The following is a 72,089-nucleotide window of genomic DNA, read 5'->3' on the forward strand; positions in this document are numbered from 1 at the left end:
ACTCTGTTGAACTATGAAGCGCCATTTTAGATAAGTGATCATATAATCCTCTGTTCTAGATATCAGCCGGACAAATACATGGAACATGGTCTTGCTTATTGTCCAACATTTGTTTCCCGATTTCCGATTTGTTTGACATAGAACTTAACTGAACACATCAATTTAGTTTTGACCGGGCCCGGTACATAGTTCAAAACAAAATCATCGAGGGGCCCAGATATCGCTTCTAATCCTAGAAGGAACAGATAAACTTCGACTCATATGTTTGCTCTACTACTTGTTGAATTACACACAAAAGCACGGTTTATAACATCGAGTTACGAATGCGTTTTCGTGCAATCAATGCATAACCAACTCATAGGCAACAAATCATATCTCTAGGTTTGAAGACTTATATGATATTACCGTCTCACGATCACTCGAGATAAATTCTATGAAGTGATACAAGTGAGCGTGGGTTGAATCCAATACTCAGAACTTATGAGCACTCATGAGTGCTGTAGCCCCGCTTTGTCTAACATCTTAGACCTCTACAAGCCAACCCATGACAGTCTTGATTCATATCTACTTCCAACATATGACCGACTGTGGAGAGTTTGAATAATATGATATAAACCATAACATAATTATTCTGGAAGTCAAAACATGCAAAAAAGAAATAATAGCAAACGATTGACAAGAGATAGCAACACTTTACTCATAAATAACAACTTTTATTTATCATCAAATGTCAATTACATTTTACAAATTTCAAGATTATCTAACTAGTAAAACTAATATCATCCTTCAGCCCTATGCTCCGAGCATGCTGGAGATGCTTAGCCCGAGTCAGTCCCTTCGTGAGGGGATCTGCTGGGTTCTCATCCGATGATACCCTCTTTGCCACGAGGATTCCTTCTTCTATTCGATATCTAATGAAGTGATATTTTCTGTCAATGTGTCTGGATCTCCCATGATCTCTTGGTTCCTTGGCTAAGGCAACCGCACTATTGCTGTCACAGAAAATCTCCATTGGATCCTTTATAGCTGGTACAACTCCAAGGTCTCCGATGAAGTTCTTTAGCCATATAGCCTCCTTTGCTGACTCGCTTGCTGCTATATACTCTGATTCACAAGTGGAATCAGCCACTGTCTCCTGCTTGGAACTTTTCCAAGTAATTGCCCCTCCGTTTAGAGTAAAGACCCAGGCCGACTGAGAGCGGAAATTATCCCTGTCAGTCTGAAAGCTAGCATCACTGTACCCTACAACTCTCAAGTCCTCACTGCCACCGAGGGTAAGGACCCAGTCATTAGTCCTCCGTAGGTACTTGAGGATATTCTTTACCGCAGTCCAGTGTGCCTTGCCAGGGTTCCCCTGATACCTGCTAACCATGCTCAAAGCAAAGGCTACATCAGGTCGAGTACACGTCATAGCATACATGATCGATCCTACAGCTGAAGCATAAGGTATTCGGCTCATTTCTGCTATCTCAGCCTCAGTACTAGGGCTTTGTGTCTTACTCAATCTGGCGTTACTCTAGATGGGTAACTCTCCTTTCTTGGAGTTATGCATGTTGAACCTTTTCAACACTTTGTCCACATAGGTGCTTTGACTAAGTCCAATTAGTCTTTTACTCCTGTTTCTCAAAATCCTTATCCCTAGGATATACGCAGCTTCTCCAAGGTCCTTCATAGTGAAACACTTCCCAAGCCAGGACTTTACTTCCTGCAGGGTTGGGATGTAATTTCCTATGAGTAGTATGTCATCCACATACAGTACCAAAAAGCTGACTAAACTCCCACTAGCCTTGATATAGACACAAGATTCATCTTCACTCCTTGAAAAGCCAAATTCTTTGATTTTCTCATCAAAGCAAAGATTCCATCTGCGAGGTGCCTGTTTTAATCCATAAATGGATTTCTCGAGCTTACACACTCTACTAGGGTACTCTGTACTGACAAAACCCTCTGGCTGAACCATGTAAACATCTTCAGCCAACTTTCCATTAAGGAAAGCGGTTTTGACATCTATTTTCCATATTTCATAATCATGAAATGCAACAATGGCTAACGGAACCCTAATAGACTTAATCTTGGCCACTGGTGAAAAGGTCTCATCATAATCAACTCCCGGAGTTTGAGAATAACCCTTTGCAACCAGTCGTGCCTTATAAGTGTGTACATTACCATCCATGTCGATCTTCTTCTTGAAGATCCATTTGCACCCAACTATCTTACGACCAGGTACATTGTCAACCAAGTTCCAAACTTGATTGTCATACATGGACTGTATCTCGCTATCCATAGCCTCTTTCCATTTAGCAGCCTCAGGGCCTGCCATGGCTTCCGTGTAGCTGTTAGGCTCATCCAGATTTACCAGTGTGTTATCACTGATAAGTGTCTCACCTTCTGCAGTAATATGAAAACCATAATAATGCTCAGGTGCATTCCTAACTCTGGTGGAACGCCTCAGAGGTATAGATTCTTCAGTCGGCTCAACAGGAGTTTCCTCCTCAGGTTGAGGGCTAGGGTTTGAGGTTCCTTCACCACTTGACTCTTGAATTTCCTCAAGGTCAATTTGCCTCCCACTGTCTCCTTGGCTCATGAATTCTCTCTCTCGAAAGAATCCTCTTCTTGCTACAAAGACCACATTATCACTGGGTCTGTAGAAGATGTAACCAAAGGATTTCTGTGGGTAGCCGATGAAAATACACCTTTCGCTTCGGGGTTCGAGCTTATCGTGAATCTCGCGTCTCACGAAAGCCTTGCAACCCCAAATCTTGATGTGGTCTAGATTGGGAACTTTTCCAGTCCACACCTCGTGAGGTGTTTTGGCAACCTTCTTTGTAGGGACTAGATTAAGGATATGGGCGGCAGTCTCTAAGGCATACCCCCAAAATGAGATTGGTAGTGAAGCTCGACTCATCATGGAACGAACCGTGTCCAACAAGGTCCGATTGTGCCTCTTAGCTACACCATTCAACTGTGGTGTCCTAGGAGGTGTTAATATATTATAAGTTCTAATATATTAATATAAAATCATATTATTTAATTAGTATTGATCTATAATTAATCTAGGATTAATTTAGAGATCAAAAGTATGACTAATTAAATATGGGCTCTTGTATTTATATAGTGTGGGCTAATGCTTATTTGGAATGGGCTAGGCTTGCATGGAAAGTCCATGGATACTCCATGGAGCTTTAACCCATGGATCTCATGGAAATGAAAAGACATGGGTATTAGGGTTTACATGGATGTAACCCTAATCCACCACACTATATAAAGGAGGCTTTGGATCTTGAAATCACACTAGTTGTGGTGAGTAAAGTAAGAGGGCCGATTTCAAGAAAGGTGATTACTATTCTCTCAAAATTCCAAGTTTATGGTGATTTGTGATTTCCATTTGAGGCATCCACACTATTGGTGCTAGTCTCTAAAACTCCAAGAAATCAACTACAACTACAAGGTAAGTAATTCTACTAGCTTTAATTGATTCAAGTTCCCCATGCCATGCTAGATAGGATAAGAACCTTCGAAAAATAATTATTTGCATGTATCTTAGTCAAACATAGATCCAAGGTTTCTAGGGTTGCATGTACACCATAGGAGTGTTAGAATGCTCATAACTTATACTATTCTCAAAAGATTATCCGTAAATTGTTCGGGTGAAGTGCAACCCAAATGGACCATGCCGGGTCGGGTCAAGTACATACCAAATATAGTTATGGACTTAGACACTATATCCAACAGATGTCACATAATCAATTATATCAAGTTGTTGTTAGTGTGACCCTTTAGTATCATATGTTAATTAGCAATATCACTTTAATATGATTCTTGAGCATACTAATTCTTTCAATGTCCCACTTGCCCAAGATTAATATTAAACTGATATAGACATTGGTGAACGTCTAACAACATTTCACTGCCCCCATCAACATACAACTTTGTGCCGTTCTATCAACGCCCAATTCCCAAAAAGCTCCAAGCTACAATTGGTGTATAAGGTAAGTTTATCAGTTATCCCTTTGTCACAGAAATCATGTTAAACATGAGATACAGATCACAATCAATCTCATATGGTGTTCAACTTTTGGTAAGGCACGTTAGATTTCTAACTCTCAACACATAAGAGGAACAAATCCCATCTTGACTACATAAACCTCTTGTATAGTTCATACCGTACCTGAAAATGGCTTTTATAACTGCCCGATTAAGGACCAACGTTTGACCATATCTAAGCACAACACTCCCTGCTGTAAGGTCACACCTTATGATCTGATGAGTCAAACACATGATATGTTGATCCATCAACGTCAATGTCTACAAGTCATTAACATTAGCATCTCAAGTTCAAACATCGTCAGTTTATAGTATAGTTGTCTGATTGTAATCTTTTGTATATTTGGCAGTTATTATAGATAAATATAAAACATATATCAGATAACGTATCTTTATGATAAGATCAGTTCTTAGTATAGATTAGATACAATACCGTTAATCATGGGATATACATGTATAGATTAGTATATATACAACATTAGGGGAAACCTTAATATTATAGTCGAGTATTTTTGTTTGTGGCTTTGTGTCAATTGTCTTTGTGACAAACACGTGTTATTGGTGAAGACAAAACCTCTTTTCTTGGTGAAAGGAACATTTGGAGAACTTCTATGTTGTTTACTTTCTGTTGATTATTTTTCTTAGACTAGTTTTGTTTTTCTTATTCATACTTTAAGTATATCCGACCAAATACAAACTTTCAATTGGTATCAGAGCAGGCTTATGATACAATCAAGTAATCATGTCGTCTTCCTTAGATTCTAAGTCATCTGTTTGTAATAAGATTCCTCCGTTTGACCAATACAACTTCTCTGATTGGAAATTACAGACCATAAATGTTCTAGAGTTCATGGTTCCGATATGCTCGATGTCGTCAACAAAGGTCCTATACCTGCTTTAAATCAATCATCAAAAATGGTGCATCTGGCTGTAAGATGAAAGGGAAGTCTATTCCCCGTTATAGCAAGGAAGAGAAAAGGATGCTAAATCGTGATGTAAAAGCTCAAATTGCTATTGGAAACTCACTTCCTGTTTCGCTCTATTGGTTGGTCAAAAACTGCTCAACTGCTCAAGAGATGATGATCACTCTATCATCTGCTTTTGAAAAGGAAATCTCTTCAGTCGATGAAGTTAATTGTCTCATGACTCAAACTATTGAATCTCACGCTGACACTTCACATGACAGCGTTGGGATTCTTAACGCTGATTCTCCTTCTACTGTTGATAACCTCAAGTCAGAATGGGACGATGCACCAACGTATCAGGTAAAAAATCGTGTTATTTTTTCTTCTATTGATAATATCGAAAAATATAACACGGTCGATATCTTATGTTTTAATTTTGTAACTCCCTGATTCTCTGGTATTGTTTAAATAAGAATTTAATGGGTTTCAAGGCCTACTCGACGAGTTGGTTGCCCTACTCGTCGAGTAGAAACGAGTTTGGTTCGCGTATTTAGTGGCCTACTCGCCGAGTCCATGAAGGGACTCGACGAGTAGGAGCTGGCAGATAAAACCCTAAATCCCGGGGTTTTACACCCTATTTAAGGAAGCATAAGCCTCCTTTGGCCTCTTTGTAGTCCTTTGAGAGCTCAGAAAACCCTAATTCGTGTGGTGCTTCATTCTTGTGTGTCTAAAGCTTTGGAGAGGAGATCTTTGGAGAAGAAGAGCTTGGAGAACAAAAGGCTAGGAGCAAGGAAGTGTGGGAAATCAGAAATCTACCTCAGATAGCATCATTTGGAGGTATCAAGTCGTCACCTTTTCTTCTTTTCCTTTTAGACCTCTTTTGGTTGAGATCTAGGGTTTTTATGGTTTGGTTGAGATGGTAATGTGGGATATGAGCTAGATCTGAAATTGTAACTTCAGATCTGTACCCTTCTTGGGGTCTAGAGTCATAAAGCTCCGAATTTGGTCATGTATGAAGCCTGTTTGAGTATGAAACCCCCATTGTGAGCTTGGATTTGACATTAAGAGCCTTTGTAGCTATGCATGCACGTAAAGTTTGCAACTTTACGTGAAAAGCATGCCTTAGAAGCTTAGATCTGTAGTTTGGAGCCGCTGCATGGCTCAAATGAGTCTGTATGGAACAAAAGGACTGAAGGGACTCGGCGAGTCGCATAGTCGACTCGGCAAGTCATATGAAGATAGGCATGAACTCGACGAGTTGGAAGAACAACTCGGCGAAACCGTTGGAGATTGCCATAGACTCAACGAGTTGTATGAACAACTCAGCGAGTCGGATGAGGATTTCCCAAGTTATGTATGCGCGTGTAACCGTCGAGTTGCAAGAAGGAAACTCGACGAGTGAACTTAGGGTCCCGATCGTAAAACGAAGGAACTCGACGAGTCACTCAGGTGACTTGGCGAGTGGGTTAGTACTTCAAGGAACTCGGCGAGTAGCCGAGGGTACTCGGCGAGTGAAGGTCAACATGGACTGTTGACCTTGACTGATAACTTTGACTTTAACCAGAGTTTGATTACTTGGCTTACGGGGTACCTTGAAAGGTTGGGGACTTGTGGGTATGTTTATACTATGGTAATAGGTGGTGGAATTTGTGGCAGTGATCCGAGGGTTGAATTTTATCTACCGAGTCGACATCTACAAGGTGAGTTATCCTCACTATATCGATAGGGTCTAAGGCACCAAGGCCGGCCCTTTAGTTGTTATCGTTTATGGTATGCTACATGTGAATATGATCTGTTAGATCGAAATCAGGATAGGCAGTATGTTATGCTCTTATGATCCGTAGGGATTAATATGTTAGTGACCTGCTAGGTCAGTGCTCTAGTTATGAGAGATTGCTATGTTTGGTGATCAGTGAGATAGATATGTTTGATGTTTGTATATGCCAGTATATGTTAGTTATGCGCACATGGTTAATTGCTTGTTGTTTGGGTTGAGGCGGTCCTGCTTTGTGTTGAAGGCCAACACACCCTATGAGCGGTCCGAGGAGACTGTAGGCCCACGTGGCGGTCCAGTCATGCCGAAGGCTCGGTATAGATTCAATTAGACTGTAGGCCCTGTGGGGCGGTCCAGTCAGGCCGATGGCCCAGTATGCATGTTGATTGATTGATTATTACGGATATGGTATTATCAGTGTGGTATTGGTATTTTGGGGGTAGCTCACTAAGCCCTCGGGCTTACAGTTTTCAGTTTATTGTTTAAGGTACTTCAGGAGATCATGGCAAGGCGAAGGCGTGACCGTACCGCTCCTCATCCTTATGATCTGGTTATTGAGACACTCTGATAAATAATGATTGAAAACATTTTTGTAAACAAATACTATCTGGTTTTAATTGTGATTGAGAAAGTTAAAATTTGGCGTGAAATTTTTGGATGTTACAAGTTGGTATCAGAGCCTTGGTTTGAGTGAATTGGGAGAAAGACACGTGTGAACCCAGTCTCAAACCAAGGAAATTTTCGGAATAAATTCTAAAATGGTTTTCAAAAATAAAGGATGGAGGATGCAGAGGGTACGATCAGTCGGAGCCTGTAAGTAAACCCCAAAATACCATACAGTTATTGATATTATGATATGTTAGAACAGTATGCTAGTGCTAGGCTAGGGATCTTCAGGAATCACATGATAGACTTGCCTGATTATATGATGCCTACTAGCCTAGGGTTTCTTGTATATGGAATTGACATCATTACTGTAGTCGTTAGTGTAGGCATCACGGTTGCGCGTAATCAAGATCTTATAGCCTGAGAATGTTTGATTCAGTCTTCGGATATGATTGGATATTCGAAAGTCTATTGGGTCCAGTGTTATGTGCGACTAGCCTGCACTAGCACTGCAGGGGTTGATGAAAGTTTCATGGATGTGTGGGTTATGAGGAGCTGTGAGATCAGTTGTGAGATAGGCAATGTTCCCTAGGAGTAAGGGTTGAGCGCATATTATGTTGATGATAGTGTTAGGGTGTTGTGGTGATACTTGAGACAAATATGGGTAGGTGTGGAAGGTAGTATGGGCCCGTACTACTGAAAGCACAGGACCCATACGCGTAGCAATGAAGTCACAACCCCTAGGGTTTGTGGGTTTTGATCTCCCGATATTATGTTATTTATCTGATGACTTGAGTACATTTTTCAGTATGGTGGTGACGAGACGTTTTGCTGCTGGGTCCAGATCAGGACGGGATCCGGATCAGGGGCAGGGTCGGGAGACGGAGGGTCGGAGGTGCCGGTAGCACCTGAGCCCGTGGTGCAGATAGGGACAGAGGAGTTGGATGCCAGGATCCGGGAGATTCTGCACGATGAGATTGCTGCAACGTTCCGAGCGCAGCTGCGAGAGATGTTTGGGTCGATTAAGACTGCGATGGTTAAGTACTTTGATGAGCGATATGCAGCTCTAGCAGAGACAGCTGCCGCTGCAGCCACATCGGCTGTAACCGCGACAGGGGTTAGAGGAGGAGCCGGCAAGGCTTTCCAGTACCGGGACTTCGATAACACGAAGCCCCCGATGTTTGATGGTACACAGGATGCGATCAGGGCTATGAGGTGGTTATCTGATGTGGATGGATGTTTCTTCACGTGTTCATGTCCTGCTGACCAGAAGGTCAGGTGTGCCCTGAACCTGCTGAGGCTTCGGGCAAAGGACTGGTGGAGATTGACGACAGGGTCGTACACTGATAATCAACGAGCTGCTGTTACTTCGGATCAGTTCCGGGATATGTTCCGCACCCGCTACGTTACACGCGTTGGGCGGGAGCGGCTTGCTCAGGAGTTTTTGACATTGAGACAGGATGGGGAGTCGGTGATGGAGATCACTCGTATGTTCACGGAGAGGGCTATGTTCTGCCCGGAGTTTGCTTCAGAGCAGTCTCAGATGACTCGTTATCTGAGTATGCTCAAGACTGATATTCGACAGTTTGTTGCTACGCAACGTTGTGAGACTCTTTTGGATCTTCAGAAAGCCGTGAGGCGGCGCGAGTTGGAGATAGAGCTGCAGTTGAAGGAGCAACGTCATGTTCCGGCACAGTCTCAGCCTACACCTAAGCGGTCCAAGACCGTTGATACTCGGACCGGGGTTCAGCAGAGCCGCACTTGTGGAAAGTGTGGCAGGGGTCATTCTGGGATTTGTCGAGCAGGAGGTGGTTGCCACAAATGTGGCAAGGAGGGGCACTATGCCAGGGACTGTCGCCAGTCCGCCCCTCCAGCAGATATGAGGATTTGTTATCATTGTCATCAGGTTGGTCACGTGAAGACCAACTGCCCGCAGCTCGCCGCCAAGCCGGCGCAAGGATCCGTACCGGCTACTTTGAGGATGGGAGATGGGAGGCCAGTCAAGGTGGAGCCTCCGAAGGCTCAGGGGCGCTCCTTCCAGCTCCGGCCGAGGAGGCCAAGGCAGCACCGGATGTGGTTGCTGGTACGTTTTTAGTAAACTCTTTGCCTGCATTGGTTTTCTTCGACTCGGGGGCGAGTCGGTCGTTTGTATCTCAGACTTTCATTAGAGAGTTCAGTGTGTCGGTAGATGAGCTGGAGTGTCCATTGCGAGTTTCGATCGCCAACGAGCACGGGATTTCTGCTTCTTCGGTTTACCGGGGATGCGAGCTGGAGATTTTCGGGGTATCATTCCCGATAGATTTGATTCCTATTCCCATGGGGGAAGTATGTGTGATCGTAGGGATGGATTGGCTTAGCCGGTTTGGCGCCATGATGGACTGTGAGGGACAGCGAGTAGTAGTTCGAACCCCAAGTGGGGGAGAACTGGTGGTATATGGTGAGGGCACCAGAGTAGGATCAGGGTTTTGTTCGGCCGCCATGGCTCGACAGTATATTCAGCACGGATGTGCAGGTTATCTAGCGTGTGTGGTGGACACGCGAGTCAGGGATCAGACTTCAGTTTCAGAGGTCCCGGTGGTTAGAGAGTTTGCTAACGTGTTTCTAGAGGAGTTACCTGGAGTGCCTCCGGAGAGGCAGGTGGAGTTCAGGATTGATCTGGTGCCGGGTGCGGCCCCTATCGCTAAGGCGTCGTACCGACTGGCACCGCCAGAGATGCAGGAGTTGTCATCTCAGTTGCAGGAGCTGCTGGGTAAGCAGTTTATTCGTCCGAGTAGTTCCCCATGGGGAACACCGATCCTCTTCGTCAGGAAGAAGGACGGTTCGCACAGGATGTGCATCGACTACAAGGAGTTGAACAAGCTAACGGTGAAGAACCGTTATCCACTCCCAAGGATAGATGATCTTTTCAATCAGATGCAGGGTGCATCTTGGTTTTCCAAGATCGACTTGAGATCCGGGTATCACCAGGTCAGGGTGAGGGAGGAAGACGTGGAGAAGACCGCGTTTCGGACTCGTTATGGTCATTACGAGTTCGTGGTGATGCCGTTTGGGCTCACCAACGCGCCGGCAGTGTTCATGGATTTGATGAATCGGGTCTGCAGACCGATGCTCGATCGCTCGGTCATTGTGTTCATAGACGATATCTTGGTCTATTCCAAGACCCGAGCGCAGCACGAGGAGCACCTCAGGGAGCTGTTGGAGGTTCTGCGATGAGAACGACTGTATGCCAAGTTCTCAAAGTGTGAGTTTTGGTTACGAGAGGTCCAGTTTCTCGGATATCTCGTTAACCAGGAGGGGATTTTGGTCGACCCGGCCATAGTCGAGGCGGTTATGTAGTGGGATATTCCGAAATCTCCCTCAGACATCAGGAGTTTCTTGGGATTATCAGGGTACTACCGAAGATTCAATCGAGATTTTTCCAAGGTTTCAGTACCCCTCACTCGTCTAACGAGGAAGGGGGTGGATTTCCGGTGGGGCCCTGAGCAGCAGAGGGCGTTTGAGACCCTCCGGTGATGTTTATGTGAGGCGCCAGTGTTGACGCTCCCCGATGGAGTCGAGGATTTCGTAGTATTTTGTGATGCGTCCATCACAGGTCTGGGGGCGGGCCTCATGCAGAGGGGACGGGTGATAGCCTATGCATCGCGGCAGCTGAAGCCGCATGAGACGAGATTCCCTACGCACGATCTTGAGTTGGGTGCGGTGGTTTTCGCTCTCAAGATTTGGAGGCATTATCTGTACGGGGTCCGATGTACTATATACACGGACCACAAGAGTTTGAGGCACATCATGGATCAGCCGAACCTGAATATGAGGCAACGCAGGTGGCTAGATGTAGTCAAGGACTATGATTGCGAGATCCTTTACCATCCTGGTAAAGCGAATGTGGTTGCGGACGCTTTGAGCCGCAACTCATCTGGGTCTACTGCCCCAACAAGGTGTATGAGGATAGCGGTGGATTCCCCGCTTGTGAGTTTAATTAGGGATGCTTAGGTTGAGGGCATGAGACTAGAGAACTGGAAGTTGGAGCGGATTAAGGGCGAGAGCACCCGGTTTGTTCAGGATAGCCGCAGATTATTGACCCGACACAGTCGGGTTTGGGTCCCGATGTCTGGAGGGATCCGGTAGACAGTGATGGAGGAGGCTCATAAGTCTCACTTTTCTATACACCCAGGGGCCACCAAGATGTATCGCGATCTGAGTTTGAGCTACTGGTGGCCATGTATGAAGCGAGAAATCGCTTGGTATGTTGAGAGGTGCCTGACCTGTAGAATGGTCAAGGCCGAGCATCAGAGGCCGCATGATAAGCTGCAGCCTCTGGAGATTCCCATGTGGAAATAGGAACATATCACGATGGACTTCATTACGAAATTGCCAAGGACGGCGAAGGGGTTCGATGTTATATGGGTCATCGTGGATCGATTGACCAAGAGTGCCTATTTCTTGGCCATACGGGAGAGTTCGTCGGCCGAGAGATTGTCCGATATGTACGTCAGCGAGATTGTCTCTCGCTATGGGGTTCCAGTCTCCATTGTTTCCGATCGGGATGTCAGGTTTACTTCCCGTTTCTGGCAGAAGTTCCATGAGGAACTGGGTACGCGGCTGCACTTTAGTACAACTTTCCATCCACAGACCGATGGACAGACTGAGCGAACCATTCCGACCCTCGAAGATATGTTGAGGGCGTGCATCATTGACTTCGGTGGGAGTTAGGATTCCCATCTACCGCTTGCAGAGTTCGCCTACAACAACAGCTATCATTCTAGTATTGGCGCCGAGCCTTTTGAGCTGTTGTATGGTCGGAGATGTAGAACCCCAGTCTGTTGGGGTGAGGTTGGACACAGAGTGGTGGGTCGGACGGAGGTAGTCTTGCAGACTACCGAAAATATCCAGCAGATCAGACAGCGGCTGCAGACCACTCAGAGTCGGCAAAACAGTTACGCTGATAGACGCCGATCGGATTTAGAGTTTCAGGTTGGTGACATGGTACTTCTGAAGGTCTTGCCCTGGAAGGGTGTGATCCGCTTCAGGAAGAGGGGAAAATTGGGTCCCAGCTATATTGGGCCGTTCAGGATCATTGCCAGGGTTGGCAGAGTGGCTTATAGGCTAGAGCTACCTGAGGAGCTCAGCCAAATTCATAGCACGTTCCATGTTTCGCAATTGCGAAAGTGTATTATGGATCAGGAGGCAGTAGTATCGCTGGATGATATACAGGTCGATGAGCGCCTGAATTACATGGAGAGGCCTGTAGCCATCTTGGAAAGGAAGAAGAAGATTTTGCGGAACAAAGAAATACCTTTGGTAAAAGTGCAGTGGAAGCATCGGAGAGGATCCGAGTGGACGTGGGAGCCGGAGGCGGAAATGCGAGAGCATTACCCGATGTTGTTTATTCCAGCAGACTTCGAGGGCGAAGTCTAGTTCAAGTGGGGGAGAATTGTAATGCCCCGATTCTCAGGTATTGTTTAAATAAGAATTTAATTGGTTTCAAGGCCTACTCGACGAGTTGGTTGCCCTACTCGTCGAGTAGCAACGGGTTTGGTTCGCGTATTTAGTGGCCTACTCGCCGAGTCCATGAAGGGACTCGACGAGTAGGAGCTGGCAGATGAAACCCTAAATCCCGGGGTTTTGCACCCTATTTAAGGAATCATAAGCCTCGTTTGGCCTCTTTGTAGTCCTTTGAGAGCTCAGAAAACCCTAATTCGTGTGATGCTTCATTCTTGTGTGTCTAAAGCTTTGGAGAGGAGATCTTTGGAGAAGAAGAGCTTGGAGAACAAAAGGCTAGGAGCAAGGAAGTGTGGGAAATCAGAAATCTACCTCAGATAGCATCATTTGGAGGTATCAAGTCGTCACCTTTTCTTCATTTCCTTCTAGACCTCTTTTGGTTGAGATCTAGGGTTTTTATGGTTTGGTTGAGATGGTAATGTGGGATATGAGCTAGATCTGAAATTGTAACTTCAGATCTGTACCCTTCTTGGGGTCTAGAGTCATAAAGCTCCGAATTTGGTCATGTATGAAGCCTCTTTGAGTATGAAACCCCCATTGTGAGCTTGGATTTGACATTAAGAGCCTTTGTAGCTATGCATGCACGTAAAGTTTGCAACTTTACGTGAAAAGCATGCCTTAGAAGCTTGGATCTGTAGTTTGGAGTCGCTGGATCGCTCAAATGAGTCTGTATGGCAAAAAGGACTGAAGGGACTCGGCAAGTCGCATAGTCTACTCGGCGAGTCATATGAAGATAGGCATGAACTCGACGAGTTGGAAGAACAACTCGGCGAGCCCGTTGGAGATTGCCATAGACTCGACGAGTTGTATGAACAACTCGGCGAGTCGGATGAGGATTTCCCAAGTTATGTATGCGCGTGTAACCGTCGAGTTGCATGAAGGAAACTTGACGAGTGGCCTTAGGGTCCCGATCGTAAAACGAAGGAACTCGACGAGTCACTCAGGTGACTCGGCGAGTGGGTTAGTACTTCAAGGAACTCGGCAAGTAGCCGAAGGTACTCGGCGAGTCAAGGTCAACATGGACTGTTGACCTTGACTGATAACTTTGACTTTAACCAGAGTTTGATTACTTGGCTTACCGGGTACCTTGAAAGGTTGGGGACTTATGGGTATGTTTATACTATGGTAATAGGTGGTGGAATTTGTGGCAGTGATACGAGGGTTGAAGTTTATTTACCGACTCGACATTTGCAAAGTGAGTTATCCTCACTATATCGATAGGGTCTAAGGCACCAAGGCCGGCCCTTTAGTTGTTATCGTTTATGGTATGCTACATGTGGATATGATCTGTTAGATCGGAATCAGGATAGGCAGTATGTTATGCTCTTATGATCCGTAGGGATTAATATGTTAGTGACCTGCTAGGTCAGTGCTCTAGTTATGAGAGATTGCTATGTTTGGTGATCAGTGAGATAGATATGTTTGATGTTTGTATATGCCAGTATATGTTAGTTATACGCACATGGTTAATTGCTTGTTGCTTGGGTTGAGGCGGTCCTGCTTTGTGCTGAAGGTCAACACACCCTATGAGCGGTCCGGGGAGACTGTAGGCCCACGTGGCGGTCCAGTCATGCCGAAGGCTCGGTATAGATTCAGTTAGACTGTAGGCCCTGTGGGGCGGTCCAGTCAGGCCGATGGCCCAGTATGCATGTTGATTGATTGATTATTACGGATATGGTATTATCAGTGTGGTATTGGTATTTTGGGGGTAGCTCACTAAGCCCTCGGGCTTACAGTTTTCAGTTTATTGTTTCAGGTACTTCAGGAGATCATGGCAAGGCGAAGGCGTGACCATACCGCTCCTCATCCTTATGATCTGGTTATTGGGACACTCTGATGAATAATGATTGAAAACATTTTTGTAAACAAATACTATCTGGTTTTAATTGTGATTGAAAAAGTTAAAATTTGGCGTGAAATTTTTGGATGTTACAAATTTATTGATCTCAAATAAAGAAAAATATTCTCTGAGTCTTGAGCTAAAGATTGTCAAAGAAAAACTTCTTTCTCTAGAAAAATCTCTTTCATCTTTAAAAAAGGAAAACACTTGTATATCGCTTAACGATGATTTTCTTCACACTGAAAAAGAAAAATCTGTTGATTATGCTAATCACACTCAACTTATTTTGCAAATATGGGCGTCCTCTCACTTTAATGTCACAATAATCATTAAATATTAGATTCCATATCAGTGTAAGAAAATTCTAAGAGGTGATATAGAAGGTGTTGTATCTTTAACCAAAGTCGAAACTAAACAAACCTTTTATAAAGTTGGCTGCTTAAAAGAAGACTTTAAAAGTAGATTTTGTGAGTTCTTACTTTATCAATCAAACCCTAATCAATACTCACTACTCTACTAATTCTAAAGGAATTACTAAATGTGTTACTAAATTGTCTGCTCTTGATCCGTCTCTCCAAACTTCACATCGTGAGTATGTTCTTCCCTCCTCTAAGATCTTCCTAAAGTTTCTTATAATGGTGAAGTTCATTCTGTAAACAAAATTATTAGCATGTTTCCTCAGTGCTCAGTTAGTAATTCTGAACTTGAAGATCAGTTAAAGCCTTCTACTTCTGTCAACTCTTCAAATGATCATGAGTCTGATGGAAAGGTAGTATATAGGCATACCACTGATAACACTCATTGTTCCAAAGCTAAATCAAGAACTCTTAAATCAAATGATCAAAGTTCTTCAGATTCACCAGATGAAAAGAAATCAAAATATAATGCTAAAAGAAAAAAAATCCTGGAATTAAAGTTTGTTATCGATGTGGTGATGCCTCTCACAAAGTCAGCGAGTGCTCTTTTGAAAAGAACACCGTTCGCGCTGATAATATCATGAATCGAAATGATAAGTGGATCAAAAAGGAAAACTCGTTGAACTGTCTCCTGGATGATTGTTATAACATATTTTCTTAGTGATCTTTTGCAAATAGGTCAGTGTATATTTAGTGTATATTTTTTTACTTACTGTGTATCTTAGTTTCAGGGTAAAGAGCATATTTGGTATTTTGACAACGGCCGCTCAAGACATATGACATGATTCAAATCTCTACTGGAAGATTTCATAAAAAAGGATGGTCCGTCAGTTACTTATGGAAATAATGGCAAGGGAACTACAAAAGTTTATGGAACCATCGAGTCAAAGGTCTCTTATGTGAAAGGTCTTCGGTGTAATATCATCTTTATCAGTCAACTGTGTGACACTGGCTATGAAGTTCTCTTTAACAAGAAAGAAGGAAAAGTTGTTGATCAAAAGAACATCACTATTCTTATTGCAAATCGACAAAACGACATATATGTTCTTGATATGTTTTTTGCTGACAAATCTCTTTGTCGTTGCTTCTTCTCTTGTGCTCAGCCTCATCTAAATTGGCTATGGCACAAAAGGCTATCTCATCTGAATTTCAAGAATATCTCAAGGATTGTAGGGAATCAGCTTGTGAGAGGAATTCCTAACATGTAATTTGTCAAAGACAATGTGTGCTCAGCGTGTGAAAAAGGGAAGAAAACCAAGTCTTCGTTCAAACAAAAGTCATGTTCTTTAATCATCAAACCTCTTTATCTCTTTCATAGGACCATTTTAGACCAGTTCCGATTAAGTCAAGAGCTGGAAAGAAATACACCCTTGTAATTGTGGATTAATTTTCAAGGTTTACATGGGTAGTGTTTTTTAGAGTCAAAATTCATGTCGCTGATGAAATCATTGCTCTCATTAAGCAATGGGAAGTCCTCTATGATCACAAAGTAAAGCAATTGTGTAGTGATCATGGAACTGAATTCAGAAACTCCTCTCTAAAAGATTTTTGCTATGTCTCAGGAATCTCTCAGAACTTTTCGGTAGTTAGAACTCCCCAACAAAATGGTATTGTAGAAAGGAGAAACAAAACTCTCATTGAACCTGGAAGAACTATAGTTGTTGAAGCTGGTCTTTCACTATCTTTTTGGGCTGAAGCTATCAATACATCGTGTTATACCCAAAACCGGTCTATTATTGTCAAACGTCATGGGAAAACTGCTTATCGTCCATTGAAAGGAAGAAAACAAGATATTTCTTATTTTTCATGTGTTTGGATGTGTTTTACATCTTGAATCAAAGAGATCAACGTTCGAAGTTTGAGGCTAAAGCTGATGAGGGAGTGTTTTTAGGATACTACAGTGTATCCAAGGCTTTCAGAGTATTTAATCTTTCAAGGCAAATTGTTGAAGAAACAATTCATGTCACTTTTGATGAGGACTCATTCATTCATGATCGAGTTGATCACCCATCATCAATTCTGAATAAACATACTTTCAGCCCTTCAGACCCAATTCTTGAGCTCTTGTCAAATGACGCTAATCCCATTGTTCCAAATGTTGATTAATTAATAAATTCTCAGCCTATCCCTGAAGATCAGCCTGTTGTCTATGAAAAAGATGATTCATCAAATCAGGAAGTCCCAACCCATAGCGATACAAATGAAAGCTGTAATCCTAAAATCCTTCGAAATCATCCTGAATCTCAAATCATCGAAGATGTAAATTCTAGAATTCTCACTCGCAGTAGAGTCAGTAGCAACTTCTACATGTTTTTTAACTTCGTCTCAATGATTAAATCAAAGAATGTCGTTGATGCATTGAAAGAAGCTGATTGGGTTAAGGCCATACAAGATGAGCTAAATGAATTTGAACGTCATCATGTGTGGACTCTTGTTCCCAAACCTCAAGGAAAGACTATCATTGGCACTCGCTGGGTTTTCAGGAACAAAATGGATGAAGATGGAATCGTCATAATAAACAAATCTAGGTTTGTAGCTCAAGGGTTCTGTCAGCTTGAAGGGTTAAACTATGACGAAACATTTTCTCCAGTTGCAAGACTTGAAGCAATTCGTCTGTTTCTAGCTTTTGCCTCTTTCAAAAACTTTAAAGTCTACCAAATGGATGTCAAAACTGCCTTTCTACATGGCGTTCTTAAAGAAGAAGTTTTTCTTAAACAACCTCCAGGGTTTAAAAATGAAGAAGTTCCAGATCATGTATATCGTCTTGATAAAGCTGTCTATGGCTTAAAACAGGCTCCTAGGGAATGGTATGACACACTAATAAGTTATCTTCTCTCAAGTGGATACAAACAAGGAAAGATTGATAACACTCTGTTCATAAAGCAATCAAAATCTCATATCATTCTTGCTCAAGTGTATGTGGACGATATCTTCTTCGGATCCACTGATGAAAAGTTAAGTTCAGAGTTCGCGGAGTTCATGGCCAAGAAATTCGAGAAGAGCATGATGGGTGAACTAACTTTCTTTTTGGGATTGCAGGTCAAACAACTAATTGATGGTATTTTTTTCAAGCTTAATATATTGCAGATATGTTGAAGAAGTATGGTTTCTCTGATTGCAAACCGGAAAAGACATCAATGTCTTGATCAGCGTCTATTGGAACTGATCTAAGTGACATTGATGTGAATGCAACTCTGTTTCGAGGAATGATAGTCTCTCTACTCTATCTTAGAGCCAGTCGCCCTGACATTATGTTTGCCACCTTATTGTGTGCTCGCTATCAAGCTAGTCCTAAGGAATCTCATATTCACACTGTCAAAAGAATTTTCCGGTACTTACAACATACACTCAATCTTGAGTTATGGAATCCTCGTGACTCTGAGTTCAAGCTGGTGGGATACACAGACTCAGATCATGGTGTGTGTGGCATTGATCATAAAAGTACTCCAGGAGGAGCTTAAATGCTTGGAAATAGACTGGTAAGCTGGTACAACAAAAAGCGAACATCAGTGGCTTGTTCTACCGCTGATGCTGAATATGTTGCCGCTGGAAGGTGTTGTGCTCAGATTCTATGGATTCAGAATAAACTCTTGGATTATGGTATGAATTTCTCGAAGACACCCATTTGTTGTGATAACATCAGTTTCATTCACATGATACAAAATCTAGTGCAACATTCCAAGACCAAGCACATTGACATTCATCATCATTTCATCAAGGACATAGTTCAAAAAGGAAAAGTGGAGTTGTTTTACATTCCATCCACTGATCAGCTGGCTGACATTTTCACAAAGGAATTGAACGAGAAGACTTTAAACAAATTGATTGCAGACCTTGGAATGCTCTCAATGACTTAATTGTTTTTCTAACTCTTATGATTTATCATTGTCTCTGCTTTCTTTTTAAAAACACAAAAGTACAAAAACAAATGCTATTTTTATTATTTTTACAAATATTTACAATAGTTTGTTTAACCTTTGCTTCTAGTATTTACATATATGTTCTCTTTTCTCTCTATTTTCTTTCAAATCTAAAGCTTGTTTGCATCTTTCTTCTTTAGAATTTGTAAGATCTTGAAGGATCTCAATGCTCTTGGTGCTAAGAAAAGGAGCGGCATCATGTCCTCTTATTATTGAGAATACCCTCTTTCTCCTCCACTCACTGTTATGGATGCAAACATCAACCATCAAAGCAGTAAGTCTTAGCTTCATCTACTGACTCATAATCTAATAAAACCTCGTACTCCCTCATATTGATCTCGAAGACACAATGGTTTTATGGATTCAAGTCAGTTAACTCGTTGGTTACAAAGACTGATCTTTACTTTTCACTTGCTCCTGATGAACATAAAGCTTGGAATCCATCTATGACGCTTGAATAATAAAAGGCTTCATCACTTGTGGTTTATTGTGTGTTGTATATTGATGTGCTTACCTTTGTTTTCTTATTCTCTTTTATAGCTGAAATTTAAAGTGGTAGATGTCTTGGAAAATGGACATGCATTAATAACCATTCAATTTCAAAGATTCGATGGATCAAGTCTTTATCACCTTTATGAAATAGTTGCACATATTTATCTGTTTAAACTATTTCCTTGTTTGACTAATTCTTTTGTTTGTATTCTTATATTGTTTATTCTTTTGTACTAATTTGTAATGGAATCCGACGGTGGCATTCCTGAGCCTAGTATGCGACTTTTGACACTTCATTATCCCTAGAAGCATACTAGTGTATGTGACAAAATCTCTCTAAGTTTCTCATCAGCGAGACCATCTACTGAGAACATTGAGTCACCTTCTCACACTGATTGTTTAGCATTGTCTAAACTCTCAAAGTGAGATAGCCCGGTCCAAATAAAAACATTGATAAAAAAGGCTAGGGTGTTTATTTCTTTATATTAATCATCTTTACATGACCCTGTCCCTGGAAGCATGCTTGTCGTATGCATCAAGTCTCATGTTCTGCTGAAGTATTAAGAAAAACCCAATGGCTTACGCTGATTGCATAGTCATCAGCATAAGATATACTTGTCAGGTCCTTAAATGACAAAGGGTTGTTCATGTCCCTGACCTCCTAGTTTGAGGTTGACATGGTACTATTATGAATTAACGGTGAGTCTTTGATTCTAAATTGCAACTTACTCTATGATATTGATGTTTAAACCACTTCTTGTTGATGAGTTAAACTGTTAATGATTCACGTTGATTTCACCTCAGCATGACTAAAACAATCTATTTTCTCATTTTTCTTCTTAACAAAGCTTGATGATTCATTGTGTAAAACCATAAACTGAGAAAAGTTTGAAAGTCTATGCCAATGGTTAGTCTATGTACTGTAGGCTATCACATGCATCAATCCATTCTATCCCTTACATTCTTCTTTAAAGCTTTATGATTCAGCGTAATGTACCATATGCTGATGAGAGCTTGACAAATATGTGCCAATGGGTATATCATTGTCCATGATATATTACACAAACCTATCCACTCTTTCCATATCTCTTCTAATAAATGAGATTTATGATTCAGCGTATGACACCACACGCTGACGAGATCTCGAAGTTAGCTGTTGATGTCAAAAAGAGGGAGAAAATCTTGGTAAATATGAAAATCTTGATGAAGAAATCTCGCTACTAGAGTTACAAAAAAGCTTATTCTAAGGGGGAGTCGAATCAAACTAATGTCAACGTTAAAGCTTATTTCGAATATATTTGTACATTTGTACGCCGTTTGCTGCAATTTGTCTTCTCATGGGGAGAATTTGATTAGAATTGCAAGAATCAAGATTTCACTTTTACTCTCAGGGGGCATGAGCCAAAAGCTTCAGCATTCCGCTTATATATCAATAGAAGTTTAGTTATGAAATCATCACATAGGGGAGATTGTAAGGTCACACCTGATGATCTGATGAGTCAAACACATGATATGTTGATCCATCAGCGTCAGCGTCTACAAGTCATCAACACCAATATCTCAAGTTCAAACAACGTCAGGTTACAGTATAGTTGTACGATTGTAATCGTTTGTATATTAGGCTATTATTATTGATAAATATAAAATAGATATAAGATCACGTATCTTTATAATAAGATCGATTCTTAGTATAGATTAGATACAATCCCGGTACACATGGGATATACATGTATAGATTATTATATATACAACATTAGGGCAAACCTTAATGTTGTAGTCGAGTAGTTTTGTTTGTGGCTTTGTGTCAATTGTCTTTGTGACAAACACGTGTTATTGGTGAAGACAAAACCTCTTTTTTTGGTGAAAGGAACATTTGGAGAAATTCTATGTTATTTACTTTTTGTTTATTATTTTGCTCAAACTAGTTTTGTTTTTCTTATTCATACTTGAAGTGTATCCGATGAAATACAAACATTCACCTACACTTAAGTCCCACTATGTATCTCAGGTGTTAAGGATACAATGATAGTACCTTTTAATCAAGTATCATTCACGATAGCGATCCTTGAGATGATCTTGATGCGGGTTAGTTCAATACCAGTTCTATAACAAGTACCTATGAAAGTTGGTTACGACCCATTGCCTACCTTCATCTGATAAAAGTCAACCAATCCAATTCATATTAGTCTTACTTCATAATTTCTCCAACAATTATAACCGACTATGAACTTTTAGAATAATAATATTATTCATGGATTAAACATGTTAATATAGAACACAAAAAGTATTGATGTTATGATCATATCCCAATATCTAAAAACATTATAGAATAGTTGTTGTTACAATGTTCCAATATACAAATACTAAATCCAAATCAAATCTCCATTTCTGGAATAATAAAGTCTTATAGCTGAAGAGTGACCATTCATACTTAGCTTAAAATAAGCACTTTATTAATGGGTTCGACTAAACTTAATTTGTGTGAATTCTACGAATACTATCATCTCCATATTTGACTTTACTCTAGGTATAGTTAAATATATTTGAGTATATGATTGGTGTTCTTTCGTGATATAGAGTCTCTTAGCTCGATTAAGTATACTCTCGAAATCACAAAGATTTCTATGTGATCCTTGAATGGCAGAGATCAACATTGTTTTTCAATGAACTCATTCATCCAATAATATTAGATTTCAACTTCTAAAGTAGTGTATTCTTATTTTGTAGTATATTGTGTCATTTTGTTTTGCTTAGACCTCATTCCAACTAAACATACTCTTTATCCCTCAATAAAGTCATAATCCAATTATAATTGATAATTATATACATTTCTTTAGAAGCAGAATCTTATGTAGCTCTTTACATGAAGATTCTATTCTAAACTATATGTCTCATATACATTCTCTTAGTTCTTCCAAAGTACTCTTAGAATGTTTCTATAGTCATTCGGTGACTTAACCATGTATTCAGTTGGTATATTATGATATGCTCATAGCATGATCGTATACCAAGTCTTATGCATAATATGGCATAAATGATGGATTCATTTGCCAAGTAAATTGAATATAAATCATTTCAGGTAGTTCAAGCCTATGAGATAGGTCCTTTTGATGCTAGCTCAAAACTTAGTGCCCTGTGACAATACTAAGATTCCTCCAAAGGATTTTTGTATCTTGATCCCTTTCAAGATATTATCCATATATGAATAAATATATATAAAACATTTAACATTCATTTTATATCTCTCTATAGATTTTACATTCCAAGAATGTATCTTGTCCTTCCTAAGTCTTTCATTTTAGAAATACATTTCGAGTCAAGGTGAAAAGGCCTGGCATGGTCAGAATGTAAAATTTTATGATTAAGTATGTCTCATTCATACAAGATTAGGCATGTAACTATGCTCCCACTAGTTCTTAATAAACACACATGTTTTATTCATTTTGATGTAAAAACACACCTAGTGCTTTTACATTAAAATGCTAATTGCAACATTGAGATGTTTTCTTTATATCCACAAGTGGAACTCAAGCTCTACACATGTTTTAGGATAACATGGATTCAGAAAACCTCCAGGCTAATCTATATAGATATCTTCTAGTAGATGTCTATTAAGAAAAGCAGTCTTTCTTGAAATCTATTTGCTATATCTCATATTGAGAATATGAATTTATAGTAAATAATATCCTTGCTGATCTAATCATAGCTACTTGTGAAAAAGGTTTGATCGTAGTCAATGTCATGAGTATGATAAGGACCATAGTCAATGACATGAGCATGAGAAAATCCTTTTATGACAAGTCTTTCTTTAAACGTGTTTAGTTATCCATGTAGTATATTCTTTCTAGAAGAATCCCTTACTTCTTGTAGCCTTGCTATAGAGAGAAAGTTCAGTAAATACCATACTTGATTATAATACATGGATTACATTTTATGTTCATGAATCTAAGTTATTAATTAGATTTGAGATCTGACATAACATCTTGGTATTTGATGGATTTGCTAGAAACCATCAATAAAAGCTCATCAATGAGAGATTACACACTTCTCAAGTCATAGATTATTTCTACCACTAACACGAACAATTTGTGTTTGTGAATAGCTATTATTCAAGTTTAACAATCCTTGTTAAAAATAGTGCCAATTGTAACTACATCAGGTTATGGTTCTTCAGCTGCTTCAAGTTCCATGTTTCTCCCACTTGCTTTGTCATTAGAAGCTTGCTTTCTGCTAACTCAACTATTAGAGGAATTATAAAAACTTATTTTGGTGGGTTTGCTTATAATAATCTAAGCCACATTTAGAGTATTATATAAATATGTATCCATCAGATTTTGGGTTTAAAAGCTTTAGTCCAACATAGGCTTTAAATCCATAAAACATTTAATAAGATAGGAATGGAGCCCTTCCATACAAAATCTTATAGAGAAAATGTTACTATCTACTTATTAGACGGTGTTGTACTCAATGTACAATTGATAGTGTTCTAGGTGTTATCCAAAGGAAATAAAAGGAGGACATTTCTACCGATTAGAAAGTAAATTATACCAAGTAAGATTTAATTTATCATTTATTATCATTAAGGTTTTAGATAGTTCTTACCGGTTTGTACTTCAACTTTATATTTAAAAACTTAAACAAAGATTTCACAATTATGTTTTACCATGTAAAATATAATTTATAACTACTATAGTTGTTATAAAGTTGATTTGGTATCTTATGATAAATCTTAGACATTTATTAGAAAGAAAGTCATACATAACCATGTATAGTTGCTTAATAATGTATTTTCTCTACTACTTAGTGAAAATATCATTAGGAATCTTTTATATATAAATAAGATTTACATATGTCAAATAAACTACATTATTTGCCTTCAAAAAATCCCTTTGTTGAAGTTGGAATATGTGAATGTCATTTATATAATAAAGATAACAATGTCAAAGATAAGTTTGATTTAAAACAAGTTTAAGTCAAAAATATTTTGCATATAGAACTTGTTATTTATAAAACATTGATATTTACTTTATAATTCTAATTAAGAGATCTAGTCTCATAAAATAATTTTAATAATTTCCGAATATGATGGTGATCGTTATGTAAAACGATTTAAGAAAATAATCAATCATTCATAAATTAAACTGAGACATATATTTAGGTAAACTAAATTAAAACATACATTGTTCCAAAACAAATATTGCTTTATATTACAAGTACATTATGTTCCTAGCATAATTAATAAACTAAACTCCGATGTAGTTCAAACTTGATTGTGCTCAGCTAGTTACTCTTCTATAAATATCTGCAAGCCATTTACAAATATTATATTAACATTTAAGTACCAAGTACCTAAGTGTTACATGAAATGTATGAGTTCTAACTAGTAGATACCTGCAGTACTAGTCTCTTCTAGACTTTCTTTCCTGATAAGAGGAGCATTTCCTCTTCCAGTGTCCAGTTTCTCCACAAAAGAAACAAGATCCAACTGTGTGGGCCTTATTGGATTTCTTGGGCTTAAATGTGTTCAGTCCATAAAACACGGGCCTACTAGATCACACAAGGTGACTCTTTTGGGCCTTGAACTATTCCTAGTTTGATGTTAAGAAGATCTTTAGCATCACAGTGATGCCTTTACTAGGTATAATGTTTAGGCTTATTGCTCAAATCAAATAGTTTAAGAATAGGACCTTTAAGAGTATACAATTTCATATCTCTCACGAGATAGTCTCTTAATACATGAACCCATTCATTGAAGTTGTATCTATTAAATGTTATTGTTTCATTAAGTCATTAAAGAAAATGACAATTCATGGTAATGAGAATGGATTATTTAACTACAAAATTTTAACAAAATTCATTTAGTATTTTCAATATTTAAACTCTTTAATAATTAATACCCTTTATGTTTCTAAAAACATTAATTATCAAAGTCTAGGATCCAAAATTGCATAACAAATAAATCGTTAGGTATGCTTTATCCCATCCATTTGAATTCAACCCGGTAGATATCGATTATCAATTATATCTTACTATATAATTCATAGATTTATGGGATCGCTAATATCAAATTTAATTAGACTTGTTTGATCCCATCTATGCCTCGAAACTCTCTTCATTTGGTATCATTTATCATAAATGATTTACGATCAAATCGTCCAATTTGAAAAACTTGTGTAATCAGTCTATAACTTGATTATAGAAATCGCAAATACACCTCGACCATCAAAAGATAACACTAAGCGGTTAGATATCATTTATCCCACTAGTACATACAAGAGATGTGCGAGTGTTCTTCAAGATGATTTGCATAGATTTGAGGTTTGTAAAAGGGTCATTTATATGTTTTATAATTCTAGTTTTAAAAACATATGATATCATGGTTATTACATGCATATAATAAACCATGGTACCAATTTTCAAAAGAAAATCACTTTTAAAAGTTATATATAAAAAGCTAGTTATTATATAATTTAACGCGATTCAATTTTAATAATCGGTATTAAGTTTTAGTGCATTTGAACTTTTTATATTTTTAATAAAACTTCCTTTTATTACTTATATATTTGGAGTTTGTATAAGTTATAAAAAATTAGCATTTTAAAACTTATATTTGAGTATTTCTAAATTTGACGTTGTTAACGTTTTTATAAAACCGGATTTTATTTTAAAATCATAACATGTTACATCTTATGTGCACATTATAAATTTTGAAAACCAAATTCAATGTGATGTTTATTTTGTCCAAAATTATTTTAGCATATGAAAAACTAATTTATCAACCACACATAATAATTGCATAAAATAAACAACACAATCATTCATACAATTATATGTGCATAAACATAACCATCTAATGACATTTTGTGAGCCAATACAAAAATGTCAAGTCCATTACTAAAGGGACATTTTAAGGGACCAAAATTCTTCTTGTAATGTTGTTGTAGAAGCTCCCATTTGAGAAACCACCATTTGCTTGCAAAAGATTTGAAGAACTTCTTGAAAGCTAAAATTCAGCAATTGTCACTAAAAGTCCAACAGCCCTTTAGAAAACAGCTTTAGCGACAGTTTTAAGAAGATGTCACTGAAAATCATGCACACATTTTAACTTCGAAAATTGTTCTTTTGTCTTCAAAAAATGGATCCAACTTCATCTCTTGTTACATTTTTGAACAAATAAATTATTTCTAACAACAAATCTATTATTTATAAAAAATAAACTAAGAAACCCAACCTATTTAATTTATTACATAGCATATGAATAAATAAATTATTACAACCATTTTATTATAAAAACAACCAACACAAAAACACAACAAACACAAAGGTCATTGGCTAGTTTATGCACATCATATATATCAACATATACATCAAACAACCTTTGTTTTATAAGACAACTTTAAATGACAAAAGATGCATGAAAACTTTTGTCACATAAAATAACAATTATAAAGTTATCAAAGCAAATATGTATGAACTTGTTTTTATACAAAACCAAGTTATCCATATTCTACAAAAACTAAAATTTCCAAAAATCAAAAAATCTAACCAAACTTGAAAGGTGGCTCTGATACCAATTGTTGGGTTTTTATTCAAAAACTAGTTTCAAAAACATAAGATTTAGGCAACGGAAGACTTGATAATTTGAATAACATAAAACAAGTTTATAAACACCAAGGATCTGCTTGCAAAGTTTGGAAAGAAAACAAGCACCAAAGAAGAAGATGGAGAAAATTACAACCTTTGTAGTTTTTTGGATCCTCTTGGGAGGCTTGGAAGTTGATGAAGAATGTAGAACTTTAGAGATGCCAACAGTGAATCAACTTGATGTAGAATTCTAGTTCTTTTCTATAAAAATCTTAAGACTCTTAGGCTTTATGTTCTTATCAAAATAAGAACATAAAGAGAGCATAAGCAAGAGTGTGATCTTCAAGTCTTCTAGTAAAACTATAGTGAAACACAAATACATACATAGTTATGATTTTTTTGCATGAGTAGTGAAAGATATGAAAGCCTCACTTTACATAGAAATTTTTTGGTCCATAAGTTATTAACACTCTAAGAACCCATGCCCCTAAAGCCTATGTGTTCCCCATGCTTCAATCCATCCCTTTCTTTTGAATAATTTAATCAAAAGACCATCACTCCTTATTTTAATCATATTGTCCATGCTTGTCCTTTTAGAGGAGTGTTCTTTTCATTAAACAAATGTAAAGCCCATACTCTCATTTTGTCTAGCCATATTTCTAAAATATGAAGGCAAAAGAAGACAAAAGCCTTTTATATTTTATAAACAAAGTTTATAAAATATAAACTTTAACTTTTTGGTAAAAGACAAAAGAATTTATCTAGTCCAATATGTTGGGCATGACTTATTAATTCATACCATATAAATTATATGTAATGTTACTTTCTAATGAAAATTATTATTTCTAACAAATAAATAATTTCCAATTTAATTATAAGATTTTATTGAATATTTGTTAAAATAAATTTCTAATAAATAATCAATTATATAAAGGTGTTGTTAGTGTGACCCTTTAGTATCATATGTTAATTAGCAATATCACTTTAATATGAATCTTGAGCATACTATATCTTTCAGTTGTCACGTAGCACCACAAACCACTGGACATGTGTCATCAATAAGGAGGGCCGACAAGGACAAAGCGTGACACGCCTCTGGTCTAGGCGCGATGCGCCTCCGAGTTTTGCTGCCTATAAATGCTCCTTGCTTCCCACAATCCTCTCCACACCATTCTAAACTCTCTCTCAACTATTAGGCTCGATTTTAGAGATTTTCTTGGGACTTCGGAGTATTTTAGTTTAGTGAAGCTCTATGCATCCAGGCTCGGCTAATAGAAGTGCTCGGTATCAAAGTTCTGCAGCGTAAATCCCGGTTTTCGTTAAAACTCTATGTAAGTTAAGCTACACTTAGTAGGTTTTTAAGTGTAACTTATATTTATAGTCATAGTCGCTATTATGAACCTATAAATAAGATTTATCAGTAATTCCCAAGTCATAAAACTAATTGATCTACTTACGTGAGAGGTTCCTAGAATGGTCACGTTAGCTTTATTCTTGGATTTCAGAAAAGCTATATGTCGAAATGATCCTACCTGCTAACTGTCCTGCCTGGCCAATCCTTACTTGATAGAACTCTCAGTATTAGTTGGGATTAGTTAAGGATTTAGCCTTATAATACCAGATTCCCATAGGAACTAATAAGTTATAGTATTATAGGTTAATCCTCGTTGGAGTGTTGCTCATCAGACAAATTGTCCAGTTAACTGTTTATCCCCTGAGAAACTATTCATGTGAGTTCTTATAACTATATTATATACTCTAGTATGTATCCTATGTATGATAGGATATAGTTTCCTTGTAGTATATAATTAGGCCACTAGACTAGCTTAGTTAGTTGCCTATCGTGTTGAACTGTTTGCCTGATGTGTAAATGTTATATGTATGTATGTGTGACAACCCGGAATTTTTATTCTGTACAACCATTCACTTCAATAGGAGTCAAAACTGTTTCTGCTAATTTTCAAGCTTTTTGGAATAAGTTTGAGTATTTTAAGATTAGTACTTCAGGAGATAACAGGAGAGAGGATGCCCTAGGGTTTGTTGTGCAACAATATTATTCCAAAACTCCAAGAGTTTGGAGTTTACGGCCTAAACAAAGGTGTTTACGGCCGTAAACCCTAAAAGGGGGTATAAATATGACACTTAGTCATATTTTACCATTTTTCACATTTTCAAGATCCAAATCTCAATTCTCTCTCAAGTATCATCCAACATTTCTTCAAGATCTTCAACTTGTAAGTGTTTCTTACCCTAATAAGTTGATATATACCTTAATCTAGTGATCTAACATGATTCCATCCGTGAAATCATTCCAAAAGTGTAGATCTTCAAGTTTCACCAAGAACACCAAGAACATACTAGTGTTCTTGGACTTTTAGCACCTTTTCAAGCTTCTACCTAGTAAGTACTTCTATCATAGAGTATTATAGAGCTTGTTACACTTCTAAACATCAAGAAAACACCCAAGAAACCAAGGATCAAAGGTGTTTATGGTCCAAGATGTTCTTGGACCGTAAACTCCAAAAAGGGTGCCAAAGTGTGCCCTAGTCCCTTCTAAGCCTTGGAAACTAGCCTAGATCCCTTCCTTGATATGCTTAGTACTTGAAAACATCAAAAGACCATAAACCATTTGGGTTTACGACCGTAAACCCAAAGGGAAATGGTCCAAGGACCGTAAACTCCTAAAAGGAGTGAAATGGTGCCCTAATCTCTTCCTAAGGCTTAAACATGAAGTAGGAATGCTTCTTGTGATCTTTAAGGCTTCAAAACACAAGATGGTCAAAGAAACATGAGTTTACGGCCGTAAACTCATGGGTTTACGACCGTAAACTCAATGAGTTATGGTCACAAAACCGTAAACTCCAATAAAGGGTTCCCTTGAACCCTAAACTCAATAGCAATGTCCTACAACACTTAGATGCAATCCTTAGGACTTATAGCACTTAAATAAGGTGTTTTACATGTCCTAGGATGTCTTAACTTTGTTAATTAGTTGTTTAAAGACTAATTGGATACATATATGTGATATTATATGTTAACTAGGATCATCGTGTGTGTACAAGTCTTCACTTGACACCTAGCATCCTATACATTCCGTTCATCCAAACCACTCACTACAGGTGAGTTCATACCCCTTAATTAAGCTTTTAAATGTTTTTAAATGCTTTTATGGGGGGGGGGGAATACAAGTTGAACTATTATAGTTATTATATTAATCACATGTGATTAATAACTACCAAACAAGTGGATTTCTTACTTTTCAAATTGTGTTATCAAACTGTTTTACGAACTCTTTTACTTATCAAATACTTTTATTAAACTCTTTTAACTTATATTCTGTGTATCTATATGGATATAATTATATAAGTAGGATTGAAAGGACTTAGGACTGATAGCTCACCTTACTTCATGTTCCTTGTTTGCTTGTGGACTTAGGGTATTTGGGTTATTTGTCCGAAGGTTGTTTGAATCCTAGTTATATATCATGTATATGTGTATAGATATAAAAAGTTACTTCTTTCATTCAGTTCAATGCCTTTGGGTAGCAAGGGTATACAAACATGTTCATATACACAAACAACATTACTAGTAAACTATAATAGGTATAGTTTAGGAAGATACTATTACTAGAACAATGAAACATACAATGAGTCAGTTCATTCATGAGTAATACATAGTGATGAGAAACAAACATAATACATAGTGATGAGAAACAAACATAATACATAGTGATGAGAAACAAACATAATACACAGTTATGAGAAACAAAACATACAAGCTAGACAGAGAAAGAACACACAATACAGCTAGCACATACATATACATATATATATATATATATACATTACTTACAGTTATGTGAGCCACTTAACGGGGGCATGACACTACCTGTCATGACCCGTTTTGTATCCAGAATCTCCTTAAGTGGAGAGCGTATGAGTTTGTGTATAGATCTATACTGGATTGACTATCGTACACCTTGTTGGTCGCTACAGTGGGACTTGCAAGTCTACGGGTGCCAAACGTCATTTCTTACGACGTCTTACATCGTCGTTTTTCTATAGAGTCGGTAGCAGGATACAGGCCGATCACATGGTACTTTAAATAACAATTGGTTTAAAGTAATTAGTACAACAGTAGTTACTTAATACAACACTACAATACTATTTCATTTTCCCTTTACATTTACTTTGTGATATTCACACAATAAACAATAATGTAAAAACTATATTTTTGGTTAATGATAGTCAGATTTTGGGAAAATAGACACTCTTACAAGAGACACACACAGAGATACTAGATGCCTTGGTAGAAGGCTACTTTTAGTAGGAAACATAGGGTTTTCTAGGAGAGTTCAAACAATTACAAACTTTTACAAAACTTATACATTACAGACTTACAAACACTTTCATACAAATATATACACTAATATACTTATGAACTCACCAGCTTTAAAGCTGATCTACGCTTTCAAAATAACTTGTATTCTCAGGTCGCCAGTAGACAGGTACCGGAGCCAGGTTTTTGAGAAGATGGAGCTCGTTCAAGACTTATCTTTTATTTTGATGTATATTTTTGGTGTCTATAAAACTTGACAGAACACACCTGTATTAAATTATATTGTTAATGCAATGGATGATGTTGTTGCTTGTTTACTACTTTGCATTGTTGTGATACTGTACATGACGTCCTCCACCCCTGAACGTTTCCGCCGTTCCTGTTTTGGGGTGTGACAATATGTATGTATGTATGCATGTATATATACATATATATATATATATATATATATATATATATATATATATATATATATATATATATATATATGTGTGTGTGTGTGTGTACGTGTGTGTATATATATATATATATATATATATATATATATATATATATATATACTCGGGCAGACTAGCGTTATGTTGAAGGCCAATGTGGGGACTAGCTTTATGCTGAAGGCAAAAGGGGCGGACCAGTTTTATGCTGACAGCCATTATCTATATGCATTGTATATGTATTGTAGTATATTGTATCTTGAGGTAGTTCACTAAGCCTCGGCATACAGTTGTTGAATAACTGATTTTCAGGTTGTTCTTTGGACCGAGGAAAAGCTCATGCATGACTGCACTCGCATAGAAGGCATTTATTCTAAGACTTCCGCTAAAACTCTTTCTAAACAAATGTACGACAATAGCTTTTATAATATAATGGGTTTTATGACTTAAGTTTTAATAAATAAAACGAAAAAATTGACTTGAATTTGGGGACGTTTTATTTTATGTTGGGTTGATCATCTTAACAAAACTGAAAATATCAATATTGGTCTCTCCAAGATTGCAAGTGTTTACGATATTCTGACTTTTGGTTCTTCTTGGGTAATTTTCAAAATAAAACCTTCAAAAAGACATATTTTTTGAATACTTCTTGTTATAGTGTTGGGTGGCAGAGAAAGTACTTTTTTGTTAACAGGTAGTCCCTTGTTGATGGGGATTTTTTTCTTGTTTACTGGATTACTGACGGTATGATTCTTATATTCTTTAGGGTTTTGTGTTTCTTATGAAGATATTTTAACTATCCTTTTCCATTTTTCTTGAGGTAGTTCCAAAGTTTGATCATGAGGATACCAAAGAGAAGGTCCAAGAATTTCTAAAGATATCTTCTGAAAAGAGAACTTTCAAGGTTTTTGGAGAGCATTGTTGTGAAGAGATTACGATTTCTCATCCTATCACTCAAAATATTTCAGCAGCTAAGATGTCTACTGGTAACCTTTTATTTCTTAACAAATTCCTTACTATTTTTCTAAGATTCTAAGATATTCGAATCTATTTTTTCAGGCTCCATATTTACTATTTCGGTTTCTCCTTTCTCAACTTTCAACATTGATGAGTTTCTTCTTGATGAGAATCTTATGAAGGTTGAGAAGCTCCCTCATACTAGCATTACGAAGATAGATAACAAGCCTCCCAGTCCAACTCCCAATAAAATAAGGATTCCTCTTGAGGTTGTTTAAGAGATTTTTGAGGGTTTGAAGCCTTTTGCAATGAAGTAGAAGATAATAGCCCTTACACAAATTGTAAGCAAAATATTATGTGCATATCTAATTATATATTTCTACGTCTATGCTGTAACTTTGGATGTTTTTATGCTTAGGTTACTACTATGATGTTAAGAAGTTGTGAGGAATACAAGCAGTATCTTAGATCTTCAAAGAAACAGTTCGAGAGTATTTTAAGCAAGAGAGAAAAGGAGTGGAAAAAATAAAGAAAATCATTTCAACCTTAAGGTCAAAGAGCATTCTACAAAAAACGAGCAACTTTTCAAGAAATGTGAGGAATTGGAGAGTTAGGTTGAGGCAATTACAAGTAAGGCCAAAGTGAAGATGGTAGAACATCACAATAAGTATAATATAGCTTCTTGGAATTATGAAAGATGGATCTAATCACCAAAGAGGATGACTGGGGGTGAAGAAGTGGATTCATGGATTAAGAGAGTCAACAAAAATGAGAATATTAGTGAGGAGAAGGTATAAATAATTTTACTTTTATGTTAAGATATTGCCCTATAGGGTTATTCTGGCGATCTAATATTTCTTTTGAGAGTGAATGAATTCTGATTATCTTTTAATTTTACTTCTTATATTTTGATAAAAATATTTAAGCAATAATTTCAATAAGTAGTATGAAATAAATCATGGATGAGTAGTTAAAGTTTTTAGGCTTCCGGTTATAATAAAAAGTCATTTGGATCCTAAGTTATTAGCATAGTGAAGTTTCCAAAATATAAGGATATGATGTTATGTCCTTGGAACAATTTACAAGAAAGCCAATAATAAGTATTTTTCACAGAAAAATAATCATTGGAATTTTTTTTGAAAGTGAACCTAAAGATGGTTGAAGAATTATGTAACTTATGTAAGTAAGGATTATCATAGATGACATCTTGATTGGATCTTTCCTTAGATGATATCTTGGGATGCCTCACTGCTTTAAATCTTTGATTTTAATTTAATATGTTAGATTTGAGATATTCATTTGTTCTATATTTCTTAGCATTGTGAACATGATTATGTTCAAACCATAAGACAACATGAAAATGTTGTATTCTTGGGATAACCTCATCCTAGAACTGTTCCTTTTTGCCTTAGTTTAACATGTCAAAGTTAAATGCATGGGTATAAGTTACCGGTTGCATGACACGCCTATGTCATTCCATTAACTTTTGCTTATGTTCTAAAAAAAATAGTTAGTAACATGGAGGTTGTTAGTTACTAAAGTGTAACTTGATCCCTATATCCTTTTACTATTGCTAGAATTCGCGCATCCAAGCGAAGTATCTCAACCTTTTCTCGTAGAAATACGATAATCTTTAAACCTTAGAAGTTATCTTGATACCTTAGATCTTTAGAGGGATGATTAGTCCATAATATCTTGGTCAAGATCTCCAATATCTGCAAAGCAAAGATCCTGGGTAAAGGGTGGGTGTTAGCTTAGCTAACACCCCTCAAATGCTTAATTTGATATCAAGAATGAAAATATATAATTGATAATTGAAAGGGAAAAGTAAACATACCTGAATATCTTGGGACAAGATCTTGGGTTTATGAAAAGTAAGTTTTAGGATGTATAACATTCCAAGATCTTGGTAATATTTGACCATCCAAGGTTGATAGCCAATATGCCCCCTTTCCAACTTCTGAATCTATAAGGTAATTACCTTCCCATTTTGGGGAAAGTATATATATGATGTGCTCCATTGTATTTTGGAAAAAAAAGTTTAAGGACAATATCTCGTACCTGGAATCTTCTTAATTTGATATTTATGTTGTAAAATTTGGCATCCTTTGTTGATAGGCTGCTATCCTTATCTTGGCAAGATCCCTGAGTTCATCCACTGTCTCCAGATCTTCAACTAAGATCGTTTCATTTTCTTCTTGATTGCGAAATATTGTCCGTGTTGTAAGGATCATGACTTCTGGGGGAATCACAACATCGGTTCCAAATACCAAAGAATATGGATTTTGTTATGTATAATTCTTGTTTGTGATCATATATGCCCAAAGAACTAAGGGAACTTCATCCTATCTTCCTTTTCTTTTTGTAAGTCTTTTATTTGGGTTGTTGAAAATAATCTTATTGCTCGACTCGTTTAACTATTATCTTGAGGATGAATAGGCATAGAAGTAATAATCCTAATTCCCCAACTTGCACAAAAGTTTGTGTTCTTCTACCTATACATTGAGAGCCATTATCACATAGAATTTCAGATGGGATACCAACCCTGGTCAGGATGTTGCGCTTGATAAAGGATATCACTTCTTTTTGTCTAACTTGTACAAAGGTTTCATTTCTATCCATTTGGAGAAATAATCAGTCATTTCTAGTATGAAAACTTTACCACATGGTGCTATAGGAAGTTTTCCAACAATATCCTTGCCCCATCTCATGAATGGCCATAGAGAAATTATTCGTTGTAGAGGTTCAGGTGGTTGGTGCAAGATATTGCTATGTCTTTGGCATGCATAACATTTTTAAGCATACTCCATTTCATAAATCTTCATTGTTGGATAATAGTAATTTGTCATCAAGATTGTGGAGAAGAGCGCACCGCCCTTGTATGGTTGTCACATACAAGGGCGTATGGTTGCCACATACAAGATTGTATGGAGAAGTGTGCACCGCCATTGTATGTTGGCTAATAGTAATTTGTTGAATCTTGGAAAGAGACTAGAGGATGACATCATGCTTTGAGTCGAGGATGGAAACTTTTTCATCAAGCTTGGAATCTAACTGTGCCACGGATTTGTCAAGTGAGTCGACCTTGGAGACAGCTGTTGCTACGTTGTCTCGGAGTTCCAAAAAGGAAAATGGATCAACAATATTTTCATCTGATGATCCAGTTGTTGGATTAGTGTCTAAGCCCATAACTATTTTGGTATGTACTTGACCCGATGGTGCATGGTCCTTTTAGGTTGCCTTCACCAAAGCAACTTGATAGGATGAATTATGGAGAGAGAGGATTAATTATGATTTATTAATATATTATGAGAATAATATATTAAAGGAGAAATCATATTGTTTAATTAATATTAGTCAATAATTAATTAAGAATTAATTTTGTGGCTAAAAGAGATTAATTAAACTTAGGGGACTAGAACTGTCAATTGTGTGATAGTTAGATATTGGGTTAATGGACTCCATAGAGGATGGAGTGGACGAAATCTATGGGGAAACCCATTAGAATTCGTCCAAGGCCTCTAAAGGAGGAGTCCATGGGTTGCTTATGTTGGGTTATGAGCATTCTAACACTCCTAAGTGTACATGCAACCCTAAATACCTTGGATCTATGTTTTCTCTATTATACATACAATTATGAACATCCAAGGTATTATCCTAATCTAGGATACAAAATAATAAATATAACAAGATAGAATACATACCTCTTTGATGTAGAATGTCTTCATGAAGCTTGAGTGCCTAGTGCCCCAAGTGTGACACCTCAAATGGTTCACACAACACCAAATACACTTGGAATAACTTGAGAGAAACTTGAACACTCCTTGAAATCGTCTAGCCCTCACACTCACATATTAGTGCACGATTTCTTGAGCCATGGGATTCTTTTATATGGTGGCTATTAGGGTTACACCATGTAACTCATAACTTTACCCATTCCTTAAGCTCCATGGATTTTAACCTCCATGGAGTATCCATGGGTCACCCCATGGACTTAGTCCAACATAAGGAATCTTGGATCACAAGCCCACATATATAAGAATGAATGATTTACACAATCAACCCATATATTTAATTAGTCTCCTTTTGATCACTTAATTAATTCCAATAATTCTTGATCAATACTAATTAAATAACCTTATTAATATATTAGAACTTATAATATATTAACCAACCTTAAGTGTTATTTCTCTCATTATAGTCTATCCAAATGCATGATGCCATGCAACCCAAATGGACCATGCCGGTTCGGGTCAAGTCTTACCAATTATAGTTATGGACTTAGACATTAATCCAACAGTCTCCCACTTGGATAAGTCTAAAACTATTATTGCATATGACTTCAGGAACCGATCAGCAATCGTAGCTCTCAAAAGCTTCTGTCGAACTCTGACCTTGTCGATGAACTCTGACCTTTGTCAATGACTTGTCCATTAGATAAGGGATCATATATTCCTCCATTCTAGATATCATATGGACTGAGACATGGATTATCAATCATTCTCTCTGTCCATTTGTTGTTTCCCGATTTCCGATTCATGATGACTGACTGATTGAACAAATCAAATCAGTCCTGGCTTGGCCAAGCACTCACATGTATCATCTTTAAATCATCGAGGGGCCCACATATATTGCTTTTATCCCGAAGGTAAAAGGAATGGATAAACTTCGACTCATATGGCTTGTTCTACTACTTGTTGAATCATACACAAAGGCACGTTTTATAACATCGAGTTACCAATGCGTTTTCGTGCAATCAATGTATAACCAAATCATAGTAACAACTCATATCTCTAGGTTTGAAGAATATAAGATATTATCGTCTCATGATCACTCGTGATAAAATCCATGAAGTGATTCAAATGAGCGCGGGTTGAATCCAATACTCAGAACTTATGAGCACTCATGAGTGTTGTAGCACCACTTTGTCCACCAACTTGGACCTCTACAAACCAACCCATGACAGTCTTGATTCATATCTACTTCCAACATATGACCGACTGTGGATGGTTTGAATAACTTAATCATTCAGGAAGAGCGACTTAGTTATTCTGGAAGTCAAAACATGCAAAGTGAAACACAAGAATAAATGAATCAAATATGGTATCAAACCCTATGAATATAAATAAACACTTTTATTTATCACCATACTGATTACTCATTATTCATTGTTTCGGTTTTATCAACTTTATACTTGAATTTAAAACAATAGTTGTCCCATGCTCCAAGCATGTACACTATGTTTTCTAAACACTAGTCATGCCATACACCAAGTATGCATACTATGTTTGTCTATGATATTTACTTTGTAAAATAGATCAATTGAACATCACTCCAATGATCCTCTTTTCACAGTCCCAAATCCTTACTGCAAATGCAAGAACTCCAAATTCATGCCGTTTACTGAAATCTGTTAGATTCTAAACTTATATGCATTGATCCTCTTAATGATTATGCACGAAGTCAGAAAGACTTGACAACAATCATTACAGAGAATTCCAAAGGATATCAGCTCCTTGGAAACATCCTTCTTTCATTAAGTTTCCTAATCTTACACAGATTGAATAATTTCTAACTTTGAAACATTTCCATATTCCATTTTGACTATCACTTCTGAACAAGAGTTGCCTCCTTACAAATTATGTCAATATGGTCCTTCCAGAATTAACATTATACTTCCAACTGTCCTTGAGCAGCCAATCTTTGGTAAACCTTAGATTTTCCTCGACAATTGCTTAATCATTTTAGTCATATCCAATTCTAGACCTTTTCCCTTCATAATGCCCCAGGCATTTGGAAAATTTTAGAAAGGATGAATATAGCACATGTAATCGATCCTATATCCGAAGCATATGGGACACGATTCATGATGTCTCACATAAAGACTAAACCAGTCTTTTGCTATAATATTTCCATTTAAATTTGCCAAGTTCTCAAAATTCAGATTATGAAAAGGGATGCCGTAATCATAATCGAATTTTAGAACGCAAATAATGGACCCATATATAGAATTTCCTTATGTTGAGCCATTCCAACATGAAATTCATATATATATCCTTAATTAAATACGATTAAAATCTCAATCTAAGCTTTTAGAATTGAAATGAAGTATAATTTCCTCTCCCTTAATTATAGCAAAACAACTTTTTCAACCCCTGCAACCTCACGAATTGAAACTTTTGTTTTCTATAATTAACATTGCTAACTTGCAACCTTTGTCATAATTATCATGCTCCTACTAACATGATGATTATTAGCATAACACTTATGCTCCCACTAGCTTTGACATGTACTCAGAAATCAGCTGACTTTCTTACCAAAGTTCAAATTTCTGATACTAGATTGTTTTGATAAAACTTTATCAAAATCATACACCTCTCTTAGATAGCTCACATATGTGTCTAAACAATTTTAGAACTATGAAAAGGGATGCCGTAATCATAGTCTCAGTTGTTTAGACCTTTTCCACTTCTCACAAGTCCATGTTAGTGTGCCGGTAAACCACACACGCTCCACTAACGACTTTGAGAATGCAAATATCACAATTGCCATCTAGCTAAAATCTACTTAGTCAAAGTGTTTCCTCACCATCATTTTCATGAATCGAAGAGAAACCTTATGACACTTAGATTTAATAGTGTATGTGTTCTTATCCATGTGAATTTGTCAAAACCATAATCACAAGACCAGGTTAGTGACAAATCCAAACTCATATTGATTAAACTTGTGCAATCTTAAATTCTTGCCATTTGGCAGCTCAGGTGCCTGCCATTGCTTCCAAGTAGTTGTGCAACCAATTGAGAACTCTCAGAACTCCTATGCAAAGCCAACTTGAATAGGCACAAAAATTTCAACACGATAGGTTATAAACCTCAAGTCGTGTGCTAGTGAAGGACGTTAGGTTTTATTCTTGATTAAGTCTTGAAACTTTCAAGAGCTTTAAGACTCCCACTGTCCTCTTGACATATAAGACTCCCTTGTCAAATATTCAAGAGATAGTGCGGATTCTTTATCAAGACTAACACTTTACACAATTGGCCTAAGTTGGTCTCTGTTTTATCCAAAACATCACAACTTACCAATTTCAAATGTACAAGAGTAGATAACCTTTTACTCTTACATTTGACTAGTGTTAACAAACCCTCTTTAAGATATATCACTCAAGTTACAATCTTGGAGTATTACTCTAAGAATTGTTTTGGAACGAAGTATGACTCATCTTTTTGATTTAACCATTTCAACAATTCATGACTCCTCTTCTTAGTCATAAGAATGCACTAAGATGACTTTAGAGGACCAATTGTGATATGGTATCTTAATCATTAAGATGATCATAAACATGATACTAAAGTACTCTCCCATCTTTTCAGATTTGAGAAACTTTTATCTTTCTGCCATACTTTGATTCTTCTTATTCGTTCTGTCTCACATTGAAACTTCTCCAATGCTACAGACTTATACTTAAACTTATAAGTATAACCATATTTACTGAACTTAAGTAAATCATGACGAATAGTCTTCTTGATCTTTTGTGGTGGACTTGACCAGTGCACAAGAATGTGTACTCGATCCCTTAGTCCTTTCCTTATTCACATAAGGAATTAGTCTTAATTTTCCAAGCTGAAAGTTCTCATTCATCATACTATACAACTTACATGATTCCAAGTTTCGGTCCATTTGAACCTTGGGTGATGAGAATCTTTCCTTATTTGGTAATATTAGACACTACCACAATAGAAAGAATCAAATCCATTTTTCCAATATTGCTATCAATGGAATCTTATAAGCAACAACTTTTCACAAATGCCATTGTAAGGATACTTAAAATAAATAAAATCAAAACCTTTTTCTTTTATTTTAAAACTTTGCGGAAAAACTTATCCTTACAATCCATATGAAAACCTTGTTGTTATCTATTCCTAAGCAATATAAATATCATAACTCTTAAGTAATAGCCCAAAATTCTGATCACCGAACCATGCGATTGAAATCCATCTTCGCGATCAGAATCAGCATGTACTTAATAGAGTTAGACAATGGACTTTACCTGAAGTAGAGCCAAACTTATTGACTTTAACATCCTTAGGTAAATTTGGCAACTTCGTAACCAATGCCCCTTCCTTTGGCGATAGTTACCTATGGACCCTTGATAATGGGACTATCTCAGACTTCGCCTCTCTCTTTACCATTGGGTCAACCGAGTTGACTATGGCCGATCCCTTTCCATTGGGAAGAGAGAGCTTTACTGGATATCCAATGTCATCATTGTCAATGTCCATAGCGTTTTAGGAAGTTGATCGTAGCAAATAGATAAGATCATTAAGGGTCTTGTCTTAGTCTGTTTCATAGGATTCCCAAAAGAAATCACTATGTGACTTAGAAAGTAGTTGAGCCACCAACTTTCTCAAGACTTTGACACCCAACTCTCCCGGCTTGTCAATATGTGACTACATCTCCAAGATGTGATCACACCTAGACCTTGCCTTGCCAATAGGGCTTGAGTGACCTTAAACTTTTTAGGAACTTGTGGGTTAGGGAGAATAATTGGAGGAGGTGAAAGAAGTATGATATCCATGGGACATCATCTTCATTTAGGAAAGCTTGTTTCAAGAGATTTGGGAAGATCATAAATGTCTAGACCAGACATCTTTTTGGGAGATATTCAAGATAGTTGATTTAAAGTCCTTAATATGACACCCAATATGAAATATTAAGGCTAGGACCCAACAAACTATTTTATAACTTAGAAGAGGGATGCCGTAATCCAAGCTATAAAATATTTGAAGGTAGGTGAATGACGATTCACCAATTTCCACCATGAAAAACGAAATAATTTATTAGGTTTTAATTGGATTTGAAAGTCCTAGATCTTTGAGATTCATTGAACTGTTCAAAGGCATGTTTCAATCTCGAGTGTGTCCTTCAGGTTTTGTGACTGGGATGCCGAGGATCACAAAACAAGGTGTGAATAACCATGCAAATATACTTGGTACCCTTAATATTTACCCCTTAATCAGTGTGCCGGTTAACCACACACGCTCCACCGATACTATGATAAATATTAAGTTATCCTTTGCCTACCTTGTTAAGTCCAGGTTAGTGTGCCGGTTAACCACACACGCTCCACTAACGACTTAAGTAAAGTGCAAAGTGTAATTTCATGGGTTAGCACCAAATTCACATTTTCCTAAGTAACTAAGATTGGGTATTAATAAGAGTTTAGTTACTTAGTATTTATCATTAATACTTTTAATGAAAGGAGAATTATAGTCCTTGTCCTACCCGTTCGGCTAACGACCCTCCACCAGTCAAGGAAGCGGTGGGTGAGAGTGGACACCCATTAAACTGCCATTTTATAGGCAGTAACCTTATACCCCCCTTATAGACCGGCTTCGTGAATGAGGCCTACTAACGGTAAGACTGACTTTACTCTTATACATATATATAAATATTATTAACTTATAATATTATAAAGTATAAGGGTTGAATTTTAACTTTTAAAATTCTAAGGGCTAACTTGGAATTAAAGTATTCATAAGTGAAAACTTTTCAAATTCCAAAACTTGAGGGCAAGTTTTGAAACTATTCAAAACTAATTAATTCCATAACTTATGAGTTTAAAGTAGTTTTAATTAAAAAAAAACCCTTCAAGTTCTATAACTTGAGGACAAGTTATGGAAGACTTTAAACTAATTAATAAAAAAAATAACTTTTTTTATTGTAACTTATGGAGCTAATTAAGGTTACACTTTTTTTTTAATTTAATGAAGAGACTCTTGAACCTCCATAACTTGAGGACATGTTATGGAGTCATAAAACCATTTAATTAGAACTAGACTCTTCATTTTGTAACCTTTGCCAACTTTTATGAGTTTTATGATTCTTAAATGTGACTTTTCATATAACTTGAGGAGAAGTTACAAAAACACACTTTGGAATCAACTTTTAGATTAAAATGGATTGAAAACAACTATTTCACACAACTTTTCTATTAATCTAAGAACCTCATAAGAACAAGATAATTCAAATCATCAATCTTCAAGAAATTAGCATGAACATACAAACTAATACAAATCTTGAAATTATGACAATTATCTTAGAAATTGGATTAGCATGAACATTACCACATCAAAAACAAGTTTATAAGTCCAAAAACATCTTAGGGTAATGTTCCTAGTCCAATTCCAGCCAAAACAATCGAATATATGCATCCAACTCGATTTTTCAGCTACTTTTGCAAGTATAACAAGAAAACAAGCCTAGGCTCTGATACCACTGTTGGGTTATGAGCATTCTAACACTCCTAAGTGTACATGCAACCCTAAATACCTTGGATCTATGTTTTCTCTATTATACATACAATTATGAACATCCAAGGTATTATCCTAATCTAGCATACAAAATAATAAATATAACAAGATAGAATACATACCTCTTTGATGTAGAATGTCTTCATGAAGCTTGAGTGCCTAGTGCCCCAAGTGTGACACCTCAAATGGTTCACACAACACCAAATACACTTGGAATAACTTGAGAGAAACTTGAACACTCCTTGAAATCGTCTAGCCCTCACACTCACACATTAGTGCACGATTTCTTGAGCCATGAGATTCTTTTATATGGTGGCTAGTAGGGTTACACCATGTAACTCATAACTTTACCCATTCCTTATGCTCAATGGATTTTAACCTCCATGGAGTATCCATGGGTCACCCCATGGACTTAGTCCAACATAAGGAATCTTGGATCATAAGCCCACATATATAAGAATGAATGATTTACACAATCAACCCGTATATTTAATTAGTCTCCTTTTGATCACTTAATTAATTCCAAATTAATTCTTGATCAATACTAATTAAATAACCTTATTAATATATTAGAACTTATAATATATTAACCAACCTTAAGTGTTATTTCTCTCATTATAGTCTATCCAAATGCATGATGCCATGCAACCCAAATGGACCATGCCGGGTCGGGTCAAGTCTTACCAATTATAGTAATGGACTTAGACATTAATCCAACAGCTTAGGGCCTCAACAGTCAAATTAGGGTTTCCTTGTTAGATAACCCTAATAGCCTCACTATTTAAGGACCGCTAGGGCACCAAAAACGTGGATAAGAGTTTCCTTAGGGTTTCTAGACGTTTTTGGGTGCCTCTCTTCTTCTCCTTCTTCATCCTCTTGCTCTTGGTGTTTGTGAGCCATTAGAGGAGTGACATTTGTGACTCTAAGCTTTTAGAAGCCAATTACAAGAAGGAATAGATTGTTATTGCTACATAACAATCAAGGTAAGATCTAAACCCTAATTCATATGTTATTTGATTATCACATGCTAGATCTAGGGTTTATGGCTTTGGATGATTATTGCATGTTCATTAGACAAACTAGATCCAAAGCTTTAGGGTTTGCATGTACACCATAGGAATGATGTAGTGCTCATAACCCATCAGTGGTATCAGAGCCTAGGGCTGTTTGTTGATGAATTGATTCTATTTTGATTGTTTATTGCTTAAAAAATCGAATTTTTTTGGTTCTGACTGCATGACTCGCCGAGTCACTTGGTGAACTCGCCGAGGTGACTGAACTCGACGAGTCCAGGCCAGATTCGACGAGTCAAAGGGTCTGACAACACAATTTCGCGATTTGCTTGCTGTTTTGGCTTGGGATACTTACCATAAATGTTTTTAATTAGTAAAATTCGATTTTTATTGATTTTGGGTGAATATCCTTGCCAAAATAGTAGGTAATTACCAATTAATCAAATATTTGTTGCCTTATAAGATAATGTTTAATTATTTTAGTTATTTGGTGAATTATTTTGCAAAAACTGGACTAGGTCAAAATTAGATAACCATAATTAATTCTTAATTGTCTTATTTAAATTGTTGATCTAGAATGTTCTTGATAAAGTTTGGAAAAGTTTCATTTTTCACCCTTTAGGTTTTATAGTTTAAATTTGAACTTTAAAAGTTTTTGTTTTGAAATTTAAATAGTTGAACCTTAATATTTTGAAAGGTTTCAAAACTTGCCCTCAAGTTTTGGAATTTAAATTTTTTGATTAAAAGTTTAATTTTTGAAATTTTAAATTCTGAAACCCTAGTTTTGAAAAAGTTCAAATTACACCCTTATGGTTTTATTAAGTTAATTAATAGTATAATTAAAAGGGAGTTAATAAATCCATAATGATAGGGTTTATAGTGTAATTTACAAAATTAAACCACCTAGTATTTTAAAAGTGTAAAATACACCCTATACTATATATATAACATTAAAAATCTAATATTATATATGTATAACTTAAACTGCTAGTCTTACCGTTAGTAGGCCTCATTAACGAAGCTGGTCTATAAGGGGTGTTTAAGGAAATTGTCTATAAAATGGCGATTGAATGGGTATCCACTCTTACCCACCGCACTCTTGACTAGTGGAGGGTCGTTAGCCGAACGGGTAGGATAGGGCAAACCCCTCTCCTCATTAAAAGTATAATGAATAAAGTAACTAAATGTTTTACTAAAATCCCAAATCTTAGTTACTTTAGGAAAAAGTGAAATCGATGCAATTCCATGGAATTACACTTTGTACCCTTGTCGAGACAATTAGTGGAGTGTGTGTGGTTAACCGGCACACTAAGTTGGGTTTGGCATTAGTAGCGAAGGGTGACTTGATGTTTTTCATAGATCGATGGAGCATGTGTGGTTAACCGGCACGTCGATTAGGTGACTGTAACATTGAGGGCACCATGTACATTCGCATGGTTATTCACACCTTATTTGTGATCCTCGGCATCCCAATCACAAATGAAGGGCATAATCGAGATTAAACATGACATTGAAAAGTTCAATGAATCTCAAAAGATCTAGGAATTTCAATTCGTTTAAAACTTAACCTTCTTTTCGTTTTTCATGGTGGAAATTGGTAGATCGTCATTTACGTACTTTCAAATGTTCTGCGAGTTGGATTACGGCATCCCTCTTCCAATTTGTAGGATATTGTGTTGGGTCCTAGCCTTAATATCTCATTTGGGTGTTTTATTAAGGACTCAATCAACTAAACTTGAATTTTCTCCCGTTTCATAGATGTCAAAGTCTGACAACTATGGTCTTCCTAAATCCGTTGGAAAAAGTTTTCCACGTGAAGATGATGTTCCACGATTGTATTGTGGAAATGGAAATCATGCTTCATTTCCTCCACCTCCTCCAATAATTCTCGCTGACCCACGTGTTCGAAGACTTGAAAAGTTCAAGGTCACTCAAGCCCTATTGGCAAAAGACATGAAAATGGAAAGTCTATTTGTGCTCATGTCTTGGATAAAAGGTTACATATTGGTAGATTGGGATTGTTAGGTATCGATGTTTAAAGGAAGTTGGCTGTTGACTTGGTTCTTCAGTCACTTCCCGAATCATATGGTAAGTTCGTTAGAGAGTACTATATGATGGAACACGACATGACTCTTATTGATTTGACTTATTTGCTTATTGCTGCTGAATCAGAAATGATTTGGCGCACTGGTCAGCAAATTTGTCTGGTAATTCAATATCCCAACCCTCTGTGGGCAATGGTAACATTGGAAGTCCAGAAAAGTTTTCTCTACGCAAGAGAAAGGCTGAATCTGAGATAGTCCCGTGTACCATTCCATAAGAATCCATGTGTTTCTACTGCCAAAAGAAGGGGCATTGGTTACGAAGCTTCCGTGACTACCTGAGAGATCTAAGAGATAGGAGAGTCAAGATGTATGACTCTGCTTTAGGTAAAATTCCAGTATCCAACTCTATTAAGTTCCTATTTGGAGATTATTAATACACGATGTGATAAGATTACATTTCGATGTTTTGAAGGATCCAAGAAAGGAAAGGAAGCTTAAACGAAGGAGCAAGCTGAGTCTGATCGCGAAGAAATGGATTTTGATCGCATGATTCAAGGATCAGATATTCAAGCTACTACTTTAGAGTTAGGATAAATTGCTAAGTAATATTTACATAGTTTTCATTTGTAATCGCATTGTAAGGACAATATTTTTCCGCAATAAAATAAATTTTGATTTATCTTATTTATGTTTCCTTGCGATGGATTTTATGAAAATTGGTGTTTGAATGGTTCTATTGTTAGCAATATTGTGAATGGATTTGATTCTTAGTTATGTTATTTGTGGTAATGTCAGAAATTTACCAAATGAGGAAAGATTCTCATCACCCAAGTTTCAATTGGACAGAAACTTGGAATCATGCAACTGGTATTGTGTGACGAATGAGAACCTTCGTATTTGGAAAATTGAGACTAATTCCTTGTTCACATAAGTATGTGAGTCAAGTGAAGGATAATGAGATCTGGTACACAATGTTGTGCACTGGTCAAGTCCACCACAAAGAACGATAAGATTATTCATCATGATTTACTAAAAGTCTAGTAAACGTGATTATGCTTACAAAATTAAGTGTAATTCTGAATCATTGAAAAGGTTCAATGAATGGCCAAACGAATAAGAATAATAAATTAGGCAAGAAAGATTAAAGTTTCTCCAATCTAAGAAGAAGGGAGAGTACTTTTGTATCATGTTTTATGATTCTCTTAAAGATTATAAGAACCATATTACAATTCATCCTCTAAGGACACCTTAGTGCACTAGTATGGCTAAGAAAAGGAGTCGAGAATTATTGAAATGGTTAAGTCAATAAGATGAATCGTACTTCGTACCAAAATCAATTATTAGAGTGATATTCCAAGATTGTGAATTGAGTGACATAATCTTAAGTAGGAATGTTCTTACATTTGCACATTTTGATAAGTTGTGATGTCTTGGATAAGACAAAGACCAGCTAATACCAAATTGTGTGTAGGTTTGTCTTGATAAAGACATACACTGACTCTTGAATATTTGTTTTGTCAAGAAATGTTTCTCGACAAAAGAATCTTATATGTCAAGAGGTCGGTGGGAGTCTAAAAGATCTTGAAAAGTTTCAAGAACAAATTCAAAAGTAAACCTATTAAACACTAGCACACGACTTGAGGATTGTAACCTATCGTGTTGACACAATTTTATTTCTGTGCCAATCCAGTTGAGTGATTATGCATATGAGTTCTACGAGTTCTTAATTGAATGCATAAGGGCAAACACCTTGATCAATGAAAGTACATTGACTGGCATAGGTGAGCTGCTAAATAACTTGGAAGCAATGGTGGGACCCTTGATGGCAAGAAATTAAGAATGAACAAGTTCTGTCCATAAGAGTTTCAATTTGTCACAAACATTTTCTTACGATTATGCTTATGAAAAATTTGCATGGATAGGAACACATGCACCATAAAATCTAAGTGTCATAAGGTTTCTCTCCTTCATGAAAATGATTATGAGGAAACGCTTTCACTTAGGGAGATTTTAAGGAAATAGCGATTATATAAATTGCATTCTCAAATTCGATTATGATTACGACATCCCTCTTCATAGTTCGAATTGTGAGATTTGGCAATTAGTCTGAACATTTGGGACTTAGTGATATAAGTTCTGAATTAGTTTAGACACACATGTAAGCTATCTAAGGAAGGTGTGTGAATTTGAGAAGCTTAGATAAAGGCTTATCGAAGCACATCGTATTGGAAATATGAACTTAAGAAATTCAATAAGCATTGTTTTCTAGAAGTTCAGCTGTTTTCTGAATACGTGTCAAAGCTAGTGGGAGCATAAATGTTATGCTGGTATGGATATAATCATCATGTTAGTGGGAGCATGATTATTATTGCAATTTAGCAATATTAATTATAGAAAACAAAAGTTTCACTTTGCAAAGTTGCATAGGTTGAATAGTTGTTTTGCTATAATTAAGGGAGAGAATATTATACTTCGTTTATATCTAAAGGTTTAGATCGATAAATTTTGAAAAAATTTAGTCAAAAAGATATATGAATGTTATGTTGAAAGGATTCAACGTAAGAGAATTCTATATATGGAAATAATTGTTGCGTTCTCACACTCGATTATGATTACGGCATCCCTCTTCATTGTAATGCCCGTGTTTCTAACCTAGGCATTAATATTGATGTGATAGTCTAGGTTAACCTTTGTAACTCATTTTGAAGAAATGAAAAACGAATTATGTGAATATTATGTGTTTTATGCTTAATTAGTAGGAGTTAATTAATTAAGAATAAAAATGAACGTCAAAAAAAAATATTAGATAAAGCCGATATCTATTAAGAAAGTTGTAGTGGTCGTGACAAGGATTACAGATATATAAAGAATACCAAAATCCGGGTTATAACGAAGAAGTTATGACTTGTCGAAGTTTCGCGACAAAACCGGCACAGTGCTGAATGTCGTAAAAAGTGAGTTTTTGATAAACTACTTTTTAGCCTTAGTGATCTAAACGAAAGTCTTAGTGTTCGCTAAAAAGAACGCCCAAATCTGACTTCGTATGAGGAAGTTATGATTTTTCGAAGTTTCAGCTTAGCAGTAGACAGCTAAAAACACGAATTTTAGATTGAGTGATTTTTAGCCAACGCGACCTAAACGAGAATCGAAGGTCTCGTCAATAGTAGCACAACGGTAAAAAGACAGACGAAAAAGGACGTCGGATGAAGAAGTTATGAATTTTTAACGGATTTCCTGTCCCGGTCTGTTAAAAATAATAATATAAAAATTAAAGTCAAAATTAGCCGACGAAGTCTAAACGAAAGTTGTAGAGCATAATTTTTACCTACGTGTGCATATAAAGAACGTCAAAAACGGAGCTCGTATGCGAAAGTTATGGATTTTAGAAGTTTTGGCGCGAAAATCGAGAAATTATTTCAAAATCCGAGAAATTTCGCATAGGCCACGTCACCTTCGCTGTATGAGTGCCACGTGTCCGAAATCGGTGAGTCATGCTAGCCACGTGTCCGAAACCGCTGAGTCATCCGAAGCGGTCCATTGAAAATCCGACGCGTGCCCCTTTCCTCATGTCCGAACCTTCGCATGGTGCCACGGACCCCCCCCCCCCCTCATCGGACCCGGACTTCGGTCCACTTAGAAGATAACATCGAACCCCTCACATGCACAGCCCACGTGCAAGTCACCTGCGAGCCTTCGGATCTGCTGCCACCTGGGAGCTTCTCAGCCGTCCGATCAGAAGCCTCCCCCTATAAATAGAAGGCTGCGAGCCTTCTCGGATAATTTTAAGAAATTGTCACTTTAAGCCCCTTTCTTCATATTTCCTTCATTTTAATATTCCCCAAAGCCCCGGTATCGATTATAAGCCCCGAAATACGCCACGAAGTGCCCGAGAAGCACGAAAAATTTATCTTTTCGGTTTCGAAGCCCGACCCTTGCAGAGCCCGGTTTCTCAATAAAACTCCCGGTTTTATTAGAAACAAACGTTTTAGGAAACAAATTTCTGCCCGATTATCATCAAATCATGTGAGTGTGTAGTCACTTTCATCTTACACTTAGATATAAAGTATTTTCTATAAAATACGTGCTATGTGTAAATATATTAATTGTTTATTTGAGGTGACTGTTGAACAGATGTTTTATACAAGTTTTAAACTGTATATGTATTTTATCTACAAATATGTTGGGTAGAACATGGGTAGACGAAATAGTCGATGTGTGTTAAAATGGTGAGAGGCCTCGATGTTGGTGGTGTTGTTGTTGTTGAAGTCGTCTAACGGAGTATAGATGACGACCACAGACTTTTCTAGACAGTCCAGTGGCACACTAGCAGGTTTGCAACTTGTAGGTGTTGGTGAACTATATGTTCGCTGGCGTACTCCATCCCCATCATGGTTGCCTTTAGGACATGTATGGCTGAGGAGACCCCTTAGCAGTAGTGTCCATCCCGGTGATATTCCTTAGGCTAGGTCCCTTGTGATAGGTGTTTAGGGACGTAAAGTGAGGACAACGGGAATGGGTAATCAGGGTTATTGTTGATTGGTGAACTTAATAAGTTTATTATTATTGTGGGTTGAAAACCCTATATGCTCACCAGGATCCCAAGCCTGACCCACTCAGCTTTTTATGTTACAGGTAGTGGACCCCGAGCATAGTCGGAGGACGATGAGAGATTTTTGGATTACAGGCCAGTAGTTGTAACTAACTGTTGAAATGCTTATAATGTCTTGTTTATGCTTTGATCTGTATCGGAACATGACATCCCGAGGTTTTGATATGAAATGAAACTATACATTTTTTAAAGAAGGTTTTGATAAACTTTTATCATGTTTTGTTTTGGGGACCAATTCCGCAACGTCTTTTAAAAAGATTTCTCTGATTTTATTTTAAAAAGCATAAATTAAATCGGTCTTTTCTGGCCGAGAAATTAGGGGATGTCACAGTTGGTATCAGAGCACTAGTTTATTTTAGGAAAGGTGCCTAAAATGCTTTTATATGCTAAATGCTATATGTTTGCCATATATACCATTATTTGTTCGGATCTATGGTCTGTTGCCGACCGGATCTGGAAACCTTATGTGTGTAGGATTTTAAGCGTATGATTACGAGATTAGAACTAACATGTAAACGTTTCGGAGTGATAAGGGAATTGAAATATCTAACAAGGATAAAGACCTAAATTTGCCTTATTCGGTATATAGATTATAATGGCAAGAACTAGAAGCGGAGCGGGAAATGCAAACAGAAACCAACAACCTCAACCTCAAGTGCTGGAACAGGTGCCTATAGTAGGAGCTGCACCCGAACCCATCACCATGGCTGGAGTACGAGCTGTGCTTCAGACCATGATGGCTGAACAAAGGGAGGAATTGAGGAAAATGTTGCTGAACAATAGGGATGAACCTTCAGTTCCTGTTGAACAACGTGAATTGAATGACGATCGATCTGAAGAAGGAAACAACAGTAGATCGGTTGGTCAAACTGGTCCGCTTGTAGTTGGGAGAAATAACCACGAAGATAGAGTGGAGAGAAATGGGTGCAAGTATAAAGACTTTATGACTTGCAAGCCATCGACCTTCATTGGAAAAGAAGATCCTATCGGAGTAATGGATTGGATCTCGGAAATGGAATTGGCTTTCATGACTTGTGGTTGCCAAGGCAAGTTACAAACCACATTCGCAGTGCGTCAGTTTAGGGGTAGTGCTGCTCATTGGTGGAACACTTTGGGGAAAAACCTAAGCCCTAATGAGCCACTGCAACTGACTTGGGCAGAGTTCTTGGTGCACTTCAAGCACAAGTACTGCTCGGCCCAAAACGTACTTGAGTTAGAATGGAGTTTGCTTTATGTATTGTCCCAGATGAGCTGGCAAAAATTGACAGGTACGCAAAGGGACCTCCATGGGAGTATGCGGTGCCAGTATGTCAGGCACTTACTTTGGAGGCAGCTATCTGGGCTGCCAAGTCTGTTGAAGATATGATAAATGGGAGAGCCGCCAGCAAGGCTGAAGTTGGCGAAAAGATAAAGTTTGAAGGAACTTCAGGTCCCAATAAAAAGAACAAGTTCTCGAAGACTGGTTCGAGAAAATTCGGAGGAGAAGCCGAAGCCAAGTGGTGTGACAGGTTCAAGAAGAAACATGCTGGGAAATGCAGCGTGGAACTCACTTGTTACAAATGTGGAAAGCCAGGGCATTATGCCAATAAACTCACCTTCACTAATAACGTCTGTCATGAGTGCCATGAAGAAGGGCATATTTTGAGGGATTGCCCGAAGAAGAAGGACGCAGCAAAACCCAATCTTCCACCAAAGTCGAAGGCGAGAGCCTTTCATATGACACTCGAAGCAGCGAAAGAAGAAGTCGATGTCGCTTCAGGTACCTTTCTCGTAAACGAATTGCCTGCCCAAATTTTGTTTGATTCTGGAGCCAATTACTCCTTTATATCGCATGAATTTGGTAGAAAACTAGCTTTGCCTGTAGATAGACTAGTTAATGCTATAATAATCGAGATTGTTAGTGGCAAGTTTGTACCTGTTAGCCATCGTATGAAAAACATCCTCATTGAATTGGATAGGAATAAGTTCCACGAGGAATTATTGCCTATCGAGTTAAATGGATTTGACATAGTTTTAGGAATGGATTGGCTTAGTGCCAATGATGCCAAAATATTGTGTAGGAAGAAGATAGTAAAAGTAAACCCGCCAGGGAAAGAGTCGTTTATGGTGTACGGAGACAAACGCAGAGTAAACTCTGGAATCATATCCCTAATGAAAGCCAGAAAGTGTTTGGCCAAGGGATGTACATCATATCTAGCGTTCGTGATCGATGCTAAGAAGGAGAAGAAGGAGGTGCAAAATATTCCGGTGGTGTGTGACTATCTGGAAGTCTTTCCCGAAGATCTTCCCGGATTGCCCCCTGATCGACAAGTAGAATTTCGTATCGACTTGTTACCAGGAACGACGCCGATAGCAAAAGCACCGTATCGATTAGCACCAACAGAGATGAAAGAACTTATGACACAACTTTAGGAGTTATTGGACAAAGGTTTCATTCGAGCTAGTTCATCGCCCTGGGGAGCCCCTGTGTTATTTGTAAAGAAGAAAGACGGGAGCATGAGAATGTGCATCGATTACAGAGAGCTGAATAAAGCGACGATAAAGAACAAGTACCCGTTGCCGAGGATCGATGACCTATTTGACGAGTTGCAAGGTTTGAGCTATTTCTCGAAGATCGACCTTAGGTCGGGATACCATCAACTAAAGGTGAGGGAGCAGGATATCGAAAAGACTGCGTTCAGAACAAGATATGGACACTATGAATTTTTGGTTATGTCGTTCGGACTAACCAATGCCCCAGCAGCTTTCATGGATTTGATGAACAGGGTTTGTAAACCATACCTTGATAAATCCGTGATAGTATTCATAGACGATATCTTGATTTATTCGAAAAGCAAGCAGGAGCATGAAAAGCATCTGCATGAAGTGCTAGAAGTTCTGAAAAAGGAGAAGCTGTATGCAAAGTTCTCCAAATGTGAATTTTGGATTTAAGAAGTCCAATTTTTAGGTCATGTGGTTAACCAAGAAGGAATAATGGTTGACCCAACAAAGATTGAAGCTGTAATGAAGTGGGAACAACCAAAAAGTCCTACGGAGATTCGAAGCTTTTTAGGATTAGCCGGATATTATCGCCGATTTATCCAAGGCTTTTCTTCGATTGCTACTCCATTAACAACTTTGACCCACAAAGGAGCTACTTATGCTTGGAATGAGAAGCATAAGGAAGCCTTTGAAAAGTTAAAGAAGAGATTGTGTGAAGCACCGATTCTTTCGTTACCTGAAGGAGTTGATGACTTCGCAGTCTATAGTGATGCCTCTGGAGTTGGGTTAGGATGTGTTCTGACCCAAAGGGATAAAGTGATAGCGTATGCATCGAGGCAATTAAAAGAGCATGAAAAGAACTACCCCACTCATGATCTGGAGTTGGCAGCGGTAGTATTCGCCTTAAAGATATGGAGGCACTATCTTTATGGTACTAAATGTAAACTTTTCACTGATCATAAGAGTCTCCAATATCTCTTTAATCAGAAGGAATTGAACATGAGGCAACAACGCTGGCTGGAATTACTCAAGGACTACGACTGTGAGATACTTTACCACCCTGGTAAAGCAAATGTTGTTGCTGATGCTCTCAGTCAGAAGGTAAATCTTGAAAAGAAAAGGCCAAGAGCGCTGAGAATTGAAGTTGACTCGACAATTGTGGAAAGTATAAAGAAAGCTCAGGAGGAAGCTTTAGAGAAAAATGACCGGAAGGAGGAACGTTTGGGCAAAACGTTGGTGTTTGATACAAACGGTCAAGGACTGAAGGTATTCAAAGATAGGATTTGGGTACCTAAGACGGGAGGAGTAAGAGATCTTCTGATGGAAGAAGCTCACAAGACCATGTACTCGATTCATCCCGGCAGTACAAAAATGTACAGGGATCTAAAGCCCTATTACTGGTGGCCGGCGATGAAGCTCGATGTTGCTAAGTATGTGGCCGAGTGTGTAACTTGTGCTAGGGTTAAGGCACAACATCAGAAACTGTATGGGAGTTTAGAACCTTTGCCTGTACCCATGGGTAAATGGGAAGATATTACCATGGATTTTGTGACTAAACTGCCCAGAACAAAGAACGGTCACGACATGATTTGGGTGGTCGTTGATCACTTCACTAAGAGTGCACATTTCATAGCAGCCAAAGAGAAATGGTCTATGGATAAACTTGCGAATTCTTACGTGAAGGAAATTGTGAGGCTTCACGGTGTTCCGTTAACGATTGTATCCGATCGTGACAGCCATTTTACCTCAAGGTTTTGGAGGAGTCTACAAGAGGAATTGGGTACCAAGTTGTGTTTGAGTACAGCTTACCATCCTCAAACCGATGGTCAGAGCGAACGAACAGTTCAAACATTGGAGGATATGCTGAGAGCATGTACCCTAGAATTCCAAGGTAACTGGGATGAACACTTACCTCTAGTAGAATTTTCCTATAATAATAGTTTCCACTCAAGCATCAAGATGGCACCTTATCACGCTTTGTATGGAGAAAAGTGTCGAACGCCGTCATGTTGGCTGGACACTGGGGAAAAGCAGTTTATGGGACCTGAAATAGTCCATCAGACTGATGAAAAGTTGAAAATAATTAGGGAGAGGATGTAAGCTGCTCAAGATCGACAAAAGAGTTATGTTGACAAGAAAAGACAACCGATATCCTTCGAAGTTGGAGATTCGGTTTTACTTAAAGTCTCGCCGTGGAAGGGACTTATAAGATTTGGTAAAAGGGGAAAATTGAGTCCAAGGTTTATTGGACCATTTAAAGTTCTTCAGAGGATCGGGAATCAAGCTTACAAGCTAGAATTACCGGAAGAACTGGAGGGTATTCATAACACCTTTCATGTGTGTTATTTGAGAAAGTTCACGGGAGATGTGCCCGACATAATTTCCATTTCTGAATTAAGGTTGGATGAAAACAAGAGGTTGATTGAAGAACCTGAGGCAATCGTTGACCGTAAGACTAAGAAGTTGCGATGCAAAATGGTCGATTTAGTGCTTGTGCGCTGGAAACATACGAATGGGCCAAATCTCACCTGGGAAACGGAGAGTGACATGATGAGTCGCTACCCGCAGTTGTTTGTTGATGTGTGATTCCGGGGACGGAATCATCCTAAGGGGGAGAGAATTGTAATGCCCGTGTTTCTAGCCTAGGCATTAATATTGATGTGATAGTCTAGGTTAACCTTTGTAACTCATTTTGAAGAAATGAAAAGGAATTATGTGAATATTATGGAATATTATGTGTTTTATGCTTAATTACTAGGAGTTAATTAATTAAGAATAAAAATGAGCGTCAAAAATAAATATTAGATAAAGCCGATATCTTTTAAGAAAGTTTTAGTGGTCGTGACAAGGATTACAGATATATAAAGAATACCAAAATCCGAGTTATAACTAAGAAGTTATGACCTGTCGAAGTTTCGCGACAAAACCGGCACGGTGCTGAATGTCGTAAAAAGTGAGTTTTTGATAAACTACTTTTTAGCCTTAGTGATCTAAACGAAAGTCGTAGTGTTCGTTAAACCGAGAGTATGTATAAAAAGAACGCCCAAATCTGACTTCGTATGAGAAAGTTATGATTTTTCGAAGTTTCATCTTAGAAGTAGACAGCTAAAAACTCGAATTTTAGATCGAGTGATTTTTAGCCGACACGTCCTAAACGAGAATCGAAGGTCTCGTCAATAGTAGCACAACGGTAAAAAGACAGACAAAAACAGATGTCGGATGAAAAAGTTATGAATTTTTAACGGATTTCCTGTCCCGGTCTGTTAAAAATAATAATATAAAAATGAAAGTCAAAATTAGCCGACGAAGTCTAAACGAAAGTTGTAGAGTGTAATTTTACCTACGCATGCATATAAAGAACGTCAAAAACGGAGCTCGTCTGCGAAAGTTATGGATTTTAGACGTTTTGGCGCGAAAATCGAGAAATTATTTCAAAATCCGAGAAATTTCGCATAGGCCACGTCACCTTCACTGTATGAGTGCCATGTGTCCGAAATCGGTGAGTCATGCGAGCCACGTGTCCGAAACCGCTGAGTCATCCGAAGCGGTCCACTGAAAATCCGACGCGTGTCCCTTTCCTCGTGTCCGAGCCTTCGCATGGTGCCACGGACCCCCCCCCCTCATCGGACCCGGACTTCGGTCCACTTAGAAGATGACAGCGAGCCCCTCGCATGCGCAGCCCACGTGAGAGCCACCTGCGAGCCTTCGGATCTGCTGCCACCTGGGAGCTTCTCAGCCGTCCGATCAGAAGCCTCCCTCTATAAATAGAAGGCTGCGAGCCTTCTCGGATAATTTTAAGAAATTGTCACTTTTAGCCCCTTTCTTCATATTTCCTTCATTTTAATATTCCCCAAAGCCCCAGTATCGATTATAAGCCCCGTAATACGGCACGAAGTGCCCGAGAAGCCCGAAAAATTTATCTTTTCAGTTTCGAAGCCCGACCCTTGCAGAGCCCGATTTCTCAATAAAACTCCCGGTTTTATTAGAAACTAACGCTTTAGGAAACGAATTGCTGCCCGATTATCATCAAATCATGTGAGTGTGTAGTCACTTTCATCTTACACCTAGATATGAAGTATTTTTCATAAAATACGTGCTATGTGTAAATATATTAATTGTTTATTTGAGGTGACTGTTGAACAGATGTTTTATACAAGTTTTAAACTGTATATGTATTTTATCTACAAATATGTTGGGTAGAACATGGGTAGACGAAATAGTCGATGTGTGTTAAAATGGTGAGAGGCCTCGATGTTGGTGTCGTTGTTGTTGTTGAAGTCGTCTAACGGAGTATAGATGACGACCACAGACTTTTCTAGACAGTCCAGTGGCACACTAGCAGGTTTGCAACTTGTAGGTGTTGGTGAACTATATGTTCGCTGGCGTACTCCATCCCCCTCATGGTTGCCTTTAGGACATGTATGGCTGAGGAGACCCCTTAGCAGTAGTGTCCATCCCGGTGATATTCCTTAGGCTAGGTCCCTTGTGATAGGTGTTTAGGGACGTAAAGTGAGGACAACGGGAATGGGTAATCAGGGTTATTGTTGATTGGTGAACTTAATAAGTTTATTATTATTGTGGGTTGAAAACCCTATATGCTCACCAGGCTCCCAAGCCTGACCCACTCAGCTTTTTATGTTACAGGTAGTGGACCCCGAGCATAGTCGGAGGACGATGAGAGATTTTTGGATTATAGGCCAGTAGATGTAAATAACTGTTGAAAGGCTTATAATGTATTGTTTATGCTTTTGATCTGTATCGGAACATGACATCCCGAGGTTTTGATATGAAATGAAACTATACATTTCTTAAAGAAGGTTTTGATAAACTTTTTTCATGTTTTGTTTTGGGGACCAATTCCGCAACATCTTTTAAAAAGATTTCTCTGATTTTATTTTAAAAAGCATAAATTAAATCGGTCTTTTCTGGCCGAGAAATTAGGGGATGTCACATTCATAGTTCGAATCGTGAGAACATGGCAAATAGAAATATTATAGCAAAAGACTGGTAAAGTATCATGTCATTGTAATATTCGACCGTTCTAAAATTTTCCAAATGCTTAGGGCATGATGAGGGAAAAAGGACTAGAATCAGATTTGACTGAATTAGTTAAGCAACTGTCAAGGATAATCTAAGGTTCGCCAAGGATTGGTCGCTTATGAACAGTTGGAAGTATAGTAATGGTAGGACCATATTGACATTATTATTATTAGATATGATTCTATTAATAATGAGTTGTCATATGGCAAATATGGAAATGTTTCCTTATTTGGAGTTGGACGTTAAGAGTTTATGTCCAGATTAAAAAAACTTTTATGCAAGAAGGATGTTCAAAGGAATGTACTTTGAATGGGAGACTTCATGTCTATGGAATTGTCTTGTCACAATCTCCAATAGAGCTTTTTGTAATTTCATTGGCCGAGTCTTGATGACTTTTGTGCCGTGACATTACAAAAGGACCGTTGCATAAAGTGTTAGAATCTAACAGATTCTATAAGTGGCAAGAATTTGGTATTCTTACACTTGTGGTAAGGATTGGGAATTGTAAAATGAGTGTGATTGAAAATGTTATTCAATTATACTATTTCACAAAGTAAGGACCATAAGTAAACATAGTGTGCATGCTAAGAGCATGGGACAATTGTCGTTATAATTCAAGTAAAAAGTTGATTACCCGAAACAACAAATAATGAGTAATCAATTTGGTGATTAAATAAAAGTGTTTTATTTATACTCAAAAGTTTGGGGCCATATAAGATTAGTATTATTGTTGTGTTTCAATTTGCATGTTTTGACTTCCTAAATAATTGAGTTATTTGAGAATAATCGAATTATTTGAACATTCCACAGTCGCTCATACTTTCGGAGTAGGTATGAAAGAAGATTGTCATGAATTGGTGTGTAGATTGTCTAAAGTGTATTAGACATAGCAAAAGTTTGCTAAAAAGTTCATGAGTGCTTACGAATATGATTTGAGCATTGGATTAAACCCACGCTCACTTGGATCGCTTCATGGATTTTATCACGAGTGATTGGTGAAATGATAATATCTTATATTCTAAAACCGAGATGTGTGAGTTGTATCTTGCGAGTCGGTTATACATTGATAATATGTAAACGCACCAGTAACTTGGTGTTATAAAACGTATTGTTGTGTGTGATTCGGTGAGTGAGTACAAGCGAGCATTGAGTCGAAGTTTATCCATTCCTTTTACCCAAAGTGGGATAAAAGCGATATCTGTAGGTCCCTCGATGATTTAGTGATGACAAAGGAAAGTGCTCGGCCGGGCCAGGACTGATTTGATTTGTTCAATTAGTCAGTTGTCATAAATCGGAAATCGGAAAACGACACATAGACTGAGAGAATGATTTCAATCCATGTCTCACGTCTATACGATATTTAGAATGGAGCAATATATGATCCCTTGTCTAAAGGACACGTTTCTGATAAGATCAGAGTTGACAGCGGCTTTTGAAAGCTACGATTGCTGATCAGGATCTGAAGTCATACGCAGAATAGTTATTAGATTTATCCAAGTGGGAGACTGTTGGATTAGTGTCTAAGCCCATAACTATTTTGGTAGGTACTTGACCCGATGGTGCATGGTCCTTTTGGGTTGCCTTCACCAAAGCAACTTCATGGGATGAATTATGGAGAGAGAGGATTAATTATGATTTATTAATATATTATAAGAATAATATATTAAAGGACAAATCATATTGTTTAATTAATATTAGTCAATAATTAATTAAGAATTAATTTTGTGGCTAAAAGAGATTAACTAAACTTAGGGGACTAGAACTGTTAATTGTGTGATAGTTATATATTGGGCTAATGGACTCCATAGAGGATGGAGTGGACAAAATCTATGGGGAAACCCATTAGAATTCGTCCAAGGCCTCTAAAGGAGGAGTCCATGGGTTGCTTAGGGCCTAAGCAGTCAAATTAAGGTTTCCTTGTTAGATAACCCTAATAGCCTCACTATTTAAGGACCCCTAGGGCACCAAAAACATGGATAAGAGTTTCCTTAGGGTTTCTAGACGTTTTTGGGTGCCTCTCTTCTTCTCCTTCTTCATCCTCTTGCTCTTGGTGTTTGTGAGCCATTAGAGGAGTGACATTTGTGACTCTAAGCTTTTAGAAGCCAATTACAACAAGGAATAGATTGTTATTGCTACATAACAATCAAGGTAAGATCTAAACCCTAATTCATATGTTATTTGATTATCACATGCAAGATCTAGGGTTTATGGCTATGGATGATTATTGCATGTTCATTAGACAAACTAGATCCAAAGCTTTAGGGTTTGCATGTACACCATAGGAATGATGTAGTGCTCATAACCCATCACCAGTGTCCGAGGTGGAACTCTCAGACTTATCATCATCACCACCTTTATCACCCTGAGGTTGGGAAGGAGAGGGATTATTTTTTGTTTAATTTCCTTGAGAAGGATTTGTTTCAGTTTCGCCTCCTAGAGTTGCTTGGAGTTGGTCATCGATTTGAATTCTTCATCAATAAGTTCCGAACAAGAAGATGACATTCCGAAGTCATACACAGGCCTTGAGGAAAAAGGTTTTTACAGAGACTTGAATGAGGAAAAGAGTGGAAGCGCGCCAACGGAAGCGATATCATCATCAAACATAAACTTTTTAGAGTGTTCCTCATCCGAGGGTTTGTGGAAGGCATGAGCTTCTTTTATGGCAGAGGTCGGAGCTGGATCCGAGGAGGTAAGTGGTTGATCTATTTCTTCGTCTGTGGGAGCAATGAACGACAAGTTGCTCTGAATGGCCCGATTTCTCATGGAAATGAGAGTTGATTCAACTTGAGCACGAGTCAGCTCAGGATGTCTGGTGTGAGCCCTATTAACAAAATCAATCCAATCATCGTCAGCAGATCTTGGTCGTCATTTAACTAAACTAGGTATCAGGCCTGTTGGGGCTCTAGAGGTTGGAGGGACAATTCCAGCTTCAGAGAGCTTAGGATTCGAGGCAGGGGACCCAGATCGTGCCTGTGTAGAACATAATGGGATTTCTGAGATGACATGTGGGTTTGTTCCAGGGGGTGCAAGGAACTTTGTTCAACCCCGACATCATCTTTTTGAGAATATGTGGGTGGATTATAAGGATACCCCCTGTGAGTGTGTGCAACTGGTATTAAAGCTCCGAAGGGTACTTCGGAAGAGTGGCCAAGTGGGGTAATCAGATGATCCAGAGTCGATCGTAATGTCAATGTGGGATTCCTTCGGAGAGGAACCACTGACTTTGGATCTCTTTTTGGAGGAGCTTTGGAAGGAGATGTTTTCGTTTGGCTACCTTTTTCTTTTTTCCACCAGTTGGTTTAATCACATCTGAGGGATAATCAATTGAGACTTGGGCAGACTGTATTGGGACAAAAACAATCGAAGTCTCTAAGTGATGTTTATGAAACTGTGAATCGGATGGAAGAACTGCCAACATATGTTGTGGCAACCTATGAGTAGGTCCGAAAGTGGACTGGTTCAGAAGTCTATATGTCTTAATAGCTTTAAATGAGATAAATACCTATTTTGGTTCTGTGTTGATAGGGATTGGCTCTTGTCTTTCCCTGTAGAGTTGTTGAAGTTTAAGACCCAGGACCTCGGACTAGAAATCTCGTGTGGTTTTCTCTGAATGGAAAACTTCTGAAAGTTTTGCCATATGACCTCGGTTAGATCGATAGCGTTGTTCCTTCCTGAGTAGATACTGTAAACGACATAGATCCAATATTTTCTCATTGTATATGTTGCTCCATGTTTCCCTAAAATACCTCGAAGAATGAGGTGCATCAACATGGTCCAAAGGCCAGGAACCGTTGATTTCTTGAATGTTTTAGCCTTGAACTCTTTAGTGTACCCAATTTCATTGAGGAACGTTTGGAACTCTTCAGACGTGGGTTCTTGCACTTGAAAACCTGTGGGGTTTTCTGGAATTATAATGAATTTGAGGAATGTTTTCGATGAAACAGGAACAATTCTATCACCAATGATTTTCGTCTCCAGTACACCGTCTTGAATCTTGATTCTCTCGAAGGCTATGAGTAGGATGCGAAAAGGGATTTGATGGTTTGAGGTTTTGGCGAGTGGAATGGCAATGGGGTGATGTGAGATGAACTCGATCATCACTCGAATGGATTCGTTTTAATCCATAGCATCGAGTGAAAAAAGTTGAGTTCTTTCACGAAGGATTGGTTCTGTGGATGAAGATGTGGCGGAACCCTTCGATGATTTCTTTTTGGTAACAGGTTTTGAGGTTTCAGGAATGTTTTGAATGGAAGCCCATGTTGCAGGTATGAAAGCTTGAAGAACAGTTATAGAGAGAATATTGGAGAAGAAGATGGTTTAAGCGTAAAAATTGAACAGTTGGATTTTGAAAACCTTTTATAGGTTGGACTTTCGGGTCGGGTTACAAAAAGTGCAATGATGACACCCGATTGGAAAATGGATCGCATTAAATTTGTTGCCAAAATTAGCATGCGAATAACTGCAAGGATGAAAAATGGGTGTCCAGACGTGTGCAAAAAGCGCGGTTATTGAGGAGTTAAGGATAATCATTAAAAAAAATAACCATTAATTCAATTAAGAAAAACATTTCGGAAAAAAAAATAAAAACCTTTGAACTTCTTTGCAAAACAAAGGATCTCGGAATAAGGAATTTCCGAAATGAGATGTCATAAGATACTTCGAGGAAGATATGATCACATCATTAGTACATGATATAGAGTTCAAGACGGCACAATCTTAGACTGAATATCAAAGGTAAAATGTATGAAGATCTTAGAGGACAATTTTAAACAGATTTGAGATTCCGAGACATGAAGCATCAAAGCTCGGACAGTGGTAAGAGGTGAATACACATTACCGTTTTGGACTTGAATTTCGAGGTGAACTTCATAACACTTCATTTGAGATAGATTCCTAGGAGAGATCAATACAAACACACCAATGTAACTATATTGGTCAAAATCTTCAAGAGATGAGGAATGTTGTACACCTTAAAACTAGAAGAAGAGGTTAGACAAAAAGACACGCAAAATGATCCTGTTTATTTGAGAGAAAATGATTCTGAAATGAAAAAGATTTTGACTTCAGAATTTTTTCACTTTCTGATGCATCAATGAGTACAAGCCTCTTGGAAGAATTGAGGATCAGGCATCATCATACCCATTTTGTTCAGAAACCCATTGAATTTGGTTTGGTCTAATGCCTTAGAAAAGGCATCAGCAATTTCATCGTCAAATGGAACAAAAATAAGTTCAATGTTTCCTTTTAAAACATGATCTTTAATAAAATGGTACCGAATATGAATGTGCTTCGTCATGGAGTGCTGAATTAGATTGTGAGAAATCGCAAATGCACTTTGAGGATCGCAATAGATTGGAATTTGTTGAAATCGATATCCATAATCCAAAAGCTGATATTTCATCGAAAGAACTTGAGAAGTGAAACTAGCAGCATCAATGTATTCAGCTTCCGTTGTTGAAAGAGCAATGCAATTCTGTTTCTTAGATGACCAGCTAACCAATCTTCCACCCAAAAATTGACAACCTCCTGAGGTGCTTTTTCTATCCAGTTGAAGACCTCCATAGTTTGAATCGTAGTATGCTTGAAGAAGGAAACTTTTATTTTCCGGATACCAAATTCTGAGGCTCTTTGTACCTTTGAGGTATCTAAATATTTGTTTAACCGCCAGAAGATGAGACATCTTCGGATTGACCTGAAATCTGGCACACATGCATGTTGAGAACATGATGTCCAAACGAATTGCTGTAAGGTAGAGTAGCGATCCAATCATTCCCCAGTACTTCTTTTGATCAACAGCAACAGCTGATGAGTCCAAGAAGATCTTGTGTCTGAAACCCAAAGGAACCTTTGCAGAGACACATGTGTCCATTGAATACTTTTTGGGAAGCTCGGAAATGTATTTTTCTTGATGAATATAGATTCCTCTGTTGGTTTGCTTGACTTGGAGTCTGAGGAAGAAACTTAATTCACGATTCATGCTCATTTGGAATCGACTAACCATTAACTTGGAAAAATCAGCAACCATTGATGAATCCGTGGATCCAAAAATGATATTGTCAACATAGATTTGGACTAACATAAGGTTGTTTCCATTTGATCTTCGGAATAGGGTAGGATCAAGAATTCCTCTTTGATAACAAAAACGTTTGAGAAAATCGGTGAGAGTCTCGTACCAGGCGCGAGGAGCTTGCTTAAGGCCATAAACAGCTTTTCGGAGTTTGTAGCAATAGTTCGGATAAGAAAGATTGACAAAACTAGGTGGGCTGTTGGAGTTACACTTTGGTATCTAGTTCACCATTGAGAAAAGCACTTTTAACGTCCATTTGGTCAACCTTAAAGCCTTTGTGAGCTGCATAAGCAAGAGAAAAGCACTTTTATCGTCTTCGTTGTTGATAGGAGTGGGATCAAATTCAGCGAATTGATCTACTGCATCTTGAAATCCATCCACATTTAATTCGAGGGAAGGATGACAATTCTCCCCCTCATCCTGAGAAGGTTGAAATAGATCAGAATCAAATGGAGGAAAAGTGGGAGTTGGACCAGAAACATTTTGAGAGATTGGAGCTACAGTTGATGAGGATGGCCTTGATCGAGATTCCGAACCAAGAGCAGTTTCTAGAGGTCCGAACATCCATTTGAAGTCAAATTTATGGATAATTTGGGGATTCAGACATCTTGGAGATGGAGCATCGGACTCCATGATGTGGGTTGTGATATGAGTTGGGCCAGAATTCTGAACATAGTTTTCATCGAAGGTGACATCAAAGCTTTCTTCAAGAACATGAGTTCGACAACTCAGAACTCGGTAGGCTTTGGACTTTGCTGAGTATCCCTAGAAGATTGCTTTATTGGCTTTGGATAGAAACTTGGTGAGTTGATCACATTTGTTTTTAATAAAGCACCTGCAGCCAAAGACGTGTAGGAACGAGATACTTACCTTGCGACCATTCATGGCTTCATACGGTTTCATGTTGAGGCCTTGATTGATGATGCCTCAATTTTGAGTGAAGCAGGCAGTGGACACAAATTCAGTCCAGATATAAAGTGGAAGATTTGCAATGTTAAGCATCGACCGAGCAGCTACAACGTGGGTTTTGTTTCTTCTTTCAACCACACCATTTTGTTGAGGGTTGTAGGGTGCAGAGAAATTGTGGTCGATGCCTTCGTCGAAGAGGAATTTCTCAATGGTAACATTGGTAAATTCCGAGCCATTATCACTTCGGATTCGTCTTACAGGAAGTTTGACGAGAACTTCAATTCCTTTGATAAAGTTGATAAGTTCCGAGGTTGTCTCATATTTCAGCCTATGGAAGAAGACCCATGTGAACCTTGTAAAATCATCAACAATCACAAGAATGTACTTTGTGTGATGCAGACTTTCTACAGTGGAGGGTCCATAAAGATCAATATGCAGAAGTTCTAATGGTTCCGAAATTGACTTTTCAATAATAACAGGATGACCTTTCTTGGATTTCTTCCCACATTCACATGCAACACATAAGTGATTATTTTCGAACTTGAGGAGTGGCAGACCTCTAACCATTTCACCGGAAACAAGATCATTCATATATCGGAAGTTTAGATGAGCAAGCCTTCGATGCCATAGCCAACTATCGTCAGGAACGGCCATTGAAAGAAGACAGAGTTGAGGCTTGACGATGATCATGTTGATGTCTAACGGATACATGTTTTTGTTGCAATTCGACTTGATTAGACATTCTTTCTGATCTTCTATCATGTCGTAGCTATGCTTTTTGCAGAACTTAACTCTTCGGTTGGAGTCAGTGAGTTGAGCCACACTAATCAGGTTGTGCTTCAAGTCAGCTACATATGCCACATTGGAGACAGAGAAGTTGCTATTGGTGAGGACGCCATAAACCTGGATCTGAGAATTGGAGTTGTTGCCATACATCACATAGCCAGCGTTTGGAGCGATTTTGAGATAACGCAGAAAGTCTTTTTGCCCTGTCATGTGCATGGAATAAGCACTATCAATATACCATATTGTATCTTGTTCAGAAAGCACAGAGTGTCTGCAAAATTAGTGGGTTTTGGAGTTTTTAGGCTCCGAGTTAGGTTTAGGGACTTTGGCACGGGTTTTTAGGCTCGGATTACACATCTGTCATTCATTAGGCCCCACCTGACATCGGGCCCCTCCCGGTACACATAATAAACATATAACATATAATCATGCTAACGCATGCGATAATCACAAAACAATAGCATACAATAGAGTCATCGGGCCTCGCCCGGCATCGAGCCTCACTCGGTATACATACCAACACATAAAACATGCAAGAGTCACATAGACACCTATCATACTATCATATTAATCATGCGCTAACATTGGTACCTTTGACTCGTTAAACAGAATAAGGAAGACTCACCTTTGAATCTAAGTGATAGCTAAATAGGTACCGACTCCGAATATTAGCTCTACCCTTCACATATTCATCAAATAGTGACCAATCCTCAGATACAACTAAAAATACCTAAAATACCCCTTATGTCGAACTTAGACAAAGTCAAAAGTCAAAGTCAACAGTCCATGTTGACCCCAACACGCCGTGGTGCCCCTTGGCCACACCGTGTTCCGCCAGCATCCAAACAGTCGGGAAAATACAAACCAACACGTTGTGTTGACTTAGAACCACGTCGTGGTTACCTGAGTTCCATCAACTTAATACATTAAGCTGTTTTCTTCGATTCCAAGAGCTCGAAAGCTCAGATCTAGTCAAAAATATGATCTAGAAGGATAAAGTTTCCAACTTTATCCATTAGGACTACCCAGTATGGCCCAAAACCCAATCCATAAAGCTTAATAATACAAGGGATTCACCAATAAACACTTAATCCTTAAAGTCTGAAGTCCATCCTTTCCAGAAGTGATTCTAACACCTAAACCATCCCAAAGGTTGGTGCTTTATAAACATACATGCCCAATACATGTCTTGAACCCATATTAGGTCAAAATGAGGATTTAGGACCTAATCTCTATGCATGACATCAAAACTTGATTATAATCCAGATCCAAGACACTACTAGATCACCTGAACATGGAGATTCAGAAAGTTGCAAACTTTTTGAGATCTAACCATCCCAACAATCAAGAACAAGAGACTAATGACAAAACTCAAGATCTAACAGCTTGGTAAGATAAAAATCGAGTCTTGGACACGTACAAAGGTCCAGAAGAGTGCCAAGATGAAGAATAGGGACTTACTTCCTTGATCTTTGCTTCCTTCCTCCCCCTCTTCTTTCTCTAGCTTTAAAGAGTACCAAACTAGCTCAAAAACGGTAGAATGTGATTAGGTTTGCAGGTAACGATTTGGGGGAATGGAGGCTGACGTGAGGGAGTTTATGAGAGGTTAAGGATCTTTAAATAGGGCTTGGGCCCTTAAACTTTAGAGTTTTCTCCATCAGCCGCCACCACGTCGTGGTACAACACCAGCACGTCGTGGTGGTCCATAAAAATTTGTGGCCCAAAAGCTTATTGCCACACGGTGGTGAGGCTTCACCACGTTGTGGCCAAAAGAACTCATACACACATCGAAAATAATTTCATACCTGGAATCGAGCGTTATACGTACAACACTAGTGAAGACTCAATCCGAAGATGCAAGAGGTTGTCAATAAGGCAGTGGTGAAGTTGATGGATGCAAGAATTATTTATTCCATTTCTGATAGCTCATGGGTGAGCCCAATACATGTAGTGCCAAAGAAGGGAGGAAAAAAATGTTCTAATTCCGACTAGGATGGTAACCAGTTGGCGGGTATGCATCGATTACCGCAAGTTGAAGGATGCCACTTGAAAGGACCACTTGCCTCTTCGTTTTATTTATAAAATGCTTGAGCGTTTATGCGGTCACCTCTTCTATTGTTTCCTAGATGGCTTTCAGGTTATTTTCAAATCCTGATCGATCCAAGAGACCAAGAGAAGACGACGTTCACTTGTCCTTATGGGACATTTGCTTACCGATAAATGTATTTTGGGTTATGCAACTCCCCGCCCACCTTTCAACGATGCATGGCCGCCATTTTTCATGACATGGTGGAAATGTTTATGGAAGTCTTCATGGATGACTTTTCGGTTTTTTGTTTATCTTTTGATAATTGTTTGTCTAAAGTTGATGTGATGCTTGCTATGTGTGAAGAAACCAACTTGGTTTTAAATTGGGAGAAATGTCACTTCATGGTGAATGAAGACATCGTGTTGGGAAACAAAGTTTTCAAAGTGAGGATAGAGTTGGACTGGGAAAAAATCGACACGATTTCTAAATTGCCACCTCCATCTAACGCGAAAGGGGTACGAAGTTTTTTAGGTCACGCGGGATTTTACTGCCAGTTTATTAAAGGGATTTTACACGACCGTTAGCTCAACTACTTTTGAAGGATTCTAACTTTTATTTTTCTAATGATTGTTTAAATCCTTTTAATATTTTAAAATACAAATTGACCACAGCCCCGATCATGATTGCCCCAAATTGGAACTTGCCATTTGAGTTAATATGTGATGCAAGTGAATACGCTTTAGGTGTCGTTTTAGGACAAAATGTTGAAAACCAATTTCAAAAAATATTCTATGCTAGCAAAACGCTCAATCCGGCTCAATAAAATTTAAAAAGTACAGAAAAGGAATTATTAGTTTTCGTATATGCTTTTGATAAATTTCGTCCTTACTTAATTTTGTCCAAAACAATTGTTTTTACTGACCATTCTGTTTTGAAATATTTGTTTAGCAAAGAGGTTGTGAAACCGAGATTGATTCATTGGCTTCTATTACTTCAAGAATTTGACATCGAGATCAATGAAAAAAAAAGATTGGAGAATGTGGCGGCCGATCATCTCTCAAGATTGGAAAACACAGAGCTAGAAGAATTGAAGGGGTAAGAGATTGACGGCAACTTTCCCGATGAGTATTTAATGGTGATAACGGGAGAAGTGCCTTGGTTTGCGGGGATTGTGAACTTCCCAGCTAGTGACTGCCTCCGTAAAGGATTAACCGACCAACAAAAGAAGAATTTTTTTTGTCGACATCAAATATTATTTTAGGGACAAGCCATATTTATTCTGGAGTTGTGTCGACGACATCATTAGGAGGTGCGTGTTTAGAAGAGAGGCAAAGGGACATCCTACAACGTTGTCATAGTGGACCAACCAGTGGGCAGCATGGAGCTCATTACACGAAAAAGAAAGTATTTGATGTAGGATTTTATTGGTCGACAATCTTCAAGGATGCAACATCTTACGTCAATGAGTGCGATTCATGCCAACGTTCGGGTAATATATCCTCTCGTAAAGAAATGCCCCAAAATAACATCCAAGTTTGTGAAGGTTTTGACATATGGGGCATTGACTTTATGTGACCATTTCTGGCATCGAGAGGTAACAAGTACATATTAGTAGCCGTCGATTACATGTTGAAGTGGGTGGAAGCGCAAGCTTTACCCATTAATAAATCACATATCATCATTACATTTCTTAAGGAGTTGTTTTATCATTTTGGTATGCCTAGGGCCCTAATAAGTGATCGGTGTACTCACTTTGTAATGAAAATTTAGCAAATGTTTTGCAAAAATATGGTGTACACCATAGGTTTGTGACACCTTATCACCCTCAAACAAGTGAGAAAACCGAAGTAACTAATAGGGTGTTAAAAAGAATTCTAGAAATGTCGGTAGGAAGTAATAAGAAAGAATGGTCTGAAAAACAAGATGATGCATTGTGGGCATTTCGTACCATTTTTAAAACATATATTGGTACTACACCGTATAGGTTGGTTTCTTGAAAATATTGTCACTTACCGGTCACAATTGAACACAAAGCATATTGGGCCCTTAAAACCTGTAATTTTTAATTGTTGGAATTGCGTACGAACCGATTGATGCAGATGAATGCCATGGATAAGTTAAGGAAAGAATCATACACTAACTCTCTAATTTATAAAGAGAAGACAAATAGATGGTATGATGCAAGGATGAGAGGAAATAAGGAGTTTGAAGCGGATCAAAAAGTCTTACTCTTTTAACTCGTAGATGAAACTTTTTTCTGGGAAAATTAAAGACCCGGTGGTATGGACCATTTGTTATGAATCAGGTGTTCCCACATGGAGTGGTTGATCTTATTAAAGAATATGGAACGATGCTTAAAGTCAATGGGCATCGAGTTAAACATTATGAAGAAGGAATATCGGAAAAAGGACAAAGAAGGGGAGGACGTGATTTTTAGGACATCGAAAACAATGCAGACTGGAAAGAAATCCAACTAAAGACTCCGGTTAAAAAGAAACGCTTATGGGAGGCAACCTGCGGTTTGTTTTTATCGTTTTCAGTTTTTTCATTTTATTTTTTGGTTTTTTTTCATATATTTCAGTTTTTAGTGGTTTATCGCTCGACTTAAATTTTTTCTGACATTGTTCATGTACGGGCAAGGGAACAACAAGTGTGGGGTGTGGTCATTTTGGATTTTTGAAATCTACGGCATGGTGCACCCTTAGCCATGTCTTGGGGCCTGAATGGAGCCCCTTTTCTTGTGCAATAAAAACAACACGATGTGGTAACTTGCATTCCCATAGCGTGGTAACTACACATGCAGTTAATATTTTCAAAACCTTAAATTAGTTTCACTTTTTATTTTACCCCTATCTAAGCATCCATGAAGAACCCTTGTTCTACTCCGAAAATTTCTTCACAAATCTTCCAATTTCTTCATTTTTCATTAATAATCAACACAAAAGGTATGATATTTACACTCTAACTTGTTTTACATTTCATAAAATCATCCGATCAAGAGGTATTTGGTTAGTTTTTCACATGTTTATGGTTTTCCGAAATTAGGTTTTTAAATGTTGGAATTGGTCTTAAGAAACGTGCTTAAGACCTTTATCCCACACGGAGCATACAAGTGACTAGTGAGCGTCTATTAAGAGGACATCATAGAATTGTGTTTTTAAATGGATTTATATGTTTTATAATTCTAGTTTGAAAAACATATTGTATCATGTATATTTCATGCATCCAATTATACATGGTACCTTTTAGAAACTCATATTTTCTTTGGTGTTGGAGTTTGTTATGATTTTATAATCTCCATTTTAACCCATTTTTCTTATTTTCACAATATTAAGATTTTAGAATAAAACTTCTTTTAATTCAAAAATTATTATTTTGAAAGTAAAAAACTCATGATGATTTATGGTTTTTTTTTTTTTTCTAGCATGCTAAATCCTATTTTCATCCACACAAACAAAATAATAACATACAATCATCACAAACATATTGTGACTGCATAAACCAATTCATAACTATGCGATATTTCATGTGATCCATACATGAAATATCAAGTCCTTTTCCTAGGGGACAATAAGGACCAAAATCTTTATGATATTTTGTTGACAAAGCTCCCACTTACGAAAACACCCAATGCATCCAAGACGTTGAATATTGCATGAATTTGAACTTGTTCCGCCAGTATGCAACACTTTGTAAAGGGTTGCATTAGCATCAGCGTATGCAACACTTACCGAAAAGGTTGCATCGGCATCAGGGTGTCAATCAACATCGACGTATGTAACATGCTAAAAAGGTTACATCAGCGTCAGGTTGACCATCAACATCAGCATATGCAACACACTAAAAAGGTTGCATCTATGTCAGGGTCTCCATCAGCATCAATGTATGCAACACTTACTGAAAAGGTTGCATCACCATCAAGGTGTTCATCAACATCAGCGTTAGAAGCTTTAACAACACTCCTTAACATCAACGCTTTACAAAAAGGTTG

This window comes from Lactuca virosa, chromosome 3, assembly GCF_052849685.1.
Source record: "Lactuca virosa cultivar CGN04683 chromosome 3, Lactuca_virosa_CGN04683_v6, whole genome shotgun sequence".
NCBI classification, from domain to species: Eukaryota; Viridiplantae; Streptophyta; class Magnoliopsida; order Asterales; family Asteraceae; genus Lactuca; species Lactuca virosa.